Source organism: Dendrobates tinctorius, unplaced genomic scaffold (genome assembly GCF_039654945.1).
Source record: "Dendrobates tinctorius isolate UK_male_01 unplaced genomic scaffold, ASM3965494v1 ptg000040l, whole genome shotgun sequence".
Lineage (NCBI taxonomy): Eukaryota > Metazoa > Chordata > Amphibia > Anura > Dendrobatidae > Dendrobates > Dendrobates tinctorius.
The window spans coordinates 8,244,349-8,316,437 of record NW_027361708.1 but is presented as its reverse complement, the minus strand read 5'-3'; the positions used below and the strand labels follow the sequence as shown (position 1 = coordinate 8,316,437).

Genomic DNA, 72,089 nt, shown 5'->3' with positions numbered 1-72,089 from the left:
ATCTTGCTACATTCCTAGCTGCTGGACACGCAAAGATTCCATTCTTTGATTCTGCAGCGATTTTTTGCAGCAGACATAGCATAGGCATGTTTACACTGATAACAGCCTGATCACCGCTCATAAGCTTGGTGCAGTACTCAAAGTTATCAAGCACCTCACAAATATCAGTGATCCACACCCACTCGACAGTTGTGTCTTGGCTGATTCTCAGTGTGACGGGCATGTTTAAGCTGGTATTCAGCAAGTGCCCTTTGCTGCTCACTTACCCTTGCCAACATATGATATGTTGAGTTCCACCGTGTTGGCAGATCACAAATGAGTCTGTGGTTTGGCAAATTAAATTGATTTGAAGCGCTGCAAGACCGGCAACAGTGGTTGAGGAATGGTGGAAATGGGCGCAAATAAGGTGCACCTTCTCAAGTAGGTATGGCAAGTCAGGGTATGTTTTTATACATTTCTGCACCACTAGGTTCAGCACGTGAGCCATGCATGGCATGTGTACAAGCTTCCCGAGCTTTAAAGCCGCCACCAGGTTACGCCCATTGTCGCAGACAACCAGACCAGGTTGGAGTTGCAGTGGGGAGAGCCACTGATCGGCCTGTTGTTTTATGATTTGTCACAAGTTTTGACTGCCAAAATTCCCAGCCAATGGATAAGTTAACTTTTGGCTGCTTATGTAATTTGGATTGGCGACTACAGAGGAGAATGTGATATTACAGGTGAGATTACAAAGATAGGCCAGGTCTGCCAGAGTGAGAACCACTTTATGTATCAGTTCACTGCTCTAACTCATTGAGGGTACTGGTCTAATAAGGCTTTTGGATGGAGTTGTTGAATTAAGACAAAATGTGATCAAACTGCAAAATGTGGTCATTGAGGAAATTTTTCACAGACAAAAAATTAGAATACTGAAAAAAACATTATTTCCAGAAAAAAAAAGAAAAACTTAAAATTAAGAAGCTGTCAATGACATCAATACTTTCTTTTCTGAAAAAGCTCCACAATTGTCCAAAGGTTGTGTGTTGTAATGCAGCTTGGTTTCATTGAATATAACAGGATTGAGTTGCAATAACAGATAAAATCTATGGACGGGTGTTGCATAGGGATGGGCGAATCCTGAAATACTCGGAATCGCTAGACTGTAACGAGTCCGAGACGGAAACTCGCTACTCGTTGCGAGTCTAGCGAGTCCAATGTTAATGAATGGGGATGCGAGTATTGCAGCGATTCCTGTGCTGGGGAGAGAGAGAGATATTACTACAAGCAATTCTAGTTTCTTAGCGATTTTGTGTCCCCCTGCTGACACAAAATCGCTAAGAAACTAGAATTGCTTGTATTAAACTCTGAAAAAAAAAAAAATAGGAGTCTTAGCGATTTTGTGTCCCCCTGCTGACTAGTGTTGAGCTTTCCAATTGGCTGCCGAAATGACGTCATCATGAAGCGCTGTCTGTGTGCATCATGATGCGCCGTCAGTTCGGGCCTTCGAGGGGGCTGTGCCGACTGTCCGGGGGTCTGTACCGGCCTGCCGGTGGTCTGTGCCGGCCTGCCGGTGGTCTGTGCAGGCTCCGGTGGTCTGTGCCGGCCTGCCAGGGGGCTGTGCAGGCTCCGGTGGTCTGTGCCGGCCTGCCGGGGGGCTGTGCAGGCTCCAGTGGTCTGTGCCGACCTGCCGGGGGGCTGTGCCGGCCTGCCGGGGGGCTGTGCAGGCTCTGGTGGTCTGTGCAGGCTCCGGTGGTATTTGCCGGCCTGCCGGGGGGCTGTGCAGGCTCTGGTGGTCTGTGCAGGCATCATCTGATGGGACTACAAGTCCCATCGGGCGATGCCTGCTACCATGACAGTGATTGACACATTAGCCAATGATGGGACAGTAGTAGTCCCATCATCCGGCTAATGTGTTGAATGTAAAAAAAAAAAAAAAATTACATGCTACATACATACAACATGCATACTACATATATACTACATGCAACATACATACTACATATATACTACATGTAACATACATACTACATATATACTACATGCAACATACATACTACATACATGCTACATACTACATACATACTACATGCATGCAACATACAACATATATACTACATGCATGCAACATGCATACTACATATATACTATACATACTACATGTAACATAAATACTACATATATACTACATGCTACATACATGCAACATACATACTACATACATGCTGCATACTATATGCATACTACATACATACAACATATATACTACATATACTACATGTAACATGCATACACTCTACATGCTACATACATGCAACATACTACATACATGCTACATACATGCAACATACATACTACATACATGCTACATACATATAACATATATACTACATATATACTATATATACTACATGCTACATACATACACACTACATGCTACATACATGCAACATAAATACTACATACATGCAACATACATACTACATACATACTACATGCATACTACATACATACTACATACATACAACATATATACTATATATACTACATGTAACATACATACTACATATACACTCACTGGCCACTTTATTAGGTACACCTGTCCAACTGTGTGTTAAGACTTAATTTCTAATCAGCCAATCACATGGCGGCAGCTCAGTGCATTTAGGCATGTAGACATGGTCAAGACAATCTCCTGCAGTTCAAACCGAGCATCAGTATGGGGAAGAAAGGTGATTTGAGTGCCTTTGAACGTGGCATGATTGTTGGTGCCAGAAGGGCTGGTCTGAGTATTTCAGAAACTGCTGATCTACTGGGATTTTCACGCACAACCATCTCTAGGGTTTACAGAGAATGGTCCGAAAAAGAAAAAAAATCCAGTGAGCGGCAGTTCTGTGGCCGGAAATGCCTTGTTGATGCCAGAGGTCAGAGGAGAATGGGCAGACTGGTTCGAGCTGATAGAAAGGCAACAGTGACTCAAATTGCCACCCGTTACAACCAAGGTAGGCAGAAGAGCATCTCTGAGCGCACAGTGCGTCGAACTTTGAGGCAGATGGGCTACAGCAGCAGAAGACCACACCGGGTACCACTCCTCTCAGCTAAGAACAGGAAACTGAGGCTACAATTTGCACAAGCTCATCGAAATTGGACAGTAGAAGATTGGAAAAACGTTGCCTGGTCTGATGAGTCTCGATTTCTGCTGCGACATTCGGATGGTAGGGTCAGAATTTGGCGTAAACAACATGAAAGCATGGATCCATCCTGCCTTGTATCAACGGTTCAGGCTGGTGGTGGTGGTGTCATGGTGTGGGGAATTTTTTCTTGGCACTCTTTGGGCCCCTTGGTACCAATTGAGCATCGTTGCAACGCCACAGCCTACCTGAGTATTGTTGCTGACCATGTCCATCCCTTTATGACCACAATGTACCCAACATCTGATGGCTACTTTCAGCAGGATAATGCGCCATGTCATAAAGCTCGAATCATCTCAGATTGGTTTCTTGAACATGACAATGAGTTCACTGTACTCAAATGGCCTCCTCAGTCACCAGATCTCAATCCAATAGAGCATCTTTGGGATGTGGTGGAACGGGAGATTCGCATCAGGGATGTGCAGCCGACAAATCTGCGCCAACTGTGTGATGCCATCATGTCAATATGGTCCAAAATCTCTGAGGAATGCTTACAGCACCTTGTTGAATCTCTGCCACGAAGAATTGAGGCAGTTCTGAAGGCAAAAGGGGGTCCAACCCGTTACTAGCATGGTGTACCTAATAAAGTGGCCAGTGAGTGTATACTACATGCTACATACATGCAACATACATGCTACATACTACATGCATACTACATACATACAACATATATACTACATGTAACATACATATATACTACATGCTACATACATACTACATACATACTACATGCATACTACATACATACAACATATATACTACATGTAACATACATATATACTACATGCTACATACATACTACATACATACTACATACATGCTACATACATACCACATGCATGCAAGATGCATACTACATATATACTGCATATATACTACATGCATACAACATACATATATACTACATACAATACATACATATAGACATACAGTACATATAACATAGAGTACATACTCACCGTCACTTGTCACTTTGATCCCCGAAGCCATTGTCACCTGAAGGTTAAATATCAAAATAAAAAAACACCAATATACTTACCCTGATCCGCAGAAGTCCACGAGGGTCCCACGTCCATCTTGCGTGGAGAACAGCAGCATCAGCTGATGCTACCGTTCTCTACCAGCTCCAGGAATACAATGATGGAAGGTAGGTATCCTTCCGCACTGTATTCCTCCACCACTTTAAAAAAAAAAAAAAAAGTCCCTAGTCTCACTTTATGCCATTGCTGCGTGGGAATTTCCCATGCAGCAATGGCATAAAGTGAGACTAGGGACTTTTTTTTTACAGTGGTGGAGGAATACAGTGCGGAAGGATACCTACCTTCCGTCATTGTATTCCTGGAGCTGATAGAGAACGGTAGCATCAGATGATGCTGCTGTTCTCCACGCAAGATCAACGTGGGGCCCTCGTGGACTTCTGCGGATCGGGGTAAGTATATTGGTGTTTTTTTATTTTGATATTTAACCCTCAGGTGACCATGGCTTCGGGGATCAAAGTGACAAGTGACGGTAAGTATGTACTCTATGTTATATGTACTGTATGTCTATATGTATGTATTGTATGTAGTATATATGTATGTTGCATGCATGTAGTATATATGCAGTATATATGTAGTATGCATGTTGCATGCATGTAGTGTATGTATGTAGTATGCATGTAGCATGTATGTAGTATGTATGTTGCATGTAGTATATATGTAGTATGTATGTTGCATGTAGTATATATGTAGTATGTATGTTACATGTAGTATATATAGTATATATGTAGTATATATGTTGTATGTATGTAGTATGTATGTAGTATGCATGTAGTATGTAGCATGTATGTTGCATGTATGTAGCATGTAGTATATATGCAGTATGTATGTTACATGTAGTATGTATGTAGTATGTATGTAGTATGTATGTAGCATGTAGTATATATGTAGTATGTATGTTACATGTAGTATATATGTAGTATGTATGTTACATGTAGTATTTATGTAGTATGTATGTAGTATGTATGTAGTATGTATTATATATGTAGTATGTATGTTACATGTAGTATATGTAGTATGTATGTAGTATGTATGTTGCATGCATGTAGTATGTGGTATGTATGTTGCATGTAGTATGTATGTTGCATGTAGTATATATGTAGTATGCATGTTGTATGTATGTAGCATGTAATTTTTTTTTTTTTTTTTTTTTTTTTTTACATTCAACACATTAGCCGGATGATGGGACTACTACTGTCCCATCATTGGCTAATGTGTCAATCACTGTCATGGTAGCAGGCATCGCCCGATGGGACTTGTAGTCCCATCGGACGATGCCTGCACAGACCCCCGGAGCCTGCACAGCCCCCCGGCAGGCCGGCACAGCCCCCCGGAGCCTGCACAGCCCCCGGCAGGCCGGCACAGCCCCCCCGGCAGGCCGGCACAGTCCACCGGAGCCTGCATAGACCACCGGCAGGCCGGCACAGCCCCCCGGCAGGCCGGCACAGACCACCGGAGCCTGCATAGACCACCGGCAGGCCAGCACAGCCCCCCGGGCAGGCCGGCACAGACCACCGGAGCCTGCACAGACCACCGGCAGGCCGGCACAGCCCCCCCGAAGGCCCGAACTGACGGCGCATCATGATGCGCACAGACAGCGCATCATGATGACGTCATTTCGGCAGCCAATCGGAAAGCTCAACACTAGTCAGCAGGGGGACACAAAATCGCTAAGACTCCTATTTTTTTTTTTTCAGAGTTTAATACAAGCAATTCTAGTTTCTTAGCGATTTTGTGTCAGCAAGGGGACACAAAATCGCTAAGAAACTAGGATTGCTTGAATTAAACTCTGAAAAAACTAGGATTGCCATTGATTTGTATTGGACTCGTTACTGTGCGAGTAATCGCTTGGAAACTCGCAGAGTACCGACTCCTGCGAGTCCCCTACTACTCGCAGAGTAACGAGTCCTAATGAGTAGATTCGCCCATCCCTAGTGTTGCACTATCTTTAGAAGAAGCAGCAATTATTATTTTTTTTCACGCTGGAGAACCTTTATTAAGATCTACAATTTTAAACTGCACAATTTACCTAAGCTAAATAAATAAAGGTTAGGCAAGTCCGTACAGATTCCATTATGTTTTAGTCTATCTAGAAAGTTCTTTTCAGAAAAGTATTTATATTTTATATTATAGGAATCGAGTTTGTACTCATATAGAGAATTCATTCTTTGCTGTCAGATGTTCCAAAAGGTCAGCAGTTTATTAGTGTTACACGGATTTTATAGAAAGTTTAGGCCCTGCGAGATTTAAGGCTCATTGATTCTTTCAAAGCAGTACAACAAAAGGAAATTTAAAAAGGGATGTGTAAATCTGTTATAATCCAATTTCACAGTAAAACTCAAGTCTCTCACATTTTAGAATTGATATATTTTGTGTGATCCTATTCAATGAATTATTAGGCATTTTTGTAAGTTTGGCTCAAGGTCCTAATACTTTTCACTAATGTATAGCTGTACAATTGCTATGCAGGGCATTTGGAAAGCAGTGCAGCCATTCATGTGTTCGTTGGCATTCCTTCATTCCTGGATAAATATTTTTACAATGTACAATACAAAATAATATTGTGGTTCCGTGTTAGCCAGAAAAATAGATGTAAATACTTATGTCCCCCCAAAAAATTGAGAAAAGTATTCAAGCAGTATCACTACTTAAGAAATCACTGCTTGAATACTTTTCTCAATTTTTTGGGGGGACATAAGTATTTACATGGATAAATATTCAGAATTGAGAGTGCTCAGAGGTTGATACCTTTTAATGGCTAACTGAAAAGATGGTAAAAAATTGCAAGCTTTCAAGACTACTCAGGTCTCTTCATCAGGCATTGATTAAAGGTACCATCACATTTAGCGATGCACCAGCGATCCCGACCAGCGATATGACCCGGTCAGGATCGCTGGTGCATTACTAAATGGGCGCTAGTGAGCTGCCAAACAGGCAGATCTCTACAGCGACATAGCAGCGGTCGGCAGTCGTTACTTACCTGTCAGACTCGGCGATGAAGATGTCCTCCCGCCTGCGTCCACGCGTCGCTCGTCGGCGCCAGCAGGAAGCCCATCAGGAAGCAGCTGATGAGAAACGGCCCAGGACATTCTCGCGCGATCAGCGATAACCAGCGGGGGAGCCGGTCGGAGGTAAGTATCACACATGGCGATATCGCTAGCAATATCGCTGCTGCATCACAAAATCGGTGACCCTTTAGCAATATCGCTAGCAATATCGCTTAGTGTGATGGGTCCTTTATACAAAATCTAAAGAATCACATATAATCCAGGGGGGAGGGGATCTTATTCTTCCCAAGATGAATTACTTTTTGCCATAAATTATTCAGCTGCTCTATTTGTAGTTAGGCTTAATAGGTGTCTTTCCAATCATGAGTGTTTGGCTTATCTACTGAGTTACTGAGTTTGTGTGCTGTGAGCACATGAGAGATTGAGAGCTAGTCAGCCACCAAGCTCCATGCTAGAGAGATTGAAAAAGATCAACGCTGATTGGTAAGATAAACTAATTCAAGGCAGCTTGTTATAGCTTAGTGTTTTCCAAACTCCAGTCCCCACTACTACTAACAGATCATATTTTCAAGATTTCCTTGGTATTGCTCAACTAATTATACCTGTGACTATTTCTAATGCCTGCTTAAAAATTATATCCCCTGTGCAATACTAAGGAAATCCTGAAAACATTATCTGTAGGGGGACAGTGAGAACTGAAGTTTTTGCTATTACTGGTGGTTGCAATATCACCCAGTGAGATTGTGAGAGAGCATGTGTTGTTACTGGACAAAGGCAGGAGACCACTAGCAATAGGAGTAACATTTGAACAAAAATACATTTATAATACTCTGAGTCCTTTTATGAGTATTGACCTCTTTCAGTTCTTTAATGCAACACTTAATAATGTCCAAATGACCTCAACTTATCTGACTAGGGGAAAAAGGATGATAACAGGTTTTAGCTAACAACAGTATTTGGGTGGCGTGTATGGGTCTACTTTTGGACTACTATAAGAAGGAAGTCTGCAAAAAAAATATTTCTTTGCAACACGTACATGGTGAGAGGCATACAGTTGAGTTTACATTTCTAAATTATTAAGTTTTTTTGTTTTAAAAATAAAACTATGACATGCCCATCTCACAATGTACAAAGCACTTTTTCTGTGACACACAAGCCTTGGTTTGACGATGTTGACTTGGTAGAAAAATTATCACTGGGGGGTTTAATATTGCCCTCCTTGTTTGCAATATGTAAAGGATAAAACAAGCTGTTATTAAGGTGCTTCTGCTGCAGTATATCTCAGATCAGTAAATGCATAGCCACAGCAAGTGACTACAAATGCATCACTACTCGATTTCACTTGAATCTTTTTATTAACATTCACAGATTGAGACCACCACTACTATTATCAATGGAATTCAGCACTAAAATAGTAGACCACAATCTAATTTTTTTTTTTCTATCCTTATGTAGAATCAGATGTGCCCTCTGATATTGAGGATGGTAAGTCACTCCGTTTGGGATAAATCATATGATGTGATAGCTGCAGGACTTTATAGGGAAGCCTGAACAACCATGCTTGAAGTCTTTAGTCCTCTCACTGTATCTTCAGATTTTCAGTAGTATTTAAAATGGCACTGGTCTTTTTTTGAGGGGAGCGACCCTCGGAATTTACTCGCAGAATGTTTGCATTCACAGGGACCTGTAAGTTTCAGGAAAATTTGACTCACAATTGATTGATCTGCTCACCTCTAGTGACCACAAAAAAGTTACTGACCAATTCCTATGACTGGCCTTGTGAAATATGAAAGTGCCTAGAGTCAAAGAGGTATAAATCTTGATGTTAATGTCAAGTTAAAAAATGACTCTAAAGTTAAAGTAGTTCTTTTAATTAGGTAATGTTCATAGGCGGTGGTTTTATACTGTCTTAAAAGATACAGTATTGTATTAATTGATATGAAAGGCATGCATGCTACAAACATGCACTGTCGATGGTCAAGGGTAATTCTGAAAATAGATGGTGGTCTTGTAAAAAAAGCAATAGTTTTGAGATTACCATGTTGTGGTCTCATAGCTGATGAGATCTCTAGTGGCACAGGGGTATTGTTATAAAAGAGACTGTTGGTGAACTTCTTTAGGCAGTGCATGCAGTGAAATAAAGTGGGTGCCCCTTAACCCCAAATTGTATAAAAGTTTTGTGCAAGAGCCAATCACTAATCTTTGACACAACATGACTACATTATAATATAGATATTTTACCATGACTTACAATGCATTATCTTGATTAGTTGCCACATAAAGTTATTTCACTTATGAGGATTGAGATAACTTACCATTTGACAAGTCAATAATTTATGTCAAATTAAAAGCCAAATTAGTCTTTTTTTGTCTCATGACATTCCAGTGCTATGGTATCTGAGTCAAGGTAAACTTTGCTAGATTTCTAACTTAACAAGGGACTGTGTTAAATGTGCAGCAACTAGTCTATCAGTCAGTACAATAGTGGAGCTGCTGGATCCCTATCTCCTTGATAGATGATGTCAGGGAAGAGAAGGATCCAGCAAGTCCTAAGGGCCCCGTCACACATAGCGACTCACCAGCGATCCCGACAACGATATGAACTTGTCAGGATCGCTGGTGTGTCGCTACATGATCGCTGGTGAGCTGCCAAACAGGCAGATCTCACCAGCGGTCAGGACAGCGATGACACGGGTAATAAGCATTGTACGTTAGATACCAGCCCGCGGCGCTTAGAAACCCAATGTTTACCTTGGTTACCAGCTCTATGCACCAGCGCGCTGGTATCTAACGTACACAGCGGGTTTCTAAGCGAGATACGGCACTTAGAAACCCACTGTTTACCTTGGTTACCAGCTCCAGCTCGCTGATCGCTGGTCTCCCGCCTGCCACACTCAGCGATGCGTGCTGGCCAGCGGGAGACAAACGATCAAAAAAATGTCCAGGCCATATGAGCACGATCAGCGATACCCAGCAGGGGGGCCAGTCGCTGATAAGTGTCACACACAGCGATATCGCTGGTGAGATCGCTGTTGCGTCACAAAACTTGTGACTCAGCAGCGATCTCACTAGCGATCTCGCTGTGTGTGATGGGGCTTACTACAGACTGCCAATCTTTTTGTTCTCGCTGAAATAAGTCACCACTTAAGGATTTCTAAGCGAGAACTCTTGTGCATTGGAAAGTTGGGACACCCCCACACACATTAGACTGCCAGCCGAATCCAATGATATTTACAGATTTGCCTGATGTTAATCTATTTTGTATCAGGGCCTGAATTATCAAGTTTTGCCATTTTTCTAGATAGTTGAATCATTCCATGCCTCATTGAGAGATAAAGAGATGTTGTTGCTTTGTATCTAAAAAGTTCCAGCATCGGTATAATACCAAACTTATTTAACAAATATGAAATATTGACCCTTTACCTGCCCCCACTGCTATTGAAGTTGATATTAGACTTATTGTCTAATACCACTAACATTTTTCATTGACCCCATTGACATGCTAAATAAGTAGCAATGCTAGGATTGAGTCATTCATCATGTCAATGATAGACACTAGTGTTGTCAGCAGTGATCCATCCATATTCAAAACCATCAGGAAATTTGGCTTTAATCCAACTATCTTACATCACTAATCATGTTGTTAGTAACATCTTCACTAACGAAGGCTAAAATTAAATTTCTTTTTTAGTCCAAAGTTCGGTTACAGTACCAGAACTGAACCCAAACTTGAAACAGAACCTGAACCCCAATGGAGAACCAAACTTTGAATCTGAAGGAAATCTCTCTCTCTGATCCCCTCACTTTTTCCAGATCTCTGAATATTAGAATGGACTTCTGGGAGAAGTCCGTGCTCGGAGTTAAGCACTGGACACTAAGTGTCTGGAACGAACTATGATCTTTTAAGTTCGGGTTCGCTCATCTCTAATCAACAGTTTTTTTCTAATTGAGACCAATTTGATATTTTTATAATGCTCATACTTGCCGTACTCATTAGCTCATTACAAGTTGGAACACTTTCAAATTTGTCCACTGTGTATTGTTGGAAGCTAATTTATAGGTGAAGTCTACCAATTAAATTTTTGCATATATCAATTAAGTTTTCTACATGGCAACCAAATGCACAATAAGTATGCTCATGAGTAATTCCAATGAAATACCTATTTTTATGAGGATAAATATCTAATTTTATTTTTAAATTCAGGCACACTGGAGTACAGACCTCACAAACACCAATATCTCTCTGATTACTGCACCTCACCATTGGAGGTATTCTTTGAGAAGAATATTCCTCACATTATATGTTTTTCTTAAGTTATCAGTCTACATTAGGCATAACACAATATGCTAACACTGCCATCTTTTCACTTCATCTAAGCTAACTGATTAGGGGTGTGTGCAGAATGCAAAGATGTCTTGATGTCCATGACAATATCAATCTGATTTGTGCAATGTTGTCATATGGCATGACCCCATCATTCAATCTTTAGAGTTCCTTACCATCAAATGATGCAATGATTCCTGTTAAAGTTTCATGAACAGATGACTTCTCCAAAGCTGTGATAAATGACTTTCAGAATAGGTTTGCATAATCAAATGCACCAGAATGTCAATTAACATATGCTGGGAGCATGTATATTCAGAGCTGTGCATGTGTATGCCGTTGGAATATTCTCTAAACAAACTAAAAGAGGAGAAAAAAAATCCTGTTTGCTTTCTTGACATCTTGACTGCATTTTTCAATTACTCAAATAAATTAACACTAACTATTTAATAATTTCATTGAAGAGGTTGGAACAACATTACCATAATATTAGAACTGAAGAAATAGTTACACTCATGTAAGGGAAGAGATCTCAGGATCTTTGCTGCATAGAAATACAGATTGTTTTAATGACCATACAACCTAATTAGCGTTGCTAGATCTGTGAAGCTGTTGGCTATTCAGTTAGATAGAAAGTTAGTTTCTTGAAATTAGTGCTGACTTCATGCTCTAAAGTGAAGCTTTTTTTTTGCAAAAAATAAGTAACTAAATAAAAATACATAAGCGGTGATGCCCTATGGTAAGGAATCATTAAAAAAATAATAATATTAGAAGCATAATCTATCATTTTCCCTCGACTGCTTACAAACCATCCAACATTTGAGGACAATGGGGCAGTCTACATATACTGTAACTCTGCAAGGAAGTTTTGGAACCTCTCCAGCTGCATGTGGAGGTAGCTGTCAGAGACATACAGCTCTGGCAAAAATTAAGAGACCACTTTCAGATGTTCAGTTTGTCTGATTTTTCTCTTTATAGGTATATTTGTGAGTAAAATGTAAATTGTTCTTTTAGTCTATAAACTTCTGACAACATGTCTCCAAAATTTCAAGCACTAAATTTTGGGGGTTTTTTTTCTGAAAAGGAGAAATGGTCAAAAAAAAAAAAAAACTGTGCTTTCAAACCTCAAATAATGCAAAGAAAACAAGTTCAAAATCATTTAGAAACAACAATACTAATGTTTTAACTCAGGAAAAATTCAGAAATCAATATTTTGTGGAATAACCATGATTTTTAAAAACAGCTTTCATGCGTCTTGGCATGCTTGCCACTAGTCTTTCATACTGCTTCTGACGCAAAAATGTAAGCAGTTCCTCTTTGTTTGAAGGCTTGTGACTATCCATCACCCTCTTGATTACATTCCAGAGGTTTTCAATGGGGTTCAGGTCTGGAGAATGGGCTGCTCATGACAGGGTTTTGATGTGGCGGCCTCTAAATTTTTGCCAGAGCTGTATATTCTCCCCATAGAGAAGGTAGAGATTGTTTGTTAGTATATGTGTCTTCCTTATAACTGTATGCACAGAGCAGAGAGTTCTGTGCATACAATTAAGGAAGAAACTAACATTGTTTCTTCCTCTCCTAACAATGACTATATAATCACTGGGTGTGAATAAGGAGTCGGAGCTGCTGAAGTGGACTCTTCCATTATAGGGAAAATTACCAATAAAAAGATATGTATTTTAAAGTTGAAATGCTCCCTAAAGGACTTTAATGATCTTATGGTGGCCCAAGATGTTAGATAAGTAAATATAAATAAAGACAAAAAAGAAAATTAAAATTAGAACAAAACTACTGCCATTATGAATATTTCTTTCTAGCCCTGTCCCCAACCAAAAACTCAACATCTGATATTCAAAAAAAAAATAGTGTAAAGGAGAACATAGTTAGAAAAGAATATCAGTGACTCTTTATGGTTTTTAAAAAAGAATATTATACAACAGAAAAATGTGAAAAACAGACATGTTTTCTTTACTAGAAAACAGCAAAAGAGCAAAAAGGTTTACCCGTCCAGGCCTCCAGACAATTGCACTATTAGGATGCAGTGGACCCATATAATTAAGATGGCAACACAGGTGCAAGAATACCAATGAAACAACCGCTCACAGCTTACCAATACATGGAGGGGGCGGTTGCCTGGTATGTTAATGCACAATAAAAAACTTGTATGCGGTCTGTTCATACTATGGCAATGCGCAGCATCCAGGCCAGCCTAGTAGTGACTCCCTTCTATTAGCTCAGGCGGGCTGCCCAGCGCTATCAAAATGCATGCCATGTGAACAGACACCGCAGTTTACAAGACCAAATGAGCCCAACTGCACCCTGAATTGTTTATTTCTATTATTGGAGGATTTTTAAGTCCTCTTTCTGTGCTATTTCAATGTTTTCTTTACTATTTTTTATTTAATTTTCCCAAGAAATTGTAAAAGTAAAAATTAGTCAATAAAAATGAAGCAAGAATTGAGCGCCATGTATCACAAAAAAGTAAAGAAGAGACACAGAGGCATATACCTGTGAGATGAATGGTCCAGGGTTCAGAATAAGACTCTCTTTTTAAAGGGGCGATGCAGAGAGACAGAAAAAAATGGCCTTTTACGGTATGGGGCGGGACCAAAAGTACGGCCATGTGATGTACAGGTGCTTCTCACAAAATCACAATACCATAAAAAAGTTAATTTATTTCAGCTCTTCAATACAAAAAGTGAAACTCATATATTATATAGAGTCATTACAAACAGAGCGATCTATTTCAAGTGTTTATTTCTGTTATTGTTGATGATTATGGCCTACAGTCAATGAAAAACCAAAAGTCATTATCTTAGTAAGTCAGAATACTTTATAACACTAACTTAAAAAATGATTTTAAAATCTGTAATGTTGGTCTACTGAAATGTATGTTCACAGTAAATGCGCTCAAAACCTGGTCGGGACTTCTTTTGCATCAATACGGACTAGCATGAAGACAATCACCCTTTGGCACTTTTACCTGTCAGTTTAACCTACACATCTATATCAAATAGACATCCTGTCTTGATGGACACTTAGGTATCTAAAACATGAATTGTATATGGATGGTGATGAAAAGTGAAAGTCAGACCCAGTACATAGGAATTAATATTGATTATCAAGAAATTGAAGGAATGTGAGGTCGTTTGAATCCACACTCTCCAAATTCTGGCCTTACACAGCTAAAATAAGGAATATTATGAGGTTGTATTTTGAGTTTTGCCTATTCCTGTGGTGATATTGACTAACTATTCTTTCTTTTTTACAGATGACCTATATTTGATAGCTATGGCTGGCTTCGGGCTCCTTTCTGTCCCTTTGTTAGGCGTCTGGTTCCTGCAGCTGCACAGTGGGAATCCAGAGCCTTGCATTGAGTGGTCTCCCATTCTCCATCGACCGCAGAGGAGCTTGCTCAGCAGTCCCGTCATTCCCAACACTCTGCTCAGACCAGCTCTGTGGGTCTGGCTGTTGCTGCCACCTCTGGGCCAGCAATAGCAATGCAGGCTGATCAGCAGCAAGCCACTTCAGAGGCTAAGTCCTTCCATCGCTCCACTGAGCATGCTCCCATTGGAGATTGGGAGTCACATGCACAGGTCCTTCTCCAGATCTGATTGGTTCATCTCAGGGATCTGGAGGCTTCCAGAAGGTCCCGGCTATAAAAGGATCGCATGGCCGCTCGGCCATGTGCTAGTATAAACTCTAGTTGCTACCTGTGTGAATGATGACGGATGCATGGACTTGCAAATGACTCATTAAGATTCCACTCCCTCTGATATTACATGTGTGGAACTAGTGATAAAGTCAGCGCCAATCGATGGCAAGCTATAGGCAACAGTGCATATCATCCACAGTACTAGCATCCGACAATGTGCCTGCTACCTGGCATTGTCTTACAGCGGCAGTGTCTGTTGCCGTGCTGCAGTCAGCAGTACTTATTGGTGTCAGCGGTTGCGACGCCACACGCACAGTAGATCTAGAGGGACGCTGACCCTGTGTCTTGGGCCCGAGTCCTGTGACCATATACCGTGCGTGCAATCCGCTGAGACCTGTGAGGTCAACAGCCTCGGAATTTGTGTTTAATGCTACGGCGCCTCTGTGAAGTAACAGAGTGCACCCAGTGCAGACCGGGTGATGTTCAACCCGCGTGCGTTATACCGCCATATTGGGCATCTGCCATTACGTAGCAGCAACGTAACACCTCTGCACGGTGGACCCCGGGCGGCGAACGCACTTACTACTATTTATTATTTAGTGCGTTCCGCCGTCCCTTCATCAAAAAAAGGGACCTCTAGGGTCACTAAAATAAGGAGTGAAGACAGCGCTGATAGCAGTGGGTATACAACCTCTAGAATTGAATTGCGCTGGTGAAGCCCTGGTCTGTGGTCTGGCTGCCCTGTGTGGACCCTAGAGGTCCCTTTTCTGAAACCCTACGCTGCACAGCTGTCTGTTCTAATTTTGGACGGCTCAGTCCACATACGCTTTCCAGACGCCAGCCATTTAACATTTCCACTGGCCATCCAGACTCTCTACTTTGTCCTTCTTTTGACTACCATTGCAAGGATTTATTTCAGTAAACAAGATTTTTCTGATGAAGGTCCTATGCTGGACCGAAAACATTTAAACCTTTCTGTCTGGATGCACAAAATAAAAGTGTCTGAATATTTCACATATTGAGTGCCAAGATTTTTGTCATTTTTGATTGATGGGTTGGATACCCGACTTGAGCACCAACAACCAAACTATTCCTGAGTGCCGTGCTCTCTTTATAGTTTTATTTTTTTCTCATTTTTCCTCATTTTTCTTTTTTTACTTTTTTCTTTTTGTTTTCTTTTTTCTTTTCTTCTTCTTTTTTCTTCCTTTTCCCCTATTTTGTTACTTATTTTGTTTCTTATTTTGTTCCTCATTTTTCTCATGTTTTCTTTTCTTTTCCTTCTTCTTTCTTCCCTATTGTGTTCCTTATTTTGTTCCTTAGTTTTGTTCCTCATTTTTTTCCTCATTTTCCTCTTTACTTTTCCTTGTTTGTTTTCCTTATTTTTTTCCCTCATTTTTTCCTCATTTTCTCCCTTCTTTTTCCTTTATTTTTCCTTATATTTAAATATATATTTCCATATATTTTTCCTTATAGTTTTTCCTTATATTTTTCCTATATTTTCCTCATATTTTCTTTATATTTTTCTAATTTTTTTCAGGAATTTTTCCTTATTTTTTATTATTCATTTTCTTTCATTATTTTCTTTGCTTCTTTTGTTTCTTGGTTATTTTGTCCTCCATTCCTTTATCCTATTTTTTTCTTTATGATTTCTTGTCCATATTTCTTTCTAATGTCCCATTGATTGTATGTTTCAATCGCCTCCGCACTTAGAGGCACATCGCTGCACTCTGCTTCATATGTCATCACTCGAATTTACTAGTGCGGCGCATGCACACTACGTCTACTGTTGTCAAAAAGAAGGATTATGACAAATGAAGAACTAAAGTAATTAGTTGACTCCACAAACATATGATGGGGTCCCAAAATACTAAAATAAACCACCTTTAAGAAAGGCATATAACAATAGCAAAAGCATAGTAGACACCCCTTGAAGCAGAACAAACATACAAACAAATGTTTCCAGAGTAATAGAGTAATAGAGTCAAAGTGATGTGAGATAGAACAGCAGCGAGCCATGGATCCTTTGCATCTAACATGGAAAGCTTTGTCTGGTGCTGATATGCAGGATATTTAATCATGAACTTTCCAATGAGAGACAAGATACAATGTTTAGATGATTTTCTATGATCTCATATTCAAACATGCATACCTGCTGAAACCAAAAGAGAAGAGATATTATACCATTTACCACAAGATATTATAAAATTTGCAACAGCAATATAAATCAGGATGTTAGATAGGAACTGGCAATGTAATATAGAGACTATCAGGCACTATTGAATCAAATAGTAATATGAGTATGTGAATAATACATCCAAGAAATGACAGCAGTGTCTAGGTAAATGAAAAACCGTTGACAGATCAGTTATCCTGTAGTTACAATTAACAGGTGTACACTCATCAATCCCAAGTCAAAGAATATTAGCTAATGACGTCCAGTCAAAGTACTGCACAAACAAGTCCAGAGAGACCATCGATACGTATTTAATTCATCCACCAGTGGAATGATAGCATTGCATAGCATACTGTTTATTAGCCATAGATTTCCATAAAAAAACTTATATTGCCTGGTATAGCGAAAAGCTGCATTAAAAAAAAGGGCCAGCTAGCTTGGGGTTTTGATACAGTTGTTGCCTTAGACATTTATTATTATTCATATTGCTTTAATAACATTGACTTACTATGCAGAACTATAAATATTGTCATCACGCACATCATTGTAATTAATGCAGCCACAGACCCTCAGTTCAATCACCGCAAAAAAAGGAAATCTGACTTTCATGATTGAAAATGCCATTCAGTGCACAACTGATAGATATTGGGGAGCAGAAAACTGCAGGTCCAGCAAAAGAAACAGGTTTTTATTTATAATAAAAGACAATTTCCTTTCTCAACTGGTGCAGGATCCAACAAGAGGGGAACAAATTTTATCCAATAGATTGGACAGAGTATCAAATATACAGGTCGGGGTTCACTTAATAGCGACCACAACATAATATATATTTTTTTATTTTTTTAATGGGACATTTACCCAAGGGACAGCAAAATCACAACTTCAGGAAGGCTAAATTCATTGGCTAAGAATTGATCTTAATGCCATAACCTGGAACAATGTCCTCAAATTAAAAGTGCATAAACAAATGGAACATTTTTATAAGCATCCTGTATAGAGCCTGTACATAATACCTATGGAAGGAAATAAGCTAAAAATTGTGTAAAAAGCAAATCAAGGCAGCAAAGATTGCGAGGGAGATATTCATTGCCAAAGAAAGTAAAAATAATCCACAAATATTCCACATAAGATAAATTATAATAGATGAAAATGATGGTGTTGGCCCCCAAAATTAACATGGGTGAAATATTGGAAGAGGATGAGGGAAAGGCCAATATACTAAATACTTTTTTCTCTATATTATTTATAAAAGAAAAACCCATGAGAAATGACATGATCTGGGATACCAGAAATTCTCAATTTAATGATACCTTAGTCCAGAAGGAAGCACAACACCAAAGCTCAAAGACAGTATATTAGACAAATCACTAGTTCTGGATGGCACACCCCTCTTACTGTAGTAATTAAGCACCGTAACAAAGAGACCATTATTTGTGATATCTACTGATTCAATAATAACAGGATCTGTTCCCAAGGACTGGCAAATATGGTGACAACTTTCAAAAATGGGTCAAAGACTTAACCCAGAACCTATAGGCCAGTATTTATTTACTTTAATTATGAACAAAATCTTTTAGATATACTCTAATGTTTCTCAATAAAACAATTTGATAACCAAGAATTAACATGGGTTTGTGAGAGATCGGTTCTGTCAATCTAATCTGATAAGCTTTTCTGAAGAGGTATGCTCCAAACTGGACCAAGGTAAGACCATGGATGATGTACATCTGGATTTTTCAAAGACACTAAATATTGTGCCATTGATACAAAAAATAAAAGCAAGGGGACTGGGGAATCATATGTGTAATTGGGTCAACATCTGGCTCAGTGATAGAAAAAAGTGTGGCAACAATGAAATACACTTGGATTGGGTCCCAGTTAACAGTGGGTTACCACAAGAGTCAACATGAATCCTTTTTCAAGGTTCTAAGTGAATGAGTGGAAAGAAGTGCCGAGACAAGTTATAAAACTTAGGGTTATTTTGTTTGGAAAAATGGACTTACTCTATGCATAATTTATGAATGTACAGTATTGAGATCGTTTTAATAATTTTTTTACAACTACGCAAGGGAAAAGTTGTCCAGAACTCAACCCAAGTTAATTTATAAACCACAATTTATAAAAAAAAGTTAAAAAGCAAGTAAAGTTGAAAAGCAGGACTCTACACATTTCAGTCCACACATATGCTTTTCAACGTTTTGTATTGTTGTTTTTTAACTTTTTTTCAATAAATTGTGTTTTTAAGTTATTCTTGGATGAGCGCTTTTTGTATAGTAAATCTGGGCCAAACGTTTGCTCTTATTCGTGGACCACCTTTATCCACTGCCAGATGATTTTACTGCTCTGTGGGGTGGTTTGAGCTTTTTCCTTTTGTTACTAACAATGACAAGGGGGTATCATTTATGTCTAGATGAAAACATTGTAGCCATCACAACAGATGGCAATCCTTTACTGTAAAAACAGTAACATTATGGAACTCTCTGCTGCATGATGTTGTAATGGTTGATTCACTAAACAAGTTCTAACAGAACCTGGATGCTTTTATTCATAAATATAATATTATAGGTAATTAGTACTAGATTCTGTGATATAATGTTGATTAATTTAATATTTTAACCCCTTCACTACCAAGGGTGGTTTGCACGTTAACTCCCGGGCCAATTTTTACAATTCTGACCACTGTCCATTTATGAGGTCATAACTCTGAAACGCTTCCATGGATCCCAGTGATTCTGACACTGTTTTCTTGTGACATATTGTACTTCATGTTAGTGGTAAAATTTCATTCAAATAACTTGCGTTTATTTGTGAAAAAAACGGAAATTTGGCGAAAATTTTGAAAATTTCGCAATTTTCCAACTTTGAATTTTTATGCCCTTAAATCACAGAGATAAGGCACACAAAAAACTTAATAAATAACATTTCCCATATGTTTACTTTACATCAGCACAATTTTGGAACCAAAACTTTTTTTTTGTTAGGAAGTTATAAGGGTTAAAAATTGACCAGCGATTTCTCATTTTTGCAACACCATTTTATTTTTAGGGACCACATCACATTTGAAGCCACTTTGAGGGGTCTATATGATAGAAAATACCCAAAAGTGACACCATTCTAAAAACTGCACCCCTTAAGGTGCTCAAAACCACATTCAAGAAGTTTATTAACCCTTTAGGTGCATCACAGGAATTTTTTGAATATTTTTAAAAAAAATGAATATTTAACTTTTTTTCACAAAAAAAATACTTCAGGTTCAATTTTTTTTAATTTTACCAAGGGTAACAGGAGAAATTGGACTGCAAAAGTTAATGTGCAATTTGTCCTGAGAACGCTGATACCTGATATGTGGGGGGGAACCACTGTTTCGGCGCATGGCAGACCTCAGTAGGGAAGGAGCGCCGTTTGACTTTTTCAATGCAAAATTGGCTGGAATTCAAATCGGACGCCATGTCGCGTTTGGAGAGCCCCTGATGTACCTAAATTGTGGAAACCCCCCAAGTGACTCCATTTTGGAAACTAGACCCCCCAAGGAACTTATCTAGATATGTGGTGAGAACTTTGAACCCACAAGGGCTTTACAGAAGTTTATAACGTACAGCGGTACAATTAAAAAATCATATTTTTTCAACAAAAATGATCTTTTCACCCCCAATTTTTATTTTTCCAAAGGTAACAGGACCCTAAAAGTTATTGTGCAATTTGTCCTGAGTACGCTGATACCCCATATGTGGGTGTAAATTACTATTTGGGCGCATAGCAGAGCTCGGAAGGGAAGCAGCGCCATTTGACATTTTGGCTAGAATTGAGATCGGACACCATGTCGCGATTGGAAAACCCCTGATGTACCAAAACAGTGGAAACCCCCCACAAATGACACCATTTTGGAATCTAGACCCCCCAAGGAACTTATCTAGATGTGTGGTGAGAACTTTTAACCTCCAAGGGCTTCACAGAAGTTTATAACATAAAGCCGTACAATTAAAAAATCATATTTTTTCCACAAAAATGATCTTTTCACCCTCAATTCTTATTTTTCCAAGAGTAACAGGACCCTAAAAGATATTGTGCAATTTATCCTGAGTGCGCTGATACCCCACATGTGGGGGTAAACCACTATTTGGGCGCATGGCAGAGCTCGGAAGGGAAGCAGCACCATTTGACGTTTTTGGCTGGAATTGAGATCGGACACCATGTCGCGTTTGGAAAGCCCCTGATGTACCAAAACAGTAGAAACCCCCCACAAATGACACCATTTTGGAAACTAGACCCCCCAAGGAACTTATCTAGATGTGTAGTGAGCACTTTGAACCCCCCAGTGCTTCACAGAAGTTTATAACGCCCGGACGTGAAAATAAAAAATTCGAATTTTTTCCACAAACATGATCTTTTAGTCACCATTTTTTTTATTTTCCCAAGGGTACCAGGAGAAATTGGACCCCAAAAGTTGTTGTCCAATTTGTCCTGAGTACGCTGACACCCCATATGTGGGAGAAAACTACTGTATGGGGACACGTCGGGGCTCGGAAGGGAAGTAGTGACGTTTTGGAATGCAGACTTTGATGGAATGGTCTGCGGGTGTCATGTTGCCTTTGGAGAGCCCCTAATGTACCTAAACAGTGGAAACCCCCCACAAATGACACATTTTGGAAACTAGACCCCCTAAGGAACTTATCTAGATGTGTGGTGAGCACTTTGAACCCCCAAGAGCTTCACAGAAGTTTATAATGCCCAGGCATGAAAATAAAAAAATCGTATTTTTTCCACAAACATGATCAATTAGTCTCCAATTTTTTTATTTTCCCAAGGGTAACAGGAGAAATTGGACCCCAAAAGTTGTTGTCCAATTTGTCCTGAGTACGCCGATACCTCATATGTGGGAGAAAACTACTGTATGGGCACACGTCGGGGCTCGGAAGGGAAGTAGTGACGTTTTGGAATGCAGACTTTGATGGATTGGTCTGCGGGTGTCATGTGCGTTTGGAGAGCCCCTGATGTACCTAAACTATTGAAACTCCCCTCAAATGACCCCATTTTGGAAACTAGACCCCCCACGGAACTTATCTAGATGTGTGGTGAGCACTTTGAACCCCCAAGTGCTTCACAGAAGTTTATAACGCCTGGGCGTGAAAATAAAAAAATCATTTTTTTCCGCAAAAATGATATTTTTGCCCCCAATTTTTTATTTTCTTAAGGGTAACAGGAGAAATTGGACCCCAAAAGTTGTTTTGTAATTTGTCCTGAGTAGGCTGATACCCCATATGTAGGGGTAAAACACTGTTTGGGCGCATGGCAGAGTTTGGAAGGGAAGGAGCACCATTTGACTTTTTCAACGCAGAATTGGCTGGAATTGAGATCAGACGCCATGTTGCATTTGGAGAGCACCTGATGTGCCCAAACAGTGGAAACCCCCCAATTATAACTCCAACCCTAACCCCAACACACCACTAACCCTAATCTGAGCCCTAACCCTAGCCCTAACCCTAGCCCTAACCCTAACCCTAACCCTAGCCCTAACCCTAGCCCTAACCCTAACCCTAATGGGAAAATGGATATAAATACATTTTCTTTTAATTTTATTATTTTTCCCTAACTAATGGGGTGATAATGGGGGGTTTGATTTACTATTTATGGCAGGTTTTTATTTTTTGGCAGCTGTCATACGCTTAAAGACGCTTTTTATTGTAAAAATAGTTTTTGCATCACCACATATTGAGAGCTATAATTTTTCCGTATTTTGACCCACCGAGTCATGTGAGGTCTTATTTTTTGCAGGATGAGTTGACGTTTTCATTGGTACCATTTTCAGGCACGTGACCATTTTTGTTCGCTTTTTATTCCGATTTTTGGGACGCAGAATGAACAAGAACCAGCGTTTCATGAATTTCTTTTGGGGGGTGCGTTTACACCGTTCCGTGTGCGGCAAAATTGATAAAGCATTTTTATTCTTCAGTATTCGTCAGTACGGTTACAGCGATACCTCATTTAGGTTGTTTTTTATGTTTTGTCGGTTTTTTGCAATGAAAGCAATTTTATATAAAAAATAATTATTTTTGTATCACTTTATTCTGCGAGCTATAACTTTTTTATTTTTTTGCGGATGACGCTGTATGGCAGCTCGTTTTTTGCGGGACAAGATGACGGTTTCAGCGGTACCATGGATATTTTGATCGCACGTTATTGCACTTTTTGTTTGGCGGTATGATATTAAATCATTATTTTTTGCTTCGTTTTTTATTTTTATTTTTTAAGGGGTTCGCTAAAGGGGTTAACTAATGGGACAGTTTTATAGGGCGGGTCGCTACGGACGTTGCGATACCAAATATGTGTACTTTTATTGTTTTGTTTTTTTTATTTTGAAAAAATTGATTTATTGGGGAATATTTTTTTTTTTTTTTTACTAATTTATTTAGCGATTTTTTTTAAATTATTTTTAACACTTTTTTTTTTTTTTTACTTTATTACCTTGTCCCAGGTGGGACATCACTGTTCTGTGACAGTGATCTGTCACATCACAGATCACTGTGACAGATCATCAATCTGTCACAGGCAGTTCTGCAGACTTCCTCATGCCTGCGCTTTGCTGGCAGTGAGGAAGTCAGCTCCCTACAGGCCCCCGAAGGCCCCCGTCGCCATCTTGGATCCGGGGGCCTGTAGGGAAAGAGACCCCCGCAGCAGCGCTGCATATTGCGCTGCTGTGGGGGTCTCAGGGAAGCACGGAGGGAGCCCCCTCCCTGCCGATGCTTCCCTTTAACCCCCGGTACACCGCGATCGCGTTTGATCACGGTGTACAAGAGGTTAACGTGCCGGGGGTGGTCCATGACCACCCCTGACACATTGTGCCGGGTGTCAGCTGTGATAATCAGCTGACACCCGGCCGCGATCAGCGGCGCTCACCACGTGGGCGCCACTGATCGCTGTGACGTAATAGTCCGTCCATGGTAATTAGGTCCAGGGTTACATGGACGGAATATTACGTCCATTGTAGGTAAGGGGTTAATTTAAATTTAATTTAATGTAATTTAATTATTACATTTCCCCTGATGAAGCCATACGGGTTACGGCGAGACACGTGGGACCATGCTCTAGGGTTTTGCATCCGTGGTTCTGCACCTTATTTGTGACGCAAGATTTCTTCCCAGTAATTTCTCTCCTAATCTGCCCACCATGGCTGTTTATATATTGGGCTATGCACATATTATAGGCCATGCCTTGGTTATTTGGGGACTAGGGTTTATTGTAGCCTTCATCTGGGTCTTAATTTTGAGGAAATTATGTGTTATTGGGAGCCTTATTGAGCTCTATGGCTTTATTTTGCCCTATTCACGATCCTGTGAATTTTTACTAGATCCCTATAGGTCTTATTATGTCCTCATGAGCCACAGTGATAGGTAGGGAATATATATCATTTATATCTTGCCGGGTATATATTTATATCTGTATGTCTTTCTGAAATGACTTTATTATATCTATGTATGATGTTAAATTTTGCACATATCATGGATGTCATGGTTATGTGATTTTACTTATGTTTTAAAGCTCGTTTTCTTGTGTACTAATAAAGGTTATTACATTCTATTTTTGGGTCAGTGTGCGCGATTATGCAGCAGTGCTTTCTTTCTTTTTCCCTGTTATCACATGTTTCTGCTGCTGCTGCACCTTCCCATATGATTATATTGAGGTAGAATATTTTCTATTACACTTGTTGGTGCGCCTTGTCTTTCCCTTTATTTTACATTGTCTCTTCTCAAACCCACAGCTTCCAACACTTGCCAGATACTTTTCCATTCCCAGAGACCCTTAAGCTGGAGTCACACATAGCGACTTACCAGCGATCCCGACAACGATATCAACGTGTCAGGATCGCTGGTAAGTCGCTATGTGATCGCTGGTGAGCTGTCAAACAGACAGCTTCACCAGCGATAAGCACAGTGATGCCGAGCGCCTGGCATCGCTGTGTTCGTTAGCGCTGATGCCATATCCCTGTAAAAAAATAGAATTAAAATAAAAAATATAGTTTTTCTCACCTTCCGACATCCCGCGCAGCCATCCTGCCTCTCTCCACGCTCCGGTCCCAGTAATCCTTTGCGAGAATGACCGCGAGAATGTCACGGTCTCGCGGCAGCGCGACGTCTTGCGGTCATTCGTGCAAAGGATCACTGGGACCGGAAGCGTGGAGAGAGGCGGGATGGCTGCGCGGGACGTCGGAAGGTGAGAATAACAATATTTTTTATTTTTTTAATTATTTTTTTACAGCTGATCGCTGGTCTCCCACCTGTCACATGCAGCGATGCGTGCTGGCTAGCGGGAGACCAGCGACGAAAAATATGTCCAGAGGTTTCTTGCAGCGATCAGCGATACCGGCAGGGGGGCCGGTCGCTGACACACAGCGATCTCGCTGGTGAGATCGCTGTTATGTCACAAAAGTTGTGACTTAGCAGCAATCTCGCTAGCGAGCTTGCTATGTGTGACTCCCTTAGAGACTCTAACAAAGTTGCTGGATGTTCCTCCCCTATCCTAACTTTCCTGATAAGATTATTATGCTGCTACCAATGGAGTTGTTCTTTGATGTTACCTTTCTCCTCTGCTGTCTTCATACACACCCACACACCCAGGTGAAGATTACCATGACCAGAGTGTATCCTGCTTCTTTTCTTGCTAACAACTAATTGATTTCCTACTAACACTTAACTGATTTCCTATCCCTGTAATTACTAAGAGATTCTCCAATCATCCTCCCCACTGTGGGAAGTTAACCCTATCATACCCAAATAAGCAGAAACTGCAGCCACAGGAGGATAGCACAAAGATTCAATACAGACAATACAATACATGTAAAATACATTTAAACAATAGGAGTTGTCAGAGGAGTGGAACACCATCCTCACCATGATACTCCCCCATTTTTTAATGATGGTCATCCTCAGCCATGCAGGACCTTAAAGAAGGGTTAATGCATAATAAGACATTCTAAAACATTCTGATTGAATTCTTGCTGAAATGTCTTCTCCTCACAGGAGGCCTGACATATCTCAGTTGAGGGTCCCAGAACAATAGAAAGCACAGTCCATAACTTTAAGACTCTACGAGAACTGTTGCCTTTTAGTAAGGACCCCAGAAACCATCACAATGTGAATAAAATAACAGTCTGTTTTTAGCATTAGGGCTTGCAGTGCTCACAAAAAGGTGTAACAGGCACAACTAAACAAATAAAAAATAAATAAAATTAAGCCACTTGTCCCCAAGGGTATTTCCAATAGTCCCTTGTTGTAGTTTCTCAACGTCTTCATTTTTTCTCAGAGTTGCTTCAGCCTTCTGCAAATGCAAAGGATGATCTTCTTCTCTCAGACTGTTCAACCCTCAGTGGAATCACTTGAGGTTAATTGACACACACGCCAAGGCCCCTTTGGCCAGATTAACAATTGTTGAACTTGTTGACGGTCTGTCCTCTGGGACTCCAGATTGAGTAGTGACATTGGACTCACTTTGGGAACGGGTAGATATAGAGGCCTGGCGTGACCCCACTCCAGTTTGTAGGTAGGAACCTCACTGCTGCTTCTCCTCATCAACCCACTGAATTACCTCCCTGAGCCCTGTTTTTTTCTTCCTCTCACTTTTTCTTCCATATTTCCATATCCTGAGCCATGCGGGGGTGCTCCACCACGTGGTCCTTCCACTTTCATAAACCACACTCTTACATGATACAGACTGTGGACCCTCTGAGGAAGTTATACTTTCTTTATGTCTGTCTGATTTACATTGTCATCGTCCCAGTCCTGTCCTTTCTAATGAACCTGAATCATTGCTTGATGTCAAAGTTCAGAACTTTATCAAAGTAGCACTGTTCCTTGAACTCCATGGCAAGTTGTTCCTCTTGCCATTCATGCTCCAGTTGTTCTGCTTCATTTCCTGTCATGACTCGCACAATGCTTCCTCCTTAATGTCCGACAAGAAAATTACATCGGTCTGTCTTTCACCACGCGCTTCCTGTTTATTCGGCTCTGACTCTGCTAGGGTCGGTCTTCTAAAATGTTCGATGTATTGCACATCGCTCTAGGCATTTTGCATTGCATCTTCCTCCAGTATCCGCAGGACATACCCTCTTCTGGGTCAACAATCCAGTGGGCTGGGAACACTTTTGTGATCTCAGGCTGTCACTTTACTGACTGTGCCTCAGCCTTGCAAATTCATCTCTTCACAGACCCACACCTCCCAAGTCCTGGCCGATACTTTTCCATTCCCTGGAGACCATTAGGGACTCCAACAAAGTTGTTGGACATCCGCTGCCTTTTCCAACTCTCTGCTAAGAGTATTCTGCTGCCATCAATGGAGTTCTTCTTTAATGTTTCTTTTCTCTCAGTCTACTCTTCTGCTGACTTCTTCCCCCCACACACAGGTGAAGTTCATCTTGACCAGAGGATGACCTACTTCTTTTCTTGCCATCATTTAACTGACTTCCTATCCCTGAAACTACCCAGAGATACCTCAATCCTCCTCTCCATTATGGCCTGTCCCTTAAGTTAACCCTATGATACCCAACTTAAAAGGAACTGCACTCACAGGAGGATAACACATTTAAATACAATACAATACATGTAAAATACATTTAAACAACAGGAGTTGTCATAGGAGTGAAAACGCCATCTTCAACACCCCCACAGTTTACTCCTCTTACTTGTGACCACTCCAATACTTGTTCCTTCTTTTATCCTTCTTGGTGATATCTCACTCAAAGGCTTTGACTGTGTATTTAAATTCCTATCCGTGTTGGCCTGGCAGTCACTATTCCAAAACCTAAAATGATAATTGAACCTATAAACATGTATAAAGTATGACTGTAAGAAAATTATAATTAATAGTTTAGCTCTGCATCGCCAAGAGAAAAGTCAAATTAAAAGGCCATGGCTTTCTACAAAAAGAAATGAACTTCAAGGCAAGAACATGCCAGCAAAATGCTTGTTTCCTCCAAGACAAAGGTCCAAGTAAAGGGCCATCGTCTTGACAAAGAGCACTAAGCTTCAAGGGAAGCAGAACCCAGATGAATGTTTCACTTTACATTATGAATAGTGTCACCTATCATTAATAACAGTTTTAATTTGAGCTACTTAACAACCTGGTCATTATACTATGCTTTGTTAGACTCACAGAATAATAAATTGCTGCAGTCCTCAGTGCTCAGTGATAAGCACAAAGCATAAGAGTTACTTGTAATGGTTGAAGATATTAATTTCAAGATGATATACAGATATCAACCACAGCAGATTGCCAGTGCTGATTATTAGCTGCTACTTCCCTGGACAGATTTTTTTCAGGAATACTATAAAGTTAATTAAATACCACTTACTGTAGCTTATGCTGTAGACTTTGTGCAGCTCTTTTACTAGGTAATATCCTATCAACTTTATAGTTCATTTCCATTGAATAGAATGCTTAATCATATTGTAATAGTTTAAGAAACTGTAACTTTTTTATGATTGTGTAAGAGGAATCTTTGCTGAAACAAAACATCTTTTACTTATAACATAAACAAAATGTGAATGTTATCAAATGTTGGATCCTTATAAGACCATAATGGATCTTGGAAAATGTTAATAGAATCTGTATGTATGAGTTATTGCTTACTATGAGCTCATATATCTCCCTGCACCTCTAAGCCTTATTTCTTATTGCCCTCTACAGGATGGTAAAGGAAGATTTAGCAAAAACAAATCCTGCATAACATTGGAGAGAGAATTGATAATCCTGCTAATATGAAAAATGAAAATAGTACATAACCAAGACCTTCAAGAATAGCTACATTTTGTAGCATATGGAGTACACTCAAAGGGGTGTTCTTAAGTTATTAAATTGCCTTAGTTATACATAATTAAAATAAACAAGCTGCGATTTACATGCATTTTCTATCTGATGACATTTTCCCGCAATAAAAGCTTTTATTTTACATAGTGTACAGGTGATTTCCATTGAGGTCTTCAAATAGTGCCTGACAGAGACGGGCCAAAAGTGTGCATTAGTTACATTCTAGGGATTAACTCCTAACATCCCAGTCAATTCTTTCCTACCTATTGATTTATATAGAGCAGTTTGCTACTCAGCTCCACTCCCTCTCCTCACCTTCTGAAAAGCTGATATTAAAAATCTTGCAAAATCACCAATCCCCAAAATCAGCTGCTTTCAGAGCCAGTCATCTAATCATAGCTCTCATTGAGCCATGTGCTGCTCTAGTCCATTTCCTAAATTACGTAACCTGTCAACTCACACAATGTCTTCTGTGTAGACCGGAGGTTACTTTTTCACTGTAGTATTTTAGCATCATTCTGAACTATAGGACTCAGAATGATTCTCTCATAGACTTGCATTAAGAAAAGAACTGATGTGCAGTAGACAATTAAATTTGTTACAAATTGGTTCGCAAGACCTGGTCCATTAGCCAAGTCAGTAATCTATGGCTGCTGGATGGGAAGCATTGTGGATGACATGAGGTAGGAAGTGGTTCTCAGGTCGCCCATCCAGCAGTCAAAGCTTAGTAATGTTGCAGATAAACCAGCTCCTTTGAATGGATAAAAACTCGTTACAAAATAAGATATAGCTACAAAAAAGGAAATAAACTGCAGGTGGCTTTAATACTCTAAATTAAAATTTGATCCTTGAGAATTTTTTTACTTGTTTATAGTTTTAGACTAAAACTCATCAATGTTGTTGAGACTAGACAACAATTTCTAATGTTTTTTATTGAGGCCTCCTACTTCTACTTTGACAGTAAATTCATGTTAGAGAAGGATTCGGGGTGTAAAAGTTGAAAGTCTATAGTTCCTCTGGGGAATATGCTGCTGCCTGAGATCCTAATGTACATTAGGAAATAAGTATTAGAGATGAGTGAACATGTTTGGGTTCCCTCTTATTTGGTAAGCTATCGCGCATGCCGAATGAACTGCAGAGGGCGCCACAGATGCATGCGTCGGTGCTCTTTCACAGCACATGCATGGAAGGCCTGTGTGTTGGGATCTCATGCATGTGTTGTGACTGTGACACAGCCGCAACACAAGCAGCTGCAGAGCCGATCAGCTTTTCAGCCGTTGCGATCCAGGAAGCCTGGTTCTCTCTGCAGCTTATTCAGCAAGCGCTATAGCTTGCCGAATAAGAGGGAACCCGAACATATTTGCCCTTCTTTGAGTGAGGATGGATCAACAGTCTGCCAAACAAGCAAGTTTTGGTCCTACAGACAACTAAGTTGTAATAACAATTTTAGGTTCATGCCACTTTATTATTCTCTATTATTAAGTTTCCACCCTATAGGGCTTGGTTCAGCCATGTTTTAAGACACAAAAGTCTATCCTTTTGAAAAGTTGCAAATATTTACCATAATTTTTTTCCCAAGTCATATCAACTGATTGATGCGGGTTTTAATAACTTGGACCTGTTGTAAGTGATCAGATTTTTGTTTAGTTGAGATGACTCATTTAAGCATAACAACTTAAAGCTGTAGACTAGCATCTGGTTTCTTTTGATAGCCAGAACAGTGTTTTTCCATTTTTTTATTGGCATCCATCCTTGTAATTTAATGTGTTAAGTATTTCTGAATCTAGTTGTATACAATAAATAATGCTCGCAAGCAAAAATGTTAATGCCCATAGACTTACTAAAAAAAACATTTAATGTGCCATATATGTTTTATAGTGGGATGCCTGTATATAGACAATGAACAGTTAACTGCACTTTTCTTTAAAAGAAAAAATATAGTATGTTTCTCCCTCTTTAAGTTTGGCACAGCTTCCTGCTGCCTGCTTGTTCTCTCTCTATCATCAGTTGTCTTCTCATGTTTCTTGTCTATTACCTGCCCCCATTTCATCCTCCTCTGGCAAATCTCCTGCTTTTTGCCCTTCTATTCTAGAAAGATCCAGGCATCCACAGAAATCCTATTGTGCATTGAATACATAATTGTGAGCAAATATAAATCTTTGCTACTGATAACTATGTATTGAGTACTAGGTATGCTGAAAATACAGTCAGATAGATAATCCTTAAAAGTAGATGACTCACAAATTATCTGCAAATTGCATGCTTTTTGAAAGCCTTCATACAATTTGATTCCTCTCCTGGAATGTTCTCTTATGATGTAGTCTTGTTAGAATGCATCATTTTACAGATTTTTTTGAACAGACAGAAAAATGTTAACACTGATAAAAAAAGGTTAATTTATAGATGTAGCAATATACAGATACAGTTATAAAAATAGATACATACTGACCGTGTTCCCATCTCACAGTAATAAACTACAGTATAAAAAATTTTGTCACCTATATACCAACAGCTCCTCTCATCCTGTTCCTTACTCTTTAAGCATTTCACGTGTTTCACCCTTTCAGGCAACTGTCTCTTCCCTCCATTCTCTTGGAATGCGGTAATGGATAAGTGGCCTTCACAGTTGTCATTCTTGGACCACTGTTTGACTTACAAATGATCTGTAAACCACATCTTTTGGTAATGTCTTGGTAGAGTGCATCAATTCTTTTTTTTTTTTCTCTAACATAAAAATGTTAAAACTGATTCAAAAGACTCATTAAGGAAGATGAGAGCAGGAACCCAAGTGACAGATTTTCAGTGTACAGTTGCACAAATAGATACCTATTGACCGCATTCTCATCTCCCTCTTATAATCTACAGTTTAGAAAGGGTTTGTTACCTGAACCTCACCAGCTTCTCATGTCTCTTCTGTATTTTGCGCGCAAACAAGTCGCCTATCTCGCCTTCCAAGCCCCCTGCTTTTTCCCCCATTCTTCTAGCATGTGTACTGTAGCAGAGGTCTTGACAGCTATTATTCCTGATCTGTTTTTCGAATGCTGTGTGTCAGTTGATTATGCCTAATTTACGTAAACAAGCCTATTAAGCGCAATTCAATTCTAGAGGTTATATACCCATTGCTATCAGTGCTGTCTTCACTTCTTATTTTAGTGACACTGGAGGTCCCTTTTCTGAAGCCCTACGCTGTACAGGTATATTTATCTTCCTTCAACCTATTCCTTGCCTCCCTCTTGTATTTCACTGGTTGCTAGGCCATTTATTTTACAGCTGCCTGTTCTAATTTTGGATGGCTCAGTCCACATACGCTTTCCAGACGCCAGCCATTTAACATTTCCACTGGCCATCCAGGTATTCCATTTTAGACCTTTTTTCAGTCTATATGACCACACATAGTTGGTTCTGTGCTGCTATATGACTGCCATATACATTGTGTCACATCTATTGCATTTAATTAGAACCTCCATTTTGCTTTTAGACTCTCTACTTTGTCCTTCTGTTGACTACCATTGCAAGGATTTATTTATTTCAGGTATTGGTGTGACTTCTATTCCTAGCCATCTTGGAAGCACTAGATTGCACATGTATGAGATATCGCTATACCTGTATCCTTCAAAGCACAAGGGCGCACCATACTATTAAGAGTTATTATCTGTTGTAGTTCCTTCTATGCTCAATACTCACTTATAGGATCCCTCTTCCTTAACGACCAGCACAGCACTTTTGGAGTTACCATCGCCTGACTCAGCAAAGCACCCTTGGATAGTACCTCTACTAGCCATCTCTCTCTCCTTTGGATTTTTGATGAAGTTGGAACATATATTTTTGTCATGTCTTTTGTTAGTATGTATTTCTGTGATGATGCGGACAGCAATTAATGCCTTGTTTTTGTTCTTTTTTTGTATGTATATTTCAGTAAACGAGATTTTTCTGATGAAGGTTCTATGCTGGACCGAAAACGTTTAAACCTTTCTGTCTGGATGCACAAAATAAAAGTGTCTGAATATTTCACATATTGAGTGCCAAGATTTTTGTCATTTTTAAATTACGTAAACATACAGTACATGCACTATTTTATATGCTGCCGATTAGGTTTACAATTTCATCAGTTTTACAGTTGTAATGAAAAACTATTTTAGTTTATAATAGCTATGATTCACAATTATTTCTAGAGTTGTTGAGTTGCACTTTTCTCCAGCCTCCTTCTATTAGCTTCCCCTATCAGACAATGGACAAAAGACCAAGTTGTCTATTGCAGGAGATACATCAAGTTTCATTGCAACTATCACTTTAATGACTGTCATAGCTGACCTCAAAGGTCTGCTTTTTCAGGATCTTAGCAAAACTTTAGTTTAACTGAAATAATGATTTGGTTTGCTGCCTTAGGCCTGTATCTAAATATCTTGGATAACGTAAAATGGCTTTTTTTAGCTGGCCCTTCTGCTATTTTCGAACTGCAGAACTCATGCCTCTTAGCGGTTATTCACAAGAAATGTAGGATATTTGCATGGTTAATGGTTGAAATTACTGGACATTTGTTTCATTAATTTAAGTAACAATGTAAAAGCAAATCAAAACACGCAGGCAAACAAAAGCTGCACAAATCAGAAGGCTAATTCTACTAATTTCTGAATGCATTAAATTCAACCCATAAAAACAGATACATTCAATGAATATAAGTGATGGCTATGAACATAACCTCTTAATGTCCAATGACGCGCATAGCCCGTCATGGCAGGATGTCAGTTCCTGCACCAGGACGGACTACGCCAGTCATGCATTTAAACTCTAACTGCATGTAAACACGCAGTGACCTGTTTGGTATCAATCCGATCTATAAAAGTGTCACACTAGTTAACCCCTTTAGTGAACGTCATAAAAAAACAAAAAAAGTAGCAAATTATGCTTTATCATCATACTGCTTGGAAAAAATGGAATAAAACGTGATCCAAAAAATGTAAAAAAAATAGTAGCACTGAAAACAACATCTTGTCCCACAAAAAACAAGCCCCCATACAGCTCCATCAGCAGAAAAATAAAAAAGTTGTTCTCAGAATCTAAAAAATGCAAAAATAATTAATTTTTCTATTAAAGTTTTTATTGTGTAAAAGTGCCAAAACATAAAAAACTATATAAATGTGGCATCACTGTAATCGTACTGACCCAAAGAATAAAACTGACTTATCAATTTTACCACACACAGAAAAATTTTTTTTTTGAATTGCTGTTTTTTTCATTCTGCCTCCACAAAAATCGGAATTGAAAGTGATCAAAAAATTTCATGTGATGAAAATGGTACCAATAAATATGTCAGCTAATCCCGCAAAAAACAAGCCCTCACATGATTCTGTTGGCAAAATATGGAAAAATTATAGCTCTCAAAATATGGTGATTCAAAAACTTCTTGCAAAAAAGCGTCTTTTAGTGTGTGACAGAAGCTAAACATAAAAAAGGATATAAATCAGGTTTCGCTGTAATCGCACAGACCCAAAGAATAAAGTCACCTAATCACTTATTCTGCACTAGGAACAGTGTAAAAGATTAATAAAACCAATTCTTCACCTGCTGAGGATTTGTTTATTCTGCCTCCCAAAGATCGCAGTAACACTAAGCGCACATTTATCCTGTGTTCTACGCTGAGTGCTTGGGGTTTCCATGTAAATCTCTGAAATACATTATTAAGACAGAACCACCAGCAGAAGATTCCCTATAATGAGGCAGAAGGAGGCACTGTGAATGACATAGGACCTATGATCCTGTGGTGTCCGTCTTTTTAGGTGTGCATAAAAACGCAGTCAACCATAGTTTTGTGCAGCTCTGAAAGGAAGGACGATGCTTAACAGAGGACAGACGGAGTCCAGAGAATCTCTGTTGCCTCTTTATAGTGAATGAATCCTTAAGGGAATTTATCTGTCACGTAGCTCAGAGATTTAGATGGAAACCCCAAAGTATGTGCTCAGTGTAGAGCGCCAGATAAATGTGATCACAAACGTTATGAAAAATGTTACCAATAAAAGCTTCAACTTAATCCACAAAAAAAGTCACCACTCAGGTCTGTCATCTATTAACAGAAATTTAGGAGGCTTCCACATTACTGTTAGTACAAAGGCTCTGGAAAAGTCAAAAGAAATTCAGCAAATTCTGAGCTCCCAAATCCAAATACCCCCCTCGCTCCTGAGCCCCAGTGTGCATAAAGCACCTTTAGCATTCACATTTGGCAGGGGTATAATTTCCAAAATGGGGTCACTTGAGGGGGGATTCTGCTCTCTAGCACTTAGTGGGCACTGTATATGGAGTCTGCAAACTATTCTAGGAAAATCTGCCCTCCAGGAGTAGTGTTGAGCGATACCATCCGATATTGAGAAATATCGGATCGGATTGGATCGGCCCGATACCCAAAAAAGTATCGGGTATCGCCGATTCCGATCCCGGAAGTCCCATTCAAGCCAATGGGACAGAAATATCGGAATTAAAAAAAACCCTTTCTTTACTTGCACATCCAGTTCGGGAGGGGGGAAGAGTGTGGGCGGTGCGTGGGCGGACACTGTCCGTGTCTGTGTGTGCGGTCAGGGTCTGTGCAGGCCTGGCGGGGCTCTGTACAGGCCTGCCCGGGGTCTGTTCGGGCCTGCCGGGGGCTTGTGCCGGCTGCCGGGGGTCTGTATGGGCTTGCCGGGGGCTTGTGCCAGCTGCCGGGGGTCTGTATGGGCCTGCCGGGGGCTTGTGTCAGCTGCTGGGGGTCTGTACGGGACTGCCGGGGGCTTGTGCCGGCTGCTGGGGGTCTGTACGGTCCTGCCGGGGGCCTGTGCCGGCTGCTGGGGGTCTGTGCAGGCCTGCTGGGGGTCTTGTGTGGGTGCAGGCATCGTCCAATAGGACAACAAGTCCCATCGGGCTATGCCTGCTACAATGACAGTGACTGACACATTATAATTATAATGTGTTGAATGTTAAAAAAACCCATACATACTACATACATACTGCATACATACTACATACATGCATACTACATATATACAACATTCATACATACTACCTACATACTACATATATACAACATTCATACATACATACTACATACATACTTCATACATACTACATACACTCACTGGCCACTTTATTAGGTACACCTGTCCAACTGTGTGTTAAGACTTAATTTCTAATCAGCCAATCACATGGCGGCAACTCAGTGCATTTAGGCATGTAGACATGGTCAAGACAATCTCCTGCAGTTCAAACCGAGCATCAGTATGGGGAAGAAAGGTGATTTGAGTGCCTTTGAACGTGGCATGATTGTTGGTGCCAGAAGGGCTGGTCTGAGTATTTCAGAAACTGCTGATCTACTGGGATTTTCACGCACAACCATCTCTAGGGTTTACAGAGAATGGTCCGAAAAAGAAAAAAAATCCAGTGAGCGGCAGTTCTGTGGCTGGAAATGCCTTGTTGATGCCAGAGGTCAGAGGAGAATGGGCAGACTGGTTCGAGCTGATAGAAAGGCAACAGTGACTCAAATTGCCACCCGTTACAACCAAGGTAGGCAGAAGAGCATCTCTGAACGCACAGTGCGTCGAACTTTGAGGCAGATGGGCTACAGCAGCAGAAGACCACACCGGGTACCACTCCTCTCAGCTTAGAACAGGAAACTGAGGCTACAATTTGCACAAGCTCATCGAAATTGGACAGTAGAAGATTGGAAAAACGTTGCCTGGTCTGATGAGTCTCGATTTCTGCTGCGACATTCGGATGGTAGGGTCAGAATTTGGCGTAAACAACATGAAAGCATGGATCCATCCTGCCTTGTATCAACGGTTCAGGCTGGTGGTGGTGGTGTCATGGTGTGGGGAATTTTTTCTTGGCACTCTTTGGGCCCCTTGGTACCAATTGAGCATCGTTGCAACGCCACAGCCTACCTGAGTATTGTTGCTGACCATGTCCATCCCTTTATGACCACAATGTACCCAACATCTGATGGCTACTTTCAGCAGGATAATGCGCCATGTCATAAAGCTCGAATCATCTCAGATTGGTTTCTTGAACATGACAATGAGTTCACTGTACTCAAATGGCCTCCTCAGTCACCAGATCTCAATCCAATAGAGCATCTTTGGGATGTGGTGGAACGGGAGATTCGCATCAGGGATGTGCAGCCGACAAATCTGCGCCAACTGTGTGATGCCATCATGTCAATATGGTCCAAAATCTCTGAGGAATGCTTCCAGCACCTTGTTGAATCTCTGCCACGAAGAATTGAGGCAGTTCTGAAGGCAAAAGGGGGTCCAACCCGTTACTAGCATGGTGTACCTAATAAAGTGGCCAGTGAGTGTACATACTACATACTGCATACATACTACATATATACTACATTCATACAACATACATACATACTACATATATACTACATTCATACAGCATACATACATACTACATATATACTACATTCATACAACATACACACTACATATATACTACATTCATACAGCATACATACATACTTCATATATACTATAGTCATACAACATACATACTACATATATACTACATTCATACAGCATACATACATACATACTACATACATGCTACATATATACAAAATTCATACAACATACATACATGCTACATACTACATACATACTTCATATATACTACATTCATACAACATACATACTACATATATACTACATTCATACAACATACATACATACTACATATATACTACATTCATTCAACATACATACATACATACGACATACATTCATACAACATACATACATACATACTACATACTACATACTTACTACATAAAACATGCTACAGACATACAACAGACATACAACATACATACTACATACAATACATCTCTATTCTTCCGACAGGTATGTTCATCCACCCAGCTCTCCTGCTGTCTGTCTATGAAGGGCACACAGTGCATCACCCAGCTTTGCACATAGACTTGCCTCTGCACCTAGCATTCACATGGTATGCCTTTCAGCTAACCCCAGCTTACCCCAGTGGTATTTATGACCTTGTTTACTCTGGCTTGATTGTATGCATCTGGTCCACCCTTACTTCTCTGACCAAGATGAGCAGAGACCAATCCTCTCTGTTTCACACCTGACTGCACTTAGTTGTACATATATTGCAGAGCACAAGTCTGCATAAAGACTTCAGTCTGCAGTGTGATTCCTATAAGTGTGTTCTAGAAGTGTGAAGATTAATTTAAGAATTAAAACCAGAATTGAACCAGAAGGGAACTGAAGGTACCTGTAGGTGCACTCTGTGCGCATCTACTCCCCCTCCAACCTCCAACGTGCTGTCATCTACCGTCCCCCAGGGCCAGCCACCACCTTCTTTGACCACTTCACCACCTGGTTACTTCATTTCCTTTCCGCGGACATCCCTAACATCCCCATTGACACTTCCCTCTCAGCTGCCACTAAACTCCTATCTCTCACTTCCTCCTTCGGCCTCACTCAATGGTCTTCTACAGCCACCCACAAAGATGGCCACACACTGGGCCTCATCTACACCCGCCTCTGTTCCCTATCTAACCTCTCTAACTCACCTCTTCCTCTCTCTGACCACAACCTTCTCACATTCTCTTCCCTCTTCACTCCATGTCTACAATCCCCACCCCACAAACTTTCACACCCTCGCAGGAATCTTAAACACCTTGACTTACACAGTTTCTGAATCCTCCTCCCTCTTACAGATATAAGTTCCTTACACAATGCGGATGACGCTGCCGCTCTATATAACACCACAATAGCTGTAGCTTTGGAATCCGCTGCCCGACTTACACATACCAAAACTCGCAAAATCAACAGACAGCCCTGGCACACCAGCCTGACCAAAGAGCTGAGGCGAGCTTCCAGGGCTGTTGAGCGCAGATGGAAAAGATCCCACTCCAACGAGCACTTCATCGCATTCAAACAGTCCCTCACTACTTTCAAGACCACACTCGCCACAGCTAAACAAACCTACTTCTCATCTCTCATATCCTCCCTGTCTCACAACCCTAAACAGTTATTCAACACCTTCAATTCTCTCCTCCGCCCCCGCAGCACCTCTTCCCTCCCCACTCATCTCAGCTGATGACTTTGCCTCATTTTTCAAGCAGAAGATTGATAACATCAGAGACAGTTTTGGTCAACAACCCCCAGAGCCCTTCCTCCCGACTTCCCAGCCCTCCACCTTCAAAACCTCCACCATTACAGAAGATCGACTCTCCACTCTACTCTCAATATCACATCTCACCACCTGTGCACTCGACCCGATCCCATCCCACTTCATACCAAACCTCACCACAGTCTTCATCCCAACCCTAACCCATCTCTTCAACCTATCACTAACAACTGGTGTTTTCCCCTCAAGCTTTAAACATGCCTCCATCACACCTATCCTCCAAAAGCCCTCTCTTGACCCATCCTCTGTATCTAGCTATTGCCCTATATCACTTCTCCCCTACGCCTCCAAGCTCCTGGAATAACACGTCTACCTTGAACTGTCCTCCCATCTCTCTTCTTGCTCCCTCTTCGACCGCTTACAATCTGGCTTCCGGTCACACCACTCCACTGAAACTGCCCTTACTAAGGTCACCAATGACCTCTTAACCGCCAAGAGCAAGCGACACTACTCTGTCCTTCTCCTCCTGGACCTGTCGGCTGCCTTTGACACAGTGGACCATTCCCTATTATTACAGACTCTCTCATCCCTCGGCATCACAGACTTGGCCCTATCCTGGATCTCATCATACCTAACAGACCGGACATTCAGCGTCTCCCACTCACACACCACCTCCTCACCTCACCCCCTATCTGTCAGAGTCCCACAAGGTTCAGTCCTTGGGCCCCTGCTGTTCTCTATTTACACCTTTGGCCTGGGACAGCTCATAGAATCTCATGGCTTTCAGTATCATCTCTACGCTGATAACACACAGATCTACATCTCTGGACCAGATATCACCTCCCTACTAACCCGAATCCCTCAATGTCTGTCCACTATTTCATCCTTCTTCTCCGCTAGATTTCTGAAACTCAACATGGACAAAGCAGAATTCATCATCTTTCCCCATCTCACATGAACCCCCCTACGAACCTATCAATTACAGTAAATGACTGCCCACTCTCCCCAGTCCCACAAGCTTGCTGCCTCGGAGTAATCCTTGACGCTGATCTCTCCTTCAAACCACATATCCAAGCCCTTTCCATTTCCTGCCGACTTCAACTCAAAAATATTTCACAAATCCGTTCATTCCTCGCCCAAGAATCTGCAAAAACCCTAGTCCATGCCCTCATCATCTCTCGCCTTGAGTACTGCAACCTCCTGCTCTGTGGCCTCCGCTCAAACACTCTCGCACCCCTCCAATCTATTCTAAACTCTGCTGCCCGACTAATCCACCTGTTCCCCAGCTTCTCCCCTCTGTCAATCCCTTCACTGGCTCCCCATTGCCCAGAGACTCCATTACAAAACCCTAACCATGACATACAAAGCCATCGACAACCTGTCTCCTCCATACATCTGTGACCTCGTCTCCCGGTACTTTCCCGCACGCAACCTCTGATCCTCACAAGATCTCCTTCTCTACTCCCCTCTTATCTCCTCTTCCCACAATCGCATACAAGATTTCTCTCGCGCATCACCCCTACTCTGGAACTCTCTACCACAACATATCAGACTCTCACCTACCATGGAAACCTTCAAAAAGAGCCTGAAGACCCACCTCTTCCAACAAGCCTATAACCTGCAGTAACCACCGATCGACCAAGCTGCTGCACGACCAGCTCTACCCTCGCCTACTGTATTATCACCCATCCCTTGTAGATTGTGAGCCCTCGCGGGCAGGGTCCTCTCTCCTCCTGTACCAGTTATGACTTGTATTGTTTAAGATTATTGTACTTGTTTTTATTACGCATACCCCTCCTTACATGTAAAGCACCATGGAATAAATGGCGCTATAACAATAAATAATAATAATAGTAATAATAATAATAATACATTCATACATTCATACAATACATACATATAGACATACAGTACATATAACATAGAGTGCATACTCACCATTACTTTTCACTTTGATCCCCGAAGCCAGTGTCATCTGTGGAAAAATATGAAAATAACATGCAACCTATATACTCTCTGAGCCGCAGAAATCCACGAGTGTCCCATGCCGATCTCCCGTGGAGAACAGCAGCATCAGCTGATGTGACCGCTCTCTACGGGGCTCCAGGAATACAATGACGGGCGGTAGGTATCCTTCCGCACTGTATTCCTCCGCCACTGTAAAAAAAAATAGTCCCTAGTCTCACTTTTGGCATTGCTGTGTGAGAAAGTTACCACGCAGCTTTTGCCATAAAGTGAGACCAGGGTGTTATGATGAGTCACCGAAGGAGGAAAAAACAAAATACCAGCTAAGTCCAGAAAAACCAGAGAGGTTGGCAGCTATCGGATTGCAGACCCCTGAACCTATCCACAACAACTAGCAGTAGCTGTGGGGGGTTCCTACGGTGCCCTAGACCCCTCGATCACAGCCGGAGAACTATATAGCCTAAAGACAGAAAGGGGAAAAACTAAACTGCTCCAGAGCAGACCCCAAAGCAATAGGCAGCCCCCAACATATAATGACGGTGAAGCAAGATGAAAACACTAACACAGATAGAAATATAGGTTGAGCAAATGATGGGGCCCAAGCTAACTACATAGGACAGGATAGGAAAGCTGCTGTCTGCCATCCGCAAAAAGCCTATAAAAATGAGCCAACCGACTGATAGGAAAAACAGGCCCTGAAGTCGCTAGGCTTCAAAAGACTATATCAGCACTCAGGTATATTCTGAAGACAGAGCAAAAGATCAACAGATCAGAGAAAAAAATGGAATTCAGCTCAACCCCGGCCGGGGATGGCAGAACTCCCAAAAACAAGGAAAAACAAAAACAAAACTGAAGAGTACAAAGCAGAGCAGAAAAACTTAGCTTTGAGATGCAGGAATCAGACTGGTCTCCAAGAATCCAGCAGGAAAATCACCAGCCAGGAAGAAGGGCATCGGCAGCCTTATATCCAGTCCTCAATTCCAGCCACCCAGCCATCATCTAGCTGCCCAGGTGTCTGATAATCAGCCTCACTACCTTCCCTCACCAGAGGAGGGAGTTCATCAGACCTCAATAGTGAAGGGAAAAATGAACTCACAACAGTACCTCCCCCTTGAGGAGGGGTCACCGAACCCTCATCCATGCCACCAGGGCGATCCGGGTGAGCCCGATGAAAGGCATGCACCAATCTTTCGGCATGAATATTAGAGGCATAGACCCAGGAATTATCCTCCTGACCATAACCCTTCCACTTAACCATATACTGGAGTCTCCGTCTAGCCAGACGGGAATCCAGTATCTTCTCTAACTCATATTCCATGTTACCTTCAACCAATATAGGGTCAGGAGGTGCCACCACAGGAACTACTGGTTCAACAAACCTCTTCAACAAGGACTTATGAAGCACATTATGAATTTTAAATGTGACAGGAAGAGCCAACCGAAAAGAGACCGGATAAATAATCTCCAAAATCTTGTAAGGTCCAATAAATCTAGGCTTAAACTTAGGAGAAGCCACCTTCATAGTGATATTTTTTGATGACAACCAAACCAGATCACCCACCTTAAACTGGGGACCAACCGTCCTACGCCGGTTGGAAAACCGCTGGGCCTTTTCCTGGGAGAGAGACAACTTATCCACTACTTGGTCCCAGATCTGGTGCATTCTCTCCACCACAGTGTCAACACCTGGGCAGGCAGAAGGCTCCACCTGCCCTGAAGAAAATCGAGGGTGAAAACCAAAGTTACAAAAAAAAGGTGACATCAAAGTGGCAGAACTAGCTCTATTATTTAAAGCAATTCGGCCAAGGGCAAAAATGAAACCCAATCATCCTGATCGGCAGAAATAAAACATCTCAAATACGACTCCAAAGTCTGGTTTGTTCTCTCCGTCTGCCCATTGGTCTGAGGGTGAAACGCAGAGGAGAAGGACAACTGAATTCCCAGCTTGGAACAGAAAGTCCTCCAAAATCTAGACACAAACTGAACTCCTCTGTCAGATACAATGTTCTCAGGAATCCCGTGCAAGCGAACCACCTGTTGCAAAAACAAGGGCACCAACTCAGAGGAAGATGGCAACTTAGGGAGTGGTACAAGATGGGCCATCTTAGAGAATCTATCACAAATCACCCAAATAACAGTAATTCTCTGAGAGACAGGCATATCAGAGATAAAATCCATTGAGATATGGGTCCATGGCCTCCTGGGCACCGGCAAAGGCATCAACAAGCCACTAGAGCGAGAACAAGGTTGAGACCGGGAGCAAGTCCCACAGGACTGCACAAAATTCCTGACATCACGAGACAAGGCGGGCCACCAAAAAGACCGACTCACCAGATCTCTAGTACCAAAAATACCTGGATGACCAGCCAATGCAGAGCAATGAACTTCAGACATCACTCTCTTCTTCCACTGGTCAGGAACATACAACTTTCCACTGGGACAATGCTCAGGTTTGTCCTCCTGAAACTCTTCCAGAGCACGTCTCAAATCGGGCGAGATGGCAGAAAGAGCTACCCCCTCGCCTAAGATGGTAGCAGGCTTAGTCACAACAGGAGAATCAGCAAGGAAACTCCTAGAGAGGGCGTCTGCCTTGACATTCTTAGTGTCCGGAAGAAAAGAGACCACAAAATCAAAACGTGTGAAAAACAAGGCCCACCTAGCCTGTCTAGGATTCAAGCGCTTGGCCGACTCCAGGTAAATCAAATTGTTGTGGTCAGTAAGGACCACGACTTGGTGTTTGGCTCCCTCCAACCAATGTCTCCACTCTGCAAATGCCCATTTCATGGCCAACAGTTCCCGATTCCCCACATCATAGTTACGTTCAGATGGAGAGAACTTTCGGGAAAAGAAAGCACAAGGATTCATTTTAGATGTCACAGGATCTTTTTGGGACAACACCGCTCCTGCACCAATCTCAGAAGCGTCCACCTCCACCTGAAATGGGAGTGAGACATCAGGTTGCCGCAAAACCGGAGCAGAAGTGAATCTTCACTTCAGCTCCTGAAAGGAAGAAACAGCCTCCGGAGACCAATTCAGCACATCAGCACCCTTCCTAGTCAAATCCGTCAATGGCTTGGCAATACCAGAAAAATTAGCTATAAAATTCCAATAAAAATTAGCAAAACCCAAAAACTTCTGGAGGGCCTTCAAAGAAGTGGGCTGAACCCAATCATAAATGGCCTGTACCTTGGCCGGGTCCATTTCAATAGTTGACGGAGACAAAATAAATCCCAAAAATGAAATCCTCTGTACCCAAAAAGGCATTTCGATCCCTTGACATACAGGGAATTCTCCCTCAAAATCCGGAACACAGTCCGAACATGTTCCACATGAGTGTCTCAATTCTTGGAGAAGATCAAAATATCATCCAGATAGATAATCAAAAATTTATCCACAAAGTCTCGGAATATATCGTTCATGAAGCACTGGAAGACAGAAGGGGCATTAGTGAGCCCAAAAGGCATCACCAGGTACTCAAAATGTCCCTCCGGAGTATTAAATGCCGTCTTCCATTCATCCCCATGCTTAATGCGAATAAGATTATACACCCCCCTGAGGTCAAGCTTGGTAAACCAGCAAGCACCTTTAACTCTGGAGAATAGATCAGAAATCAGGGGTAATGGATACTGATATTTAACAGTAATTTTGTTGAGGGCACGATAGTCAATACAAGGCCTTAATGAACCATCCTTTTTAGCCACGAAAAAAAACCAGCACCTAAGGGTGAAGAGGATGGTCTAATATGACCCTTCTCCAATGCCTCCTTAATATAGGATCGCATAGCCTTGTGCTCGGGTACAGATAAATTGAAAAGCCGACCCTTGGGGAATTTACACCCCGGGTTCAGCTCAATTGCACAGTCATAACTCCTATGAGGAGGCAAAGATGCAGACTCTTTCTCACTAAATACATCATAAAAGTCAGCCAAATAGTCAGGAACATCATGCGACTGGGGAGAGGTGGAGAAAACAGGAGCATCACTAAGGGCACACCGACAACCCCAACTCACCACAGACAAAGATTTCCAATCCAGAACTGGATTATGGATTTGCAACCAGGGAAACCCCAGAACAATGGTATCATGCAAATTATGCAACACCAAAAATCTGCAATTTTCTTGATGGTCTGGGGCGACCCGCATTACCACCTGGGTCCAAAACTGAGGTTTATTCTTTGCCAAAGGAGTAGCATCAATACCCCTCAAAGGGATAGGCGTCCGCAGAGGTGTCATAGGAAATCCACAACGTTTAGCAAAATCCAAGTCCATCAGGTTAAGAGCTGCTCCTGAATCCACAAAAGCCTTGGCGGAAAATGTGGACAGGGAGCAGATCAGAGTAATTGCCAGAAGAAACTTAGGTTGAACACCACCCACAGAAAACGTGTGTGCACAACGTTTCTCTCGTTTAGGGCAGACAGAAATAATATGCGAGGCATCTCCACAAAAAAAACACAGCTTATTACGCCTTCTGAACTCCTGACGTTGCGCCCTAGTCAAAACTCTATCACATTGCATAGGTTCAGACATTTGTTCAACAGGTGGCAACATCTCTCGTGTAGTTTTGCGTTCAAGTAAACGCCGATCCACCTGAATGGCTAATGACTAGAGTTGAGGGAAACGGGTCGAAAAATTTCAAAAGTCGCCGACTTTTGGCAAAGTCGGGTTTCATGAAACGAAACCCGACCCTAGGATGAGGTCGGCCACGAGGTCAGCGACTTACGCGCCAAAGTCACGTTTCAAAAGTTTGTTTTGCGCTCTTTTTCAGCCAATCAGGATCCACGGACACTGTGGGCAACGTGATGACATAGGCACGGGTCACCACCATCTTTCAGAAGGGCATGCAAGTGATTGGCATGCTTTAGTGGGCGTCACAGGGGGTATAAAAGGGCTTGCACGCCGACCGCCATCTTACTTCTGCCGATCTCAGTATAGGGAGAGGTTGCTGCTGCTTCTGTAGGGAGAGCGTTAGGCAGGGAAGAAGACAAAAAAACTGCTTCTGCTGCTAGCAATTTGGCCTGCACAACACACCAGTCACTGTGTGTGCAGTGCAAGGGGAGGCTATATAGTGGTGTATCAGTGGTGTTGGTTGTTGGGCTGCCCTCTAAGGCTTCCTGACATTCCTGCATTGCTGTTTACCCACTGCTCCGCAAACTGCTTTTTTAAAAGCAATCCCAATTTTTTTTTTTGTCCTGCTGAGAAGAAAAAAAAACTGCTTCTGCTGCTAGCAATTTGGCCTGCACAACACACCAGTCACTGTGTGTGCAGTGCAAGGGGAGGCTATATTGTGGTGTATCAGTGGTGTTGGTTGTTGGGCTGCCTTTTAAGGCTTCCTGACAGGCTGGCATTGCTGTTTACCCACTGCTCTGCAAACTGCTTTTTTAAATGCAATCCAATCTCCCTTATCCTCTAGTCACTTTTGTCACAGCTGTGCCATCGAGCCTGTCACATAGCGCTCAGATATTCATTGGGCCTCACACAATCCAAAAGTGTCCAGTGTCCAAAAGTGTGTGCAGAGATTCAAAATCTCCCTTATCCTCTAGTCACTTTTGTCACAGCTGTGCCATCGAGCCTGTCACATAGCGCTCAGATATTCATTGGGCCTCACACAATCCAAAAGTGTCCAGTGTCCAAAAGTGTGTGCAGAGATTCAAAATCTCCCTTATCCTCTAGTCACTTTTGTCACAGCTGTGCCATCGAGCCTGTCACATAGCGCTCAGATATTCATTGGGCCTCACACAATCCAAAAGTGTCCAGTGTCCACAAGTGTGTGCAGAGATTCAAAATCTCCCTTATCCTCTAGTCACTTTTGTCACAGCTGTGCCATCGAGCCTGTCACATAGCGCTCAGATATTCATTGGGCCTCACACAATCCAAAAGTGTCCAGTGTCCAAAAGTGTGTGCAGAGATTCAAAATCTCCCTTATCCTCTAGTCACTTTGGTCACAGCTGTGCCATCGAGCCTGTCACATAGCGCTCAGATATCAGTGGGCCTCACACAATCCAAAAGTGTCCAGTGTCCACAAGTGTGTGCAGAAATTCAAAATCTCCCCTGTCCTATAGACACCTTGTACCTTGTTTTACATTACTATATAGTTTGTTGGATTTTGTCTACATTTCTACCAAAAATGAGGAAGGCTGGTGGAAGAGGCCATGGAATTGGGCGGGGGTTGGCAGCTGGTAATGATGGTGTTGGTGGTGGATCTGATGGTAGTGGCAAGAGCAAAATAGGACCGAATGCAGGAGGTGTTGAGCCTGCGTCATCGTCTGGCTACATAAGGCCTCGAACGCTTAGTTTTCTAGGAGTTGGCAAACCGCTTTTAAAGCCAGAGCATCAGGAAAAATTTTTGTCTTACATTGCTGACTCAGCCTCCAGCTCTATCGCCTCCTCTTCTTCAGTTGTAAAAAGTAAAAGCACTGAGTCGTCATTGGAGGCTCATGTTCATGAACCACACCTTTCCTTGTGTCCTTCACCCCAACCAAGATTGAAGGATGACGCAGGCCATACTACTGATTACTCCATGGAGCTGTTTTCACATACCATGCCTGGATTATCAAGTGAAATGGTGAATTACCCAGGCCAAGATGAATCTGACATGGAGTGCACTGATGCACAGCCGCTGATGGATTATTCTGCTGGTACATTCACTCAGAGCACTACATTGTCCTCGCAGTGTACAGAGCCAGATTCTGACCCTGATGAGACTCAGGTGCCCCTTCCCGCACACTATACCACCATACACGGTGACACAGAGGAAGGTGCACATGACATAGAAGAGGAGGTGATGGATGACCCAGTTGTTGACCCAGATTGGCATCCATTGGGGGAAGAGGGTGCTGCTTCCAATAGCTCAGATGAGGAGCATCCACAGCAGACATCGACATCGCAACAGCTGTTATCTGGCAGGCCCGGAGCACTCCAAAGACAGGTTCCAAACATCAAAAGAGTTGCTGGACAGCTTGTCCAGAGGGTCAAAAGATCACAGCGTGCTAGGCCGCAAAATGTCTGCCAAAGTAGGAAGAGTGCAGTGTGGCACTTTTTTGAACAAAATCCTCATGATCAGGCCAAGGTTATCTGTAAGAAGTGCGCAAAGACCTTTAGCCGAGGGAAAAATCTGAAAAATTTCAATACCAGTTGCATGCTTAGACATTTAACCAGCATGCACTTGCAAGCGTGGACACAACACCAAACCTCAAGTGCCACATGTGCAACTGATCACAACGAAGGTAGTCAGCAACGCTACATTGTTTCCCCCACTGTAAGCCCACCGGTTAGCACAGCAGCAAATGTTGAGGTGTCGTTGCAAGGCCACAGCAGTCAGGGAATCCCACTGTTATATCAACGAAAGACTGATTCTAGGCCATCAGAAAGAACACCAACTCCATCACCATCATCAACCCTCTCTCAGTCCGCCCTGTCCACCGCTACTTCCACCATATGCAGCTCTCAAGTCCAGCTCACCCTCCCAGACACTATGAGTAGGTCAAGAAAGTACTCAGTCTCTCATCCGCGTACACTGGGTTTGAACGCCCACATTGCCAAACTAATCTCGTTTGAGATGATGCCCTTTCGGTTGGTGGAAAGCACAGCTTTCCGCGAACTCATGGCCTATGCAGTACCACGCTATGACCTACCCTGTCGCCACTTCTTCTCTCGCAAAGCCATCCCAGCCCTCCACCATCATGTGAAAGACCGCATTGTCCATGCACTCAAGCAGTCAGTGAGCGGAAAGGTGCACCTCACAACTGATGCATGGTCCAGTCGGCATGGCCAGGGCCGTTATGTGTCCATCACTGCGCACTGGGTTAATGTGGTGGATGCAGGGTCCACAGGGGACAGCGGTGGTGGGACAGTGCTGCCTAGCCCACGGTATAGGAAACAGTTGGCTGTAGGCGTTCGACCCTCCTCCTCTTCCTCCAGAAGCGAAAGCTCGTCCACAGAGCGCAGTCGTACGAGCACTCCATCTGCAGCTGCCACTGTTGCACACGATGTGTCCCCCTATCGAGCAGCTAGTGGAAAGCGTCAGCAGGCTGTGTTGCAGATGATGTGTTTGGGCAACAGACACACCGCCGAGGTGCTGGCCGAGTACTTGAAGCGACAAACTGAGTCATGGCTGGGCAGTGTACATCTTGAGGCAGGCAAGGTAGTTAGTGATAACGGCCGTAATTTTGTGGCAGCCATAGCTCTTTCAAAACTCAGCCATATACCTTGCTTGGCTCACACCTTGAACCTGGTGGTGCAGTGCTTCCTCAAAAATTATCCGGAGTTAACAGCCCTGCTCCAGAAGGTGCGAAGACTGTGCGCGCACATCCGCTGGTCGCCTGTACACTCCGTTCGTATGCAGAAGCTGCAGCGATTGCTCCACCTTCCCAACCACCGCCTCATTATCGACATTGCAACAAGGTGGAACTCCACCCTGCACATGGTGGAGCAGCTGTGCGCGCAGAGGCAGGCCATAATGCATTTTTGGGAGGATACACGGCCAGGCACTTTGAGAGCAGACATGGAGTTGACAGGTGTGCAGTGGTCGAAGCTGAAAGACCTCTGTAAAGTCCTTCAGTGTTTTGAGGAATGCACATGGCTGGTAAGCGCAGACGACGCCATCCTAAGCATGAGCATCCCACTTATGCGTCTGCTCATGCAAACTTTGACGCACCTTAAGGAGCAGGCGTCTGCAGCCAATGTTGATGAGGAGGAAGAGGAGGAGGGAATCCTTGATGACATTCAGCCATTGTCTGCTCAGGGACCTCTCCTGGACGAGGTGGAGGAAGAAGAGGAGGAGGAGGAGGATGATGGGGATGATTACTTAGGGGAGGAGGATGCATCTCGTGGGGCAAGTGAAAATGTTGGCGTGGCAAGGTCTGGTACAGGGTTTGTGCGTGACTGGAGGGATGTGGATTTGCCAGAAAGTGCTCCTCCAACCAGCACTCGCAGTGCATCATTGACACCGGGAACATTGGCCCACATGTCAGATTATGCCTTGCAGATCCTAAAAAGGGACCCACGCATTGCCAAAATGATGAACGATGACGACTACTGGTTGGCCAGCATCCTGGATCCACGCTATAAAGGCAAATTACAAAACATCATGCCACAGGAGAACCTTGACCTAATATTGGCTAATAAACAAGCAACTCTGGTAAATCAGTTGCTTGAGGCATTCCCAGCACACAGCAGCGGTGATGGTTCTCACACGAGCCGTACGGGCCGGGGGCAGCTTGGCAGAGGTGTTCGTGGTGCACACAGCAGAAGTGGCGTTGGAGACAGGGGTTTCATGACAATGTTGTGGACTGATTTTTCAAGTACCGCTCACACAACTGGTAATACTGCATCGATGGAAAGTGACAGGAGACAGCAGTTGTCAACTATGGTTACAAACTACTTTTCCTCCCATATCGATGTTCTCCCACACAGGTCATTCCCCTTTGACTATTGGGCCGCTAAACTGGACACCTGGCCTGAATTGGCACAATATGCCTTACAGGAGCTCGCTTGCCCAGCTGCAAGTGTGCTATCGGAAAGAGTCTTCAGTGCAGCTGGATCAATCCTGACAGAAAAAAGGACCCGTCTGTCAACCCAAAATGTGGATGATCTAACCTTCATTAAAATGAACCACGCATGGGTTTCCAAGGATTTTGTCCCACCTTCCTCTGATGACACATAGGGTGACAGAAAAATGGCTTGCTTTGGTCCACCTCTTCCTGGGACTTGACCTATTTCACCTTTTGCATCAGCTGAATGTCCAACATCAACATATGCCACTTTCTAAAACTCCCTAACTGTGCTGCCTCCCCCCCCCCATGGCCGGGGTCACCACCTAGCGCACGACACCGTGCGAGTGCCGTTGCCCTGGACAGGTGGGTAGGCCGACTCTTGGGCACGGGCACTGGTACAGGGTCCTTCATAGTGCAATCAAGTGTCTCTGACGGTGGTGGTGCACACCCGCCGTCAGACACACCGCCGTACTATGAGGGGCCCAGTGCCAGTACCGAAGCCCACGAGTGGGCCCCCCTTGCTTGGGCAGGGCCCCAGCATTTGCAATCTTTACCTCTCCCTGCTCCTCCGCTGTGTAGTCTGGGCCGTCAAATCCATACTGTGCCTGACACCGTCTGAGCCTGCCTCCTGAGACATATATTTTGACTGTGTACGCTATCCATACATGTTATCCGGGGAAACGGTACCCTTTCTAACCTTTGTGCAATCACGTGCAATCCATACTGGGCCTAACACCGTCTGAGCCTGCCTCCTGAGACATATATTTTGAATGTGTACGCTATCCATACATGTTATCCGGGGATACGGTACCCTTTCTAACCTTTGTGCAATCACGTGCAATCCATACTGGGCCTAACACCGTCTGAGCCTGCCTCCTGAGACATATATTTTGAATGTGTACGCTATCCATACATGTTATCCGGGGATACGGTACCCTTTCTAACCTTTGTGCAATCACGTGCAATCCATACTGGGCCTAACACCGTCTGAGCCTGCCTCCTGAGACATATATTTTGAATGTGTACGCTATCCATACATGTTATCCGGGGATACGGTGCCCTTTCTAACCTTTGTGCAATCACGTGCAATCCATACTGGGCCTAACACCGTCTGAGCCTGCCTCCTGAGACATATATTTTGAATGTGTACGCTATCCATACATGTTATCCGGGGATACGGTACCCTTTCTAACCTTTGTGCAATCACGTGCAATCCATACTGGGCCTAACACCGTCTGAGCCTGCCTCCTGAGACATATATTTTGAATGTGTACGCTATCCATACATGTTATCCGGGGTTACGGTACCCTTTCTAACCTTTGTGCAATCACGTGCAATCCATACTGGGCCTAACACCGTCTGAGCCTGCCTCCTGAGACATATATTTTGAATGTGTACGCTATCCATACATGTTATCCGGGGATACGGTACCCTTTCTAACCTTTGTGCAATCACGTGCAATCCATACTGGGCCTAACACCGTCTGAGCCTGCCTCCTGAGACATTTATTTTGAATGTGTACGCTATCCATACATGTTATCTGGGGATACGGTACCCTTTCTCACCTTTGTGCAATCACGTGTAATCCATACTGGGCGTGAGAACGGCTGGCGAGCTGTTAAGCAAGCTACAGCACCTGTGGTTTGCACACGTAAGTTTTTCATTTTTTCAGGAATGACGGTTAGGCCTAATTCCGGAACTGCGGTTGACCTGCACTTACTGGGAAATCATTGTTCGCGGGTAATAATTGTAATCAGTGATCCCCATCACTAACGTTGTTCAGTGGGTTATCTGCACCTGTAAGCGACAAACGCTGGCCTTTTCATTGTAGCGCACATGCAGCCACGGACCTGTAAGGGCATGACACGACAGTTATTGGCCAATCTCATGTGCCAGAGCCTCACGTGTCCCTCTAGTAAGCCTGACTCGGACCGCGGGGCATGACGGAGTCTCGTTCGTTAACGGAATTAAGCTTGCAATGTGTGCATCTGTTCTGTAGCTGGCATGGTTGAGGTTTCCCAGGTGGAGTCGAATTTAACCGTAGGCTCCACTCCTGGTGGTGCCCTTCTGGACATTCCTTTAAGGTTCAGCTTTGCAACCATACTGCCCACGTAAAACAAACACTTTGCCTTCATGAACGCTGTTTGGAGGGTCATGACTCGTGGGAATAACGCCGCCCAATCAGTTAACCTGCTGGAGAGATCCTTCGTTGCTCCCAAGCATGACATCACACTCCCTAGGAAGAAGGTAATGCCACTGTGGCGACCGTACTCCTGGGGGCGACACAAGTGCACTGATGCCCAGCCACTGCTCGATGAATCTGCTGGTACATTGACCCAGACCACTACATTCCCCTCGCACGCTACACGACCTGAATCTGACCCTGATGAAACTCAGGTTACCCTTCCCATATACAGTTCCATCTTACACGGTGACAAAGAGGAAGCTGCAGATGAAAGTACAGGTTCGGCCCACCCGCCATCAGACACACCACCGTACTATCAGGGGCCCTGTGCCAGTGCCGTCGCCAACGAGTGGGCTCCCCCTGCTTGCTCAGGATCACAGCACTTGCAAAGTTGAAATACTGTGCAGTGAGATGGAAGATGGGGACGACGAGGAATCCAGACAAGTACAGGGATTCCCTAGCGAGGAGACTTATTTGATTGTTTTCAATGTTGGGACAGCAATTTTTGGGGAGCACTATACTCTGGAGAATGATAGATGGGGCCCACCATACACTGGAACATTCCAAAGGTGGACATCAGACACTGGAGCAGCATTTACAGGGCCCATTATACACTAGAGCATTAGAAATGGGGCCCATTATGTTTGGAGCATTATTTGGGCCCATAAGACAGTAGAGCTTCATCCATGGGGACCAACATATACTGTAGCATTATGTGGAGCTCATCATATACTGTTTCAAACATTATATGGGACCAATGATTCTGTATGGAGAAATAGATGGGCCTCTTCATGAGATGTAAAAAGTGAGGTATTTTTCATTGTACTATACCGCTATTTCTCTGCCGTATCGGAGCATGATGAGTTTTGGTATGTGTTAAAGGGGCGCTCTTTCGCCCAGGGCACATGAAAACCTGCAGCCAGCCCTCCCCCCCACAACTTTAGCCAAATAACCCCCATTTTTCAGTGCTTAACTTGTATTATGAAGTTAATTAAGGTTGACAAGCTTAAGTAAGAAGAATTGATGCTTTTGGCATTCAAATGGGCACTGTAGGTGTGTTTCCTGTCCTCCTCTCACTGCCGACTTTTATTCCCCATTGACTTACATTGGGTTTCGTGTTTCGGGACGACCCCGACTTTTCCCTATAATCGGACAATCTTGCTCGACCCGACTTTTGGAAAAGTCGGGTTTCACGAAACGAAACGCGACCCTAAAAAAACAAAAGTCGCTCAACTCTACTAATGACATAGAATCGTCAAGACCAGAGGGAACAGGAAATCCCACCATAGTATCTTTTACAGTTTCTGACAAACCCTTCTGAAAGAGGGCTGCCAAGGCACCATCATTCCAGGTAGTAAGGACCGCCCACTTTCGGAATTTTTGACAGTACAACTCTGCCGAATCCCGACCCTGGCTTAATGCCAACAGGGTCTTTTCAGCCTGATCAATAGCATTAGGTTCATCATACAACAACCCCAAGGCCTGAAAAAATGTGTTCACATTATTTAGAATAGGATCACCAGGTTTCAAAGAAAACGCCCAATCCTGGGGATCGCCGCGCAGCAAAGAGATGACAATTTTAACCTGCTGCGCGGAGTTCCCCGACGAGTTAGGCTTCAAGGCAAAAAATAATTTACAATTATTCTTGAAATTCAAGAATTTAGACCGATCCCCAAAAAACACATCCGGAGTGGGAATCTTTGGTTCAGCAGCATGTGAATGAGCAAGATAGGCGGCAAGTCCCCGCACTTCCGCAGCGAGCTGCTCCACACGATCAGACAATTGCTTCATCTCCATTGAGAGAAAAATTCCCCCTACGGCCTCAGAGATATAGAGGAAAAAATATACACACAAAAAAAAAAAATTCTGACGCTTTTTTTATTTTTTACAATTCTCTCCTGCTATTGAGTACCCTAGGATCTGCGGTATGGCTGGTGATTCTGTTATGATGAGTCACCGAAGGAGGAAAAAACAAAATACCAGCTAAGTCCAGAAAAACCAGAGAGGTTGGCAGCTATCGGATTGCAGACCCCTGAACCTATCCACAACAACTAGCAGTAGCCGTGGGGGGTTCCTACGGTGCCCTAGACCCCTCGATCACAGCCGGAGAACTATATAGCCTAAAGACAGAAAGGGGAAAAACTAAACTGCTCCAGAGCAGACCCCAAAGCAATAGGCAGCCCCCAACATATAATGACGGTGAAGCAAGATGAAAACACTAACACAGATAGAAAGATAGGTTGAGCAAATGATGGGGCCCAAGCTAACTACATAGGACAGGATAGGAAAGCTGCTGTCTGCCATCCGCAAAAAGCCTATAAAAATGAGCCAACCGACTGATAGGAAAAACAGGCCCTGAAGTCGCTAGGCTTCAAAAGACTATATCAGCACTCAGGTATATTCTGAAGACAGAGCAAAAGATCAACAGATCAGAGAAAAAAATGGAATTCAGCTCAACCCCGGCCGGGGATGGCAGAACTCCCAAAAAACAAGGAAAAACAAAAACAAAACTGAAGAGTACAAAGCAGAGCAGAAAAACTTAGCTTTGAGATGCAGGAATCAGACTGGTCTCCAAGAATCCAGCAGGAAAATCACCAGCCAAGAAGAAGGGCATCAGCAGCCTTATATCCAGTCCTCAATTCCAACCACCCAGTCATCATCTAGCTGCCCAGGTGTCTGATAATCAGCCTCACTACCTTCCCTCACCAGAGGAGGGAGTTCATCAGACCTCAATAGTGAAGGGAATAATGAACTCACAACACCAGGGACTATTTTTTTACAGTGACAGAGGAATACAGTGTGGAAGGATACCTACCTCCCGTAATTGTATTCCTGGAGCCCGGTAAAGAGCGGTCGCATCAGCTGATGCTGCTGTTCTCCAAGGGAGATCGGCGTGGGACATTCGTGGATTTCTGCAGATCAGGGAGTATATTGCTTGTTTGTTATTTTTACATTTTTCCACAGATGACACTGGCTTCGGGGAACAAAGTGACACGTGATGGTGAGTATATACTCTGTGTTATATGTACTGTATGTCTATATGTATGTATTGTATGAATGTATGAATGTATTGTATGTAGCATGTATGTAGTATGTATGTTGTATGAATGTAGTATATATGTAGTATGTATGTATGTTGTATGAATGTAGAATATATGTAGTATGTATGTATGTTGTATGAAAGTTGTATGTATGTAGTATGTAGTATGTATGTATGTTGTATGAATGTAGTATGTATGTGTGTATGTAGTATGTAGTATGTATGTATGAATGTAGTATGCATGTAGTATGTATGTATGTTGTATGAATGTAGTATATATGTAGTATGTATGTAGTATATATGTATTATGTATGTAGTATGTTTGTATGTTGTATGAATGTAGTATGTATGTATAATATGTATGTAGCATGTATGAATGTTGTATATATGTTCTTTGTATGTTGTATGAATGTTATATATATGTAGTATGTATGAATGTTGTATATATGTAGTATGTATGTATGTAGCATGTATGTAGTATGTATGTTGTAAGAAAGTAGTATGTATGTAGTATGCATGAATGTTGTATATATGTAGTATGTATGTTGTATGAATGTTGTATATATGTAACATGTCTGTAGTATGTATGAATGTTGCATATATGTAGTATGTACGTATGTAGTATGTATGTAGTATGTATGTTGTATGTATGTAGTATGTATATATATATATTTTTTTTACATTCAACACATTAGCTGGATGATGGGACTACTACTGTCCCATCATTGGCTAATGTGTCAATCAATGTCATTGTAGCAGGCATCGCCCGATGGGACTTGTAGTCCCATCGGACGATGCCTGCACACACACAAGACCCCCAGCAGGCCCACACAGACCCCGGCAGTCGGCACAAGCCCCCAGCAGGCCCGTACAGACCCCCGGCAGCCGGCACAAGCCCCCGGCAGGCCCGTACAGACCCCCGGCAGCCAGCACAAGCCCCCGGCAGGCCCGTACAGACCTGGGCAGTTGGCACAAACCCCTGGCAGGCCCGTACAGACCCACGGCAGCCGGCACAAGCCCCCGGCAGTCGGCACAGACCGCGCATCATGATGCGCACAGACCGTGCATCATGATGACATCATTTCAGCAGCCAATCACAGCCACAACAGTGGCTCATTGCATTATGGGGACTTCCGATTCTGGTATCCAATATTGAAAAAATATCGGTACTCGGTATTGGAATTCCGATACAGCGAATATCGGCCGATACCCGATATTTGCAGTATCGGAATGCTCAACACTATCTAGGAGGCAAATAGTGCTCCATACCTACTTAAACTCTCCTTGTGACTAAGCAGTACTGTATAGCTACATGTGGTGTATTTCTTTATTCAGCAGAAATTGTGGGACACATTCTGGTGCCAATTTTACCCACTTCTTGTGTGAAAATCTTAAGTCTGGGACTGAAACAAAATTTTTGTGGTAAATATTATTTTTTCTTTGCTGTCCAATGGTATAAAATTCTGTGGCACACCCTTGGTATCAATATGATCATTACACCCTTAGATTACTTCATTGAGAGGTGTAGTTTGTAAAATAGGGTCATTTATAGGGTGTTCTACTGTTCTGGCACCTCAGAGGCTCTCCCAGTGGGTCATGACACCCTCAAACCATAATAGTAAAATCTGCACTATAATATGGCGCTCCTTCGCTTTTGAGCTTTGCACTGTGTCTCAAAAGTAGCTTTCACCCACACATGGGGTATTGGCACACTCAAGAGAAATTGCACAACTTTGGGGTCCATTTTCTCCTGTTACCCTTGAAAAAATAAAAAAATTGAGGCTAATTGAAAAAATTTGCGGGAAAAATGTGTTTTTTTATTTTCTTAGCTCTGATATAAACGTCTGTAGAGTTGTTCAGGATGCTCACGACACATCTAGGTAAGTTCCTGGAGAGGTCTAATTTCCAAAATGGTAACACTTTTAGGGGGTTTCCATTGTTTAGGCTCATCAGAGGCCCTCCAAAAGTGACATGACATCTGCTCTCGATTCCGGACAATTTTGTGTTGAAAAAGTCCAACCTTTCTCCTTCCCTTCCGGGTCCTGCCATGCGCCTAAACAGTTGTCTTCCTCATCACATGGGGTATCAGTGAACTCACGAGAAATTGCACAACAATTTTTGGGGTCTACTTTCTCCTGCTACCTTTGTTATAATGAAAAAAGGTGCTAAAATATGATTTTTGAGGAAAAAATTTGATTTTTAATTTTAACTGCTCTACATTATAAACTCTTGTGAAGCACCTTGGGGTTCAAGGTGCTCACCATGCAACTAAATACTTTCCTTCAGGGTTCTAGTTTCACAAGTGGAGTCACTTGTGGGGGTTTCTACTGTTTAGGCACATCAGGGGCTCTCCAAATGAGACATGGCATTGAATCTCAATTCCAGCCAATTTTGCGTTGAAAAAGTCAAACAGCACTCCTTCCCTTCCGAGCTCTGCCATGCGCCCAAACAGTGGTTTAACCCATATGTGGGGTATCAGCACACTCAGGACAAATTGCACACCAACTTTTGCAGTCCAATTTCTCCTGCTACCCTTGAGAAAATAAAAAATTGAGGGTGAGAAGATCATTTTAGTGAAGAAAATATGATTTTTTATTTTTACAGCTCTGTGAAGCACTTAGGGGTTCAAAGTGCTCACCACACATCTAGATAAGTTCCTTGGGAGGTCTAGTTACCAAAATGGGGTCACTTATGGGGGTGTTTCCTCTGTTTAGCACCCTCAGGGGCTCTCCAAACACAATATCGCGTCCGCTTTCTATTGCAGCCAATTTACATTAAAAACCTCAAATGATGCTCCTCCCCTTCCGAGCCCTGCCGTGCCCCTAAAGTGTGGTCTTCCTTCACACATGGGGTATCAACGTACTCAGGAGAAATTGCACAAAAATATTGTGGTTCATTTTCTCCTGATACCCTTGACAAAATAAAAAAAATTGTGTCGAAAGTAAAAAAATTTTGATAAAAAAGTTAAATGTTCATTTTTTCCATCCACATTACTTCAAATGTTGTAAAGCATCTGAAGGGTTAATAAGCTTTTTGAATGTGGTTTTGAGCACCTTGAGGGTTTCAGTTTTAGAATGCTTTCACATTTGGGTATTTTCTGTCATAAAGGGACTTCAAATGTGAGGTGCTTCCTAAAAAAATGTTTTTGCAAATTTTGTTGGAAAAATGAGAAATTGCTGGTCAAGTTTTAACCCTTATAGCATCCTAACAAAAAATTATGCTTCAAAAATTGTGCTGATATAAAGTAGACATGTGGGAAATGTTATTTATTAACTATTTTGTGTGACCTAACGTTCTGATTTAGGGGCACAACAATTAAAAATTTGAAAATTGTGAAATTTTCAAATTGTTTGAAAAATTTATGTTTTTTCACAATCATACATAAGAAATTTTGAAGAAATTTTACAACTATCAGAAAGTACAATATGTCATGAAAAAAACATTCTCAGAATCAGTGGGATATGTTGAAGCGTTCCAGAGTTACGACCTCATAAATTGACAGTGGTCAGATTTCAAAATTAAGGCCTGGTCATTAACCTACGAAGTGGCTTGGTCTTGAAAGGGTTAAAATTCATAGGTGTAAAAAAACATACTTATGAAGTAATAGCACCCATGTGAAAATGAAGCAGCTAAGCAATCAGGAAAATGCAGGTAAATGAGATAGTAGAGGAAATACCTGCCAGATGGACTTTAAAACTGCCCATACATATTAAGGTTTGTGTGTATGATGGCCTTTGAACATCTAATAATGGCAAATGTGAGGTAAAAGAAAAAACAAGGTTTTATCTTTTATTCTCACAGCTGCCAGTGGGGTCTCAGTTTTTCAACTATTTGGACAGTTTACACGCAGCCTTATAATTCGAATTAAAAAAATAAGAGAGCATTACAGTGGATAAAAAAATGTATATATGTAAAGTGGTTAGCATAAATGAGTACAGCTCTTTGAAAAGTAAGATTTTAATCAATCTCACTAAACACAATAATAATTTCCAAAATTTTGAGAAAACTGAAATATATAGAATATTTTTTAACTCATAACACAAAAGGTTAATAACATAACTTTCATTGCAAAATGTTCATTTTTACTCAAATTAGTTGATGCAAACATGAATACACCCCACACTTTATCTAGTATTTTGTATGACCTCTCTGATTTTTAATGACAACACCAAGTCTTCTAATCAAGGAATGAACAAGTTGGTGACATATTGTAGCATCTATCTTTTTCCATTCTTTAAGAACAACCTATTTTAGAGTTTGGGTGCTGGATGGTGAGTGATGCTCAACTTGTTTTTAGAAAATTCCTCATAGGTGTTTTAGTTGGGCTCAGATCAAGAGACGCACTTGACCACTGAATCGCTTTCACCATTTTTCTTCAGAAACACCAACTAAAGTTTTATATCATTGTCATGTTGGAAAAATGTATGTCTGCCAAGGGCATGGAGTGATGGCAGGCAGCATTTTTTTCACTAAAAAGCCGTACATCTGTGAATTTATGTTGCCTTCAATGACTGCAATCTCCTTGACACCAACAACACTCATTCAGCCCCACATAAAGACAATGCCACCACCACCACTTTTCACTGAAGGCACCATGCATTTTTTTAAATTAATTTTACTAAATACATGGTATCTACAGTGAGTAGAAGGTAGGGTGCACTACATAATAGATAACAGTTCAAGAAAAATGTATGAAACAAGAGGGTGCTGCATAATGCAAGGGAAGGTCAGACCAATGTATATGGAATGTGCACACCTGGGGATTATAAAAAATAACAGGATTTTATTAAAACAATACAACACTCTTGAGTCTGGAGGGGGTCCGTGTGGCAAGGTATATATGTAAATAAGATAGGAACAATAGTATAGATATAGATAACTGCTATATCGACACCACAGGACTTCCTCTGAACCTGGCATGGAAAGCCCTCACAGGCAGGGTCCTCTCTCCTCCTGTTTCAGTCAGTTTCAGTCTATCATTAGTATTGTTTAAGATCACTGTACTTGTTAATTACGTATATCCCTTTTCACAGCTAAAACGACATGGAATAAATGGTTCATTAATAATAATAATAATAATCTATACATTATTATATACATATCAAGATGTGATGGAGATAAGAAATTTCTGCTTGACTAGTAGGTAGTGGCACTCACGTGTATAAACATCACCCAATGAAATAATAAAAGAATATCAACAGAATCTAACTTTAACTTTGTGCCAAAGCAATGTCCTATTAGTCTTGTGGAGTCAACGTTAAAAATAAACTGCTTTTTATTCAACATAGGAAAAAAAGACTATAATGGGCCGTGGACTGAATAAAGAAGCCATAAGATAATTAAGTCTGGATGAAAACCAAAAAGCATTCACAAATTTGTAGGAAAGTGGTTCACCTTGGACCTGAGTACTTTTAAAAGATAATTCATTCTCATCATTCCTCATTAAATCTGCATTTCTTGTATATTTATTGGAACTAAAAAAGAACCAAGAGAGAGCATAGTGTGCTCTCAGCAGAGGAGGGTGAACAGCTCATCACCTGTTGTTTTTTCTTGTAGCATATATTATTTTACAGGATGTTGGTTTTCACTTTTTTGAGTACATTGCTCTATATTTCGATATCTTTGAAATAACATATTAAATTTATTTAGTAATATACTGATTCAGTTATTTTCTTTGGATAAGAGAATTGATTGTTGAACTAAAACAAGAAGACATATTTTGTAATAGAGGAAGCATTACCCAAGAAAATTAATCAATAATATTTTATGACAAATCACAGGTTCGTTTGTCAGAAAGTTGTCTTTCCATTATGTGCATTTTTTGCTCACTTGTAAAGAAAATATAAATATTCAGTAATTGAGATATGTGTTATAGGATTTGCCTTCTTATTTAGACCTTTGAAAACTCCACAGTTCTTTAGAATGAAGGGGCTGTATAGGAAACGGCCAAAGACCACAATTAAGATAAAAGAGGCTATGTATAACGATTTGACTGTTGAGCATAAAAAATTGCTGATGATGGTGCTAGAGAAAAGATCCTCACCTATCCCAAAGATATAGCATATAGCATACAGTTGTGCTCAAAAGTTAACATACCCTGGCAGAATTTTTGCTTTTGTGGCCTTTTTTTCAAAGAATATGAATGATAACACCAAAACTTTTTCTCCACTCATAGTTAGTGGCTGTGTGAAGCCATTTATTGTCAAACTACTGTGTTTTATTTTTTGAAATCATAATGACAGCCCAAAACATCTAAATGACACTGATCAAAAGTTTACATATTCCATTTCTTAATACCGGGTATTGCCCACTCTGACATCAATAACAGCTTGAAGTCTTTTGTGGTAGCTGTGTATTAAATTCTTTATTTTCTCAGATGGTAAAGCTGCCCGCTCTTCTTGGCAAAAAGCCTCCAGTTCCTGTAAATTCCTGGGCTGTCCAGCATGAACTGCGCACTTGAGATCTCCCCAGAGTGGCTCAATGATATTGAAGTCAGGAGACTGAGATGGCCACTCCCGAACCTTTACTTTGTTCTGCTGTAGCCAATGTCAGGTCGACGTGGCTTTGTGTTTTGGATCGTTGTCATGTTGGAACATCTAAGTACATCCCTTGCGCAGCTTCTGTGCTGGTGATTGCAAATTTGTCTCCAGTATTTTCTAATAACGTGCTGCATTCATTTTTCCTTCAACTTTTACCAAGTTTCCTGTGCCTTTGTAGCTGACACATTCAAAAACATTGTGCTTTACAGTAGGAATGGTGTTCCTCTCATCATAGGCCATTTTGACCTCTCTCCAAATGTAACATTTATGGTTGTGGCCAAAAAGTGAAATTTTGGTCTCATCACTTCAAATTACCTTGTTTCAGAAGTTTTGAGGCTTATCTCTGTGCTGTTTTGTGTATTGTAGGTGAGATAATTTGTGGCATTTGTACAGTAATGGCTTTCTTCTAGCGACTAGACCATGCAGCCCATTTTTCTTCAAGTGCCTCCTTATTGTGCTTCTTGAAACAGCCACACTGCTAGTTTTCAGAGATTCCACTATTTCAGCTGATGTTACTGTATGTGTGGGTTTTTCTTTGCATCCAAAACAATTTTCCTGGCAGTTGTAGATGAAATTTTTGTTTATCTACTTGACCGTGGTTTGGTTTTCACAGAGCCCCTGATTTCCGTTTGTTAATCACAGTTTGAACGCTGTTGACCGGCATTATCAATTTCTTGGATATCTTTTTGTTTCTCTTTCCTGTTATATGCAGTTCAACTACCTTTTACCTTAGATCCATTGACAATTCTTTTGCTTTCCCCATGACTCCCAATCCAGAAATGTCAGTGGCTGGATGAAAGATGCAAGAGTCTGTCTGGATCCCTGAAACTCACTCAGCTTTTATGGACACACTGATTACAAGCAAACAGGTCACAGGTGAGGATGTTACCTTAAGTAGCTAGTAAAATCCATTTGCATCAACTTCTGTGCCTGTTTTTAGGCCAAAATCACCATGGTATGTAAAATATTCTTCTTATATGATACTGATTTTACCAAAACTACAGCAAGCAGCATTGTAAGTGACATCAATGGAATCAAGGTCTAGGTCTCTATGTCATGCTGCTCTCACATTAGGTGGTAAAATCCCTTTAAACTTTTATTAAAAGTATTCTGCTATAAAATGGGAGGTCATTAAACCAGATGACTTCAGATTTTCCAAACTCTATAAATAAGATCATCATCATTCTTGCATCATTATAAACACTGGGAAGGAACTGTACATGTTGTAGCTTATCCTATGGTCATTTCATGCCAATATTATGGCAAACTAGAGATTAGCAGATCAGGCAAAATTCAAATACACCTGTTCTCGCTTTTTCCCTGGAAAAGTTAACTTGAGTATAAGTTATTAAGCTTTCAGGTCTCTTAAGAACATAGAAATTGCAATAGGCAAAATATTTAAAAAAAATTATAATCATTTCATCACTTACGTTTCTGGCTATAACCTTGTACATGCATATGCAGAACAGACCTGGTCATCATCAGAGCTGAAAGCCTTGGATGAGTGTGAGAGGTTCATTGCTTTCAGCATGAGTATTGATGTTTGAAGGATTCAACAAGGACCTGAAGGTTGACAGGAATTTTTTATATTTTTTATTATGATTATTTTTATTTTTTTAACTCTTTGATGGCCCTTAATGGTTCCATACATATGTGAACAACACAGAATCCTCATTTACCAATATTTTTGTAAAATTCAAGTAGCATTAAGTTCTCTGTAAATTAATTTGCTCATTTCTACTATAAAAGAGTAAGCTGTAGCTGTCCACTGCTTAATATTGCATGAACTATACTTTTTTTTTACTTGTCTCATTGGTTTGACACAAACATTTATTATAAGAAATATATTTGGTATCAAATCTGCTCTAGAGTTTTGCAAATCATCAATGGCAGAAAAAAAATAAAAAAACGGAAAGTTGAACTTAATTAAATAAGTTCAGCCATAAAATGTAATTCCTGGAAACAGGCTCAGATTGGGTTAAGTGATGAAGGAATTTATATTTACCTTACTGATCCCACACTCCACTTGTTTTGACACATGCTCCACTCAATCCTTCCTTCTGTAGTGTGCCCTTCCTGATACAAACATGTGACCACTGCATCCAATCACTGACTGTCGTGAGTCACCACTGCGGTTAGTGACTGGCTTTAGAGTTCACGTCATTACTTTCCTTTCTAACGATTATCTAATTTCTATACTATTTGGCACAGTTGCTTAGTAGTTAGAACAAGGCACACATAGTATGTTATTATCCTTCTATTCAACCGTATCATATTAATAGATTTCAAGTATCTCAAATTGTTTATACTTTTATCACTGCAAAAACTACAATAAAAGACGTTTTACATATAGTTTTCACAGATTACACATATTATTCATTGCTGCTAAAAGGCCTGGTACACATGGTGAAGATGTGTGCACAAAATATTATATAGCCAAAAGCAAATGCAAAATGTGCCTGCATTTAACCCCTTAGTGACAGAGCCAGTTTGCAGCTTAATGACCAGGCCAATTTTTACAATTCTGACCACTGTCACTTTATGAGGTTATAACTCTGGAACGCTTTTACCCTTTACGTGCTTCACAGGAACTAAAGCAATGTGGAAGGAAAAAAATGAACATTTAACTTTTTTTGCAAATTAATTACTTCAGAACCAATTTTTTTTATTTTCATAAGTGTTACAAGAGCAAATGAACCACAAAATTTGTTGTGCAATTTCTCCTGAATACGCCGATACCTCATATGTGGGGGTAAACCACTTTTTCAGCGCACGGCAGAGCTCGCAAGGGAAGGAGCACTGTTTGACTTTTTCAACGCAGAATTGGCTGGAACTTAAATCGGATGCCATGTTGCGTTTGGAGAGCCCCTGATGTGCCTAAACAGTGGAAACCCCCAACAAGTGACCCCATTTTGGAAACTAGACCCCTTAAGGAACTTAAATCCAAAGTATATGGCCTAAGAAAATGGCACTTCCAATCAAACATATCATCCAAAAAGGTCTAAGGAAGCATATGGCCATAAAATTACATAGCTTTATTAAAGTCGATACACAACATAGACAATGATTAAAAAGAGATACATATCCAATATTATACTGCAAGGTACCAATGTAAATCAATAATGAATTACAAACGTTAATATGCAAAAGGGACACCACCATAAAGCAAAATGATGGCATATCAATTATTACAATACACTATCCATTACCATAATTTATGCATTTTAGTGTATAAAGATGATCATATAAAACTGTGTCATAGTACCTCTATAGAAAGATAATAATACAAGTGTATTACCCATAGTTAGGTAAGACAATAATAACCCAAAAATTAATAGGGTGGTAAAGATAGCTGATTGCTAATTTATATAAAGAAATTATTTCTCTTATATATAAAGGTACTCCTTATTAAACTGATCAAATAAAGCCTACGGCATGGCAGATGGTTTGAAAGAACAACAATGCTCCTATGTATCAGATTAAATCTTCAATATAATAATGGTGGAACATACACACTCAGGAATAGTCAGCACATCCAGAATCGGCATAAGTGCCCAGGTACATCGTCCATAGGACCCCTGCGGCACGCAAATACCACTCCCAATGCACATGTAAAAAGTGCCTAGAATAAGAAACACACGACCTTGCAGTATACCGGTCCCCGATGCGCGTTTTGCGTTAGCTTTGTCCCAGAGGGTAAGTTCGTTCAAACCATCTGCCATGCCGTAGGCTTTATTTGATCATTTTAATAAGGAGTACCATTATACATAAGATAAATAATTTCTTTATATAAATTAGCAATCAGCTATCTTTACCACCCTATTAATTTTTGGGTTATTATTGTCTTACCTAATTATGGGTAATACACTTGTATTATTATCTTTCTATAGTGGTACTATGACACCGTTTTATATGATCATCTTTATACACTAATATGCAAAAATGATGGTAATGGCTAGTGTATTGTAATAATTGATATACCATCATTTTGCTTTATGGTGGTGTCCCTTTTGCACTTTTGCATATTAATGTTTGTAATTCATTACTGATTTACATTGGTACCTTGCAGTATAATATTGTATATGTATCTCTTTTTAATCATTGTCTATGTTGTGTATTGACTTCAATAAAGCTATGTAATTTTATGGCCATATGCTTCCTTAGACCTTTTTGGATGATACCCTTAAGAAGCTTATCTAGATATGTGGTGAGCACTTTGAACCTTCAAGTGCTTCACAGAAGTTTATAACGTAGAGCCGTGAAAATTAAAAATATTTTTTTTCCTCAAAAATGTTTTTTTAGCCCACTATTTTTATTTTCCTAAGGGCAACGGGAGAAATTGGACCACAAAAGTTTATGTGCAATTTGTCCTCAGTACGCTGATACTCCATATGTGGGGGGGAACCACTGTTTGGGTGCATGGGAGAGTTCGGAAGGGAAGGAGTGCCATTTTGGAATTAAGACTTTGATGGAATTGTCTGCGGGCATCATGTTGCGTTTGCAGATCCCCTAATGTACCTACACAGTGGAAACCCCCTACAAGTGACCCCATTTTGGAAACTAGACCCCCCAAGGAGCTTACCTAGATGTGTGGTGAGCACTTTGAACCCCTAAGTGCTTCAGTTTATAACGCAGAGCCGTGAAAATAAAAAGTATTTTTTATTTCCACAAAAGTGATATTTAGCCCCCAATTTTTAGACCCCCAAAGTTGGTAAATAGTGGAAACCCCTAAATTCTTGCTCCAACCCTAACCCCAACACACCCCTAATCCCAATCCTAACCCTAATCCCAACCCTAATCCCTAATCCTAATTTGCCCTAACCCTAATTCTAACCCTAGCCTTAACCCTAGCCCTAACCCTAGCCGTAGCCCTAACCCTAACCCTAATGGAAAAATGAAAAAAAAATACTCTCTTTATTTCATTATGTTTGCCTAACTAAGGGTGTGATAATGGGGGGGGTTATTTAGTTTTTTTTTATTTTGATCACTATGATAGTTTATCATAGTGATCAAAATGAATGAATGGAATCTGCCAGCCGGAGCCTGCAGATTCCCGGCGGGCGCACTGCGCATGCACCCGCCATTTTCTCCGGATCCAAGATGGTGGCGCCCACCGGAGGATGCCGGCGGGACACAGAACCACCGGGAGGGAGAACCACTGGGAGGGGACCCTGGACAACGGAGAGGTCCTGGGGGGGAATCGGGGACCCTCTTTCTCTCTCCTCTGATGTGCTATCACATCAGAGAAAAGAGAAATTAAATGCAAAATTGCTGCTTTTTTGCGGTCGTCATTATAGGGTTAATAACGGCGATCACAAAATCGGGGATGGTAAAAACCGACCCAATTCATGTTCTCTGGAGTCTCGGCTACCCCCTGCAGCCGAGACCCCGGAGAAAATCCGACACTGGGGGGGCGCTATTTATTTACTCCACAGCACCGTGAATTCACGGAGCTGTGGTTTAAGTATCCTTAATTACCGCCATTAGAAGGTCGTTAAGGGGTTAAAGGCTAAAAGCTATCTTTATGCTGCATACAGTGGCTTTTTTTAGCATTGTACTTCCTCCCTGAAAGGTATACTTTGGGAATACAGCTTATGATGGAGAATGACACGAATCTTGTAAGGCTACATATAATAAGAGCCATTTGGAGGAACAGTATGAACAAAGAGATTGCCATGGGTGGCTTATTATGGATATGTAATACAGCCTAGTGTATAAACTCTTTAGACTTGTTGACCTCAACAGAACTGTGTTTTTATCATAATGCAGGAAGGTCATCAGTGACCTAAAGAAAATACTGTAATTGGTGTGATCTATATAAAGATATTATCATTTATTACTCTTCTATAAGTTAAGAATGTTGTTTTTCTGCTATCAATTCTAAAAACAGCAAAATTAAATTAAAGCAGGGAAATGATCGGTGACATGATGGCAGGATTTCCAACTTGACAATTTCTTTTTCTTAAATAAAAGATGCAACATATTTTTTAAGGACTTATTGGAAAACCACAATAAACAATTATGATTAGAAATGATCCATGTCTATAGAACATAAAAACTATAAAATGATGAAAATTATAGTAAAAATAGTCTGTATACGTTTCTTAAGCTTCAAAAAAATCACAGATTTCATCCTTTTTTATGACATGTCCAAAAGGGACGTGTTTTTATAGACTGTCCTGTAATTTTTGGACAGTTTGCATCACTGCATGATGGACACAAATCGTGAGAGGCAGAATGCAATCACAATAATGAGCCTACTGGGAGTTTGTTACAGTGTTCATTGTTTTCCTGGTTACAATGACGTAACCTGTGACAAAGCATAAGGAACCCGTTTCACATAGCGACGCACCAGCGATCCTGACAACGATATGACCTGATAAGGATCGCTGGGGTGTCGCTATATGGTCACTAGTAAGCTGCCAAACAGGCAGATCTCTTCAACGATGCAGCAACCATCCAACGATCTGTATAACGACCTCGGTGGTCGTTGGGACCTTGTCACACAGCAGCTTTTCTGACGATTCCCGCCTGCGTCCCTGAGTTCTGCGTCACCAACGAGGTCGCTCATCAGCGTCAAACGCAGCGATGCATGCTGGCCAGCAGGACGCTGACGATGAATAAATGGCCCAGGACATTAGAGCACATTCAGCGATATCCAGCGGGGGGGGGGGCAGTCGCCGCTATGTGTCACATGTAGCGAGATCGTTGTTGAGGTCGCTGTTGCGTCACAAAATCGGTGATGCTTCAGTGATCTCGCTAGCAATCTCGCTATGTGAGTCTGGGGCTTAACACTAAAGCGTCAACCTAACCTAACATTGTCTGTCCTAATAAATGACTTCTAAAATAATCTCTACAGAAAAGCAAGAGTCTATTATAAGGCTTAGATGATATAGTTAAAATTGTAAGATTACAGTATTCATTGTATGTAGATAGTAGAGAAGAGTGAATCAATTAACAGGACCCTGGCCCACTGGCCTTGTCTGTATTCCATGGCTGCCGAATGGGAGCCCTGTGAAACACCTCTTTCCTAACAGCATTTCTGGTGCTGCTTTGGATTCACCTGCGTGGTGTAACTTCGGTGTTGCGCCACGATGCACAAATGACATTGTGCCAAACACACTAATCAAAAAAGATGCCGAGGATGCTGACAGGTGTTAGTTCACAGGGCTCCTATCCAACAGCCTTAAACTACTGAAGTGACTGCTGGACCAGGGTACATTAAATAAATTTGTTCATCTCTTATAGATAGTTACAAGGAAAATAAAATTGTCGCAACAAATACTTGCAAAAAAATTTAACTACAAAAACTACATGATTTTAACAATATGTAATTTTCTGATAAAACATTTCATTAAAAATGTTTTTCATATGTAGCTAGTTCACTACTATGTATAGTAAAAATCATAATCTAATATATAAAGCTCAAAGTGTGTATGTGTGTATGTATGTGTGTATGTGTGTGTGTGTGTGTATGTCCGGGATAGGCATCCGCACCGTCGCAGCTACAGCCACAAAATTTGGCACAGTCACACGTCTGGACCCCGAGAGCGTCCTAAGCTATGTTGTGAGGCGAAATTTTAACCCCGCGTGTTCCAATTCACCAAACAATTTTGCCCCTATCTACATACTGGGGGAAAAAGTGTGTGCGCGTCAAGCCCCGCCCCTCATTGTGATGTCACAATGCCCCTATTTGCATATTGGGGAAGCAGTGTGCGCGTGCCAAGCCCCGCCCCTCATTATGATGTCACAATGTTTGCCATGGTGACGCTGATGTCATCAAAGGTTGTAAGCCCCGCCGCCGCTCATTATGATGTCATAATGGTTGACTATGAGATGGAGGATGTGTGATGAGTATATGGGCACCGGACTATGGGATGGAGGATATGTATGATGGGTATATGGGAACAGCACTATGGGATGGAGGATATGTATATGGGCACAGGACTATGGGATGGAGGATATGTATGATGGGTATATGGGAACGGGACTATGGGATGGAGGATGTGTGATGGGTATATGGGCACTGGACTATGGGATGGAGGATATGTATGACGGGTATATGGGCATGGGACTATGGGATGGCGGATATGTATATGGGTACAGGACTATGGGATGGAATATGTGTGATGGGTATATGGGCACTGGACTATGGAATAGAGGATATGTTTGACGGGTATATGGGCATGGGACTATGGGATGGTGGTTATGTATATGGGCACGGGATTATGGGATGGAGGATGTGTGATGGGTGTACAGGCACTGGACTATAGGATGGAGGATATGTATGACGGGTATATGGGCACGGGACTATGAGATGGTGGATATGTATGATGGGTATATTGTTCACTCGACTATGGGATGGAGGATATGTATGATGGGTATATGGGCACGGGACTATGAGATGAAGGATGTGTGATGAGTATATGGGCACTCGACTATGGGATGGCGAATATGTATGATGGGTATATGGGCATGGGACTATGAGATGGAAAATATGTATGATGAGTATATGGGCATGGGACTATGGGATGGAGGATGTGTGATGGGTATATGGGCACTCGACTTTGGGATGGAGGATATGTATGATGGGTATATGGGCACAGGACTATGGGATGGAGGATAATTATAATTTTCTATAACTAACCACAGTTAGTTACTATGCCCGGGCAGCGCCGGGCTCTTCAGCTAGTCTCCTATAAATGCCAGCTAAATGCTGGATTTCAGAGGAGTATCGTAATGACAAAAACTGGAGTCTTCATCAGACCCCTTGCTGGCATAGCAACCCATCTATGCCCCACGATCACATCACGGGCGAACAGGTTGGTGGGAAAAGATGAGGGTCCACATCAAAGTCATTTCACATCTTATTAAATGGTAATCCATCAGCAGAATTATTTTACCCTAAAAGGAATTTATATGGGCATGTAGTTCTTTAATGACAAGTCCAGCAATACCTTTTCAAGGCCAGTCTATTACTCCGCTAATAATACTAATAATTTTTATCTCAATAGTTAGTTCTCCTTAACAGCATTTGAAGTAATATGCAAATGATGCTAAAGAACTCTTGGAGGTATGAAGTCTCTGTCACTACAACTTTATTCCCCGTACAGCACAACCTCCTTGTACTTGATTGACAGCCTCTGTGCTATGTGACTTCAGACAAAGAAGCTGTTAGTCAAACATGAGGAGCTGGCACTGTCCAATGAATAGAGCTGGAGTGACAGAGGTTTCAGATCAATTTAAACCCTGAATTTTCAGTAACCGAGGAATAGAGGAAAAGGTATTGCTAGACTTCTATTTGAAAGAGCTACACGCACATTTAAAAAATTTAGGGTGTGAGATCCTGGTGACAAATTCTCTTTAACCCCTTAAGGACCAAGTCACTTTGTAAATTAAAGACCAGGCCTTAAGTTTGAAGTCTGACTACTATCAATTTATGTGGTTATAACTCTGGAAGCTTCAATGGATCATGTTGATTCATGACATATTGTACTTTATGATAGTGGTAAAATATCTTCAAAAATTTTTGTGTTTATTTGTAAAAAATGTAAATTTGTCAAAAAATTTGAAAATATCACAATTTTCAAACTTT

At 41.6% G+C, this 72,089-nt stretch overlaps 1 long non-coding RNA gene across 1 annotated transcript; it reads left to right on the top strand.

Moving 5' to 3' along the window:
- Positions 1-32,452: 32,452 nt before the first annotated feature.
- LOC141088736 (uncharacterized) lies at positions 32,453-33,018 on the top strand. The gene is made up of 3 exons (XR_012232035.1): positions 32,453-32,511; positions 32,693-32,765; positions 32,879-33,018. It is a non-coding gene; the product is annotated as an uncharacterized lncRNA (long non-coding RNA).
- Positions 33,019-72,089: the final 39,071 nt, after the last annotated feature.